At 39.5% G+C, this 72089-nt stretch overlaps 4 protein-coding genes across 6 annotated transcripts; all 4 read left to right on the forward strand.

The window, feature by feature from the left end:
• The first annotated feature begins 22689 nt into the window (after positions 1–22689).
• LOC114289818 (putative oxidoreductase At4g09670) lies at positions 22690–31792 on the forward strand. 3 transcript variants are annotated; one of them, XR_014364789.1, is made up of 4 exons: positions 22690–23252; positions 28659–29267; positions 30260–30675; positions 30946–31792. XR_014364789.1 is itself a non-coding variant. In XM_028233630.2 (4 exons), the coding sequence occupies exons 2-4, from the start codon at positions 29164–29166 to the stop codon at positions 31543–31545; spliced, it is 1191 nt and encodes a 396-aa protein (XP_028089431.2). In that variant the 5' UTR covers positions 22722–23252; positions 28659–29163; the 3' UTR covers positions 31546–31792. The 3 variants fall into 3 exon arrangements, 2 of the variants coding, with proteins under 2 accessions (XP_028089431.2, XP_028089432.2); XM_028233630.2 differs by having other exon boundaries at positions 22722–23252; positions 30189–30675; XM_028233631.2 differs by lacking the exon at positions 22690–23252 and having other exon boundaries at positions 29131–29267.
• A 3226-nt stretch (positions 31793–35018) lies between these two features.
• On the forward strand, positions 35019–36040 carry LOC145822039 (uncharacterized). Its single transcript, XM_082918614.1, has 2 exons — positions 35019–35126; positions 35438–36040. Exons 1-2 carry the CDS (start codon positions 35019–35021, stop codon positions 36038–36040), a joined length of 711 nt encoding a protein of 236 aa, XP_082774740.1.
• Positions 36041–36724: 684 nt separating this feature from the next.
• LOC145822040 (uncharacterized) lies at positions 36725–37393 on the forward strand. The gene is made up of 2 exons (XM_082918615.1): positions 36725–36812; positions 36954–37393. The coding sequence occupies exons 1-2, from the start codon at positions 36725–36727 to the stop codon at positions 37391–37393; spliced, it is 528 nt and encodes a 175-aa protein (XP_082774741.1).
• Positions 37394–48861: 11468 nt separating this feature from the next.
• LOC114289806 (cytochrome P450 78A7) lies at positions 48862–52783 on the forward strand. The gene is made up of 2 exons (XM_028233620.2): positions 48862–49932; positions 51785–52783. The coding sequence occupies exons 1-2, from the start codon at positions 48922–48924 to the stop codon at positions 52430–52432; spliced, it is 1659 nt and encodes a 552-aa protein (XP_028089421.2). The 5' UTR covers positions 48862–48921; the 3' UTR covers positions 52433–52783.
• Positions 52784–72089: the final 19306 nt, after the last annotated feature.

Consider the following 72089-nt stretch of genomic DNA (forward strand, 5'->3'; position numbering starts at 1 on the left):
CATGGGAACACAAACCCCGGTTTTACCGGGGCACCCTTTTTGACCATTCGACCTAGTGCATATTCGGAATCCATAGTGACCATTCCAAGCTAGGACAGGTTGCATACCCGATGCTAAGTTGTTTGAAACCGCTGCGTGCGTAGTGAAACCCTAGCTCCTGACAAAATAGGACAGGGAAACCCTACCCCAACATAGGGGTGATTTGAGCTCTCTTTTACTTGCTATGTGCTTTTTGAGTGTATCTCTACAGGAACGCATATACCAGTTTACGAGTTTGAGTATCGGGCCCGAGGGCACCAGAATCAGTATTGTTGAGAATCAGTTATCAGGAATCAGTTATCCGCGGGTATCAGATTCAGTATTTTGGGAACAGAAATTTGGGAACAGTGATCAGCAGTAGGGTACAATTGTTTGGCTACACCCGTGTTTGATCAGTTTGGGCTGAAATGCTGTCTGTTTTTCTTTCAGTCCAGAGAGTTGTAGAGTTGATACAGAACAGCCAGTGTCTCCCCTTTGCTGAGGCAAGATCTATGGCGACACAAAGTTCAGAAGAAATTTGTGGTTATGACAGCCGCACCGGAGCAGGGGACCGCTCCGCAGAGTGAGGCCAGCATCAGTATGTCACACCCGCCCAGGATGCCCGTTGTGCACCCAGTCTGGGCTCCCCAGTTATACCAGGCTCGTGAGCCCACCACATTTGAATTGATGGGGATGATAGGCGATCTCCAGAGGTCTGTGGCAGACCTCGCCTATGGAATGTCGGCTTCACCGCCAGCGGCGCCGTATGCCGGGAAGTTTGTACCACAGGAGCCCCCGCTACTGGGGCGGATTGCGATAGAGCTCAGCCAGCCAGAGGTGGCTTCCGGCTATAGCCACGACATGCCAGCACCAACCCAGACCCTCGATCAGGCTGAGGCCAAAGGAAAAGACAAGGCAAAGGTAGACGCCGACCTTATTGAACAACTGCTGTGGGCAGTCGAGGCTCTGAAGGCCAGAGGGATGAACAAGCAACAAACATCTGCAATAGTGACCAAAGCTGTGGATGATGCTTTCCCCACTCCGATCAAAGGCAGTTCAAGCCAGGCAGAATACCGGGATGGGCCCCGTCATGCCCAGACAATTCCAGTAGCTCCCACCCCTGCACCGGGAAAGGTTCAAAAAGCCAAGGCAGCGCCAGCTGATCCTTTCGCCAGCGCATCTGGCAAGAACCCTCAAACTGCAAAGTACCTGCCCCGAGGGCGCAGAGCCTTTCACGACCTCCACATGCCTTTGTCTAGGGCATTGTTAATATTGGTAAAGAATGGGCATCTTAAGCCTTTGGAGCCCCGGCCACTCCCGAAGAATCTCCCTCCCACTCATGATGCTACCTTGTACTGCGTGTACCATCAACAGTCCGGTCACAGCACCGATGGATGTTCCCGCCTTCGTCATGAAGTGCAGGATTTGATTGATAACAAGGTTATCCTACCACCTACCTCAGGCAAGCCCGTCACCACTCAGTTGTTGGATTTCGAGGGCTCAGATACTGCGAGTATGTAAAGTGAACCGCCTGCGGGCAACATTTGGTACATTTTTGGGTGAAGCGTCTGGCACGCATTTTTGAGCACCGGCGAAACCAAGTTTTTGTAAATCCTGATTTGGATATCAAGTCAGTCTTTGGTTTTGAGTCTGTCTCTTTGTCTTGAGTCAGTCTTTTGCTTAAGGGTCTGTCTTGTTGTATCGAGTCAGTCCCCGTTGTATATAACACCTGGTGATTCTGGGGTTGTTGCCTCGAACACCATTTTATTTTGTGATTATTATCTGTTTCTGTTTTGAGTCTGTTTCTGCCGAGGGGCCAGTTGCACCAACAAAGCCGATCAAAACAGCTGTTGCTATCTCAACTTCATGCTTGCTTTCAACATAAGTGCCAGAGAATTTGAATGGGCTGACAGTACATCTCGCCTGCTCTCCTGTGTGCCAAACTCATTGCATTAACCTAAGTTTTTCAAAAAAAAACAAACTTTTGAACACCGCGGTGATAAAAACGAAGAGGAAGGAATTCCTCGGGTTTTGCAAATTTTGATCATTTTGAGAGAAAGAGAAGCGTGCTAAGCCTTTTAATGAATGAAATCATGCTTGTCGGCGTGAGTACTGAGAAGGATCCTGGCCTGATCCAGATTGGTTCCACACTATCTTCGGCGTGAGCGATTTGTCGTTTTCTTAAAAACTTTCAAAAACAAATGTTTTACGCGGCCCTGCGAAGACCTGTGTGGAATCGCTCTTGAGATTGCGCAGCCTAGGATCGCTCTCAGCCTCAAGATTCAACCCGTTTGTTTTCCGACTTTGAACCCATTCAGAACGTTCAGAAAGTTCAACGGACAAACGCCATGAAAGGCCCGTGTGGCCAGTTTTGAGGTAGCCTTCGAGCAAGAGGCACCAAAGCCGAATCAGAAGGAGTAGATCTCGTCGGAAGAAGCTCGTAGAGCAACCTTGATGGATTCTTCTGCAAATCAGTGCAATAGCCGTTCTCCTAGACATAGAGAGGCTTCAATTCAGAAAAACCATTTGGCATGGACTCGTTACACTTTTACCCTTTGAGAGGCTCGCTGGGCCGAAAACCCGGAAGGGCGGCCCAGGCAAAAGTTAGAGCAAGAGAAAGATACAAAAAAGAAGAAGCAAAAATACAAAAAAAAGGAAAAAAGAAAAAAGAAAAATGCAAAAAAGAAAAAAGAAATAGAAAATGAAAAGAAGCTCGCAAGGTCGAAAACCCGCATTGGGCGCCTTGGCAAAAGTGAGAGCCAAACAAAGTGAAGGTTAAAATACCCGAGTGGACCTTAACCGGAACTACGTAAGGCTTGATTCCCATGTTTGGGATACGTAGGCAACTTCATCATGAAGTCCAGCCCCCAACGCTTTCATAGCGTCTCAGTCCATGCAATGGTTTAGATTTCATCCCAAAGTCCAGTGGCCAACACCCTTCAAGGTGATTGTGTCCATATATGTGTTGTGACCGTCTTCATCATCGCAGTGTCCAAGAGCTCGACCACCGCCAATGAAGACTGTCTGCGGATTGCTGCGGCACCATCCCAAACAAGGGGCAACTTTCCGTTGCCACAAGCCGTCGTGAGACGCCATTCAAACTAGGGGCAACTTTCCGTTGCCTCCCACCCCCCTTCAAACCAGGGGCAATTTTCCGTTGCCTCCGATCCGAGGTCGCGCATCTCGAAGGGTAAGTTCCATGCTCGTTGAGCGTTGACTGTTTGAAAAATAGTTTTTGAAAATTTTTACTGAGGTTGACTATTTTCTCGAAAACTATTCCATTTTCCAAAACTGGACCATCGTCTTGGACCCAAAAAGGAAAATTTCCAGTGCTTGCAGCCTGACTTGCACGCTTTTCAAATCAAAAATCGAACAAGTACGTTAATCCGACTCTCATTTTGATCAAAACCGTTTTAGTAGAAAGCAAAAACGAAAGAATGGTTAAAATGATGAACTAGGGGCACAGTTGAGCCAGGCGTTCTGTCTTTCCCCCGTCATCGGCGTACTTGCCAGAAGAGCGCTCTACCTGTCAGAAGAAATAGCTGTGAGCTAACGATGTTGAGCATGAACCCACAACTTCCTATTCATCCATCAATCACCCCGGGGAGGGATGAAAAATGAGAGATTGAAGAATAGAGAGGTGTAAGTTTAGAGAAAAGCGAGAAAAAAGGGTTTTGAGAGAAAATCCGAGCTTGAGAGTCGAGTGATGTGAGGATCACAAATCAGAAAGGGTGGGAAACAATGCCTAGAGAAACTGGCTCCTCGTGGTCCGAGGTCTCCCATCTTCGTTTACGCGTCTATATGTCGTGTCTTTGGTTTCGTTTACCTCAACCTTTGTTTTAGGTCTTTTCCGAGCGTGTCTCGTTGTGTTAGGTCGTGTACCTTTATATTTGAGTCCTTTCCGCTGTGCTCAGTTATAGGCTCGATATCCCGGTTTGAAAAACCCTCATTCAATTTCAAAAATCATCTATGCTCAGAATGCTGTGCCATTCTCTACATTTGAATGTGTTTTAACTTCAACCGGTTCCACCTTTGAGGCCGTCTTGTCAGATTGGGATGTTTGTTCAGGAATTGCCGTGTGCAGAATGAATCGAATGTTGTGTTATGGGCTGTATGCAGATTAATCCCCAGTAAAGCAAGGGCTGTGTGTCCAGAATCAGGCAGTGGGTTGCTTGGGTTATTTTGCTGTTGGCTGTTTAGTTATCTGATTATTACAGTGCAAGCGTTTAATTTTCAGACAACCAATCAATTCCATTTACATTGAGGTGTAACATGATGAGATGCGAGGCAATGCATGAGATGTATAAATGTAAACACTTTTTCAGATAAAAAGTCTGTTTCATTTCACTATCTTTTCAAATGTACAAGTTCTGGAAACAAAATCTGCCTGCGGCAGTACAAGGTAATCTATCTACCAACAAAAAGAAAAGTACAAAGAAAAAAGAAGAAGATAGCAAAAATCTGCATCTGTGTCAAGCACTCCGAAGGGCCGTCAGTCTGTCCTGGTCCTCTTCCTGGACGAGGGTCCAGGAGCATCATCAGCGTCGTCGTCAGAGCCCGAGATAGAACCGTCTCCGGTCTCCTCCTCCGATGACCCTGCCTCCGCCTCTGACTCCTCGTCGTCGTCATCGTCCGGGACTGGAGCTCGCGAGCTACTCCCGACGTGAGTACGCCCTCCCCTAGTACGGGGAAATATCCGGCCCTCCTCATCTCTCCCCCGGGCAGAGACAGAAGGTCTAGCTGGAGCACCTCCCGCCATGGGAATCTGAAAAGGAGGCTGAAAAGTTCACAAAAAGGGAAACGCATCAGTATGCCGTGAGCAGTTTATCAGTGCAGAATGCAGTGTGTAAATACAGTGTATGAATGCCGTGAGCAGTTTATCAGTGCAGAATGCAGTGTGTGAGTACAGTGTATGAATGCCGTGAGCAGTTTATCAGTACAGAGTTTGGTGCAGAATGCAGCGTATGCAGTGTTCAGATACTGTGAGATCAGTGGATCGGGTGTTGTGCCGTGCATCAGATTATGCAAAGCAGTGTATGAATGGTTTGAGGCCAGTGTCAGAAGGACATACCGGTATGCTGTAAACGGCTAGGAGGTCAAAATGTCCGCTAGAGCATCCCCATCATCGAGGCATTCATCGCCAACGACTGACGGGTGTACTCAGAAGAAGCCTGCAAAGGTATCAGATGCATTAGTATTCTGTGGAATATCAAGTAAACTGAATTGAATAACTGTGCGAAGTGCAGTGATACATACCGGCGGTAAGTCAGGGATGTCAATGAACTCATGACCAGCCGGTGGAGGGGCGAAGGGGATCTGATAGGTCGACCCACCCTGCCCCTGGAAAGTCAGTACAGCAGGCAGGGCAGGCCAGCCAACTCCTCGTCCTCCCTGCACTCTGCCCCTACCACGGACCCGGGCCCTCCTCGAAGATCCAGCCCCTGCTCCCGCTCCGGCCCCAGCCGCCGATGCTACAGGCCTGGCGCCCTCTGCTCGACGACCGCTCAGGGGACGCATCAGGTACGTCCGCACGTACTCCTGATAGTCGCCGGTGCCTCGGAAGCCGGCCTCCTCCCAGCCGATGGAGTAATCATCCAGCTGCTCAGGGGTCAGCCCCTCGGTCTCCCTCATCTCTGCAGGAGGGTGAGCCGGGACTATCTGCTCAGGTAACCCGTGGGTCTGGCGTAGAAAACGCTCCCCCAGGTACCAAGCCCGACAGACCGGGCCCTCAAGTAAAATCCGGAAACGCGAGGTCTCCTCAGCACCAGGGAACCGACCCCGCATCGCCGACGGCAGCGAAGCCCATGGCCGCCATGTGATCTGAAAGTGACAGACAGTTTGTTATCTACTGTTATTGAAACATGCAGTGGGAAAGCGAAGCTAAACGAACTGAGAGTAAAGCATACCTCTGTGGGGGTGATGGTGTCGAAGTATCGGCGGAAGAAGCCGAACGTCTCCCGTGGTCGCCGGGTGCATCTCCCGTTAAAACGACTCGAGAATGGGACAGCCGGAGGAGGCTCCGCGACTGGCACAGGTGCAAGCCTAGGGAAGTAGGCGTAAACCCACAGCTGCAAAACAGATGTCGGTATGACTATCAGAAAAAGCAGAATATACAGAATAAAGCAGAAATGGCAGAGCCGTGTGTTGTGCAGTGTATTGTGTACAGTGTACAGTGTGAGCAATGTACAGTCAGTGTAAAGCAGAATGTATGTGTGTGCCGTGTGTACAGTATACAGCAAGTGTGAAGCAGACCGCAGTGTGTGCAGTGTACAGAGTACGGAAAGTACGAGGCAGGAATGAAAAAGTGGAGAAGAAATGTACCTCCCAAGCCCGCCAGTAACCTCCAAGCAGCTGGCCGCTGCCGCGAGAAGCCGAGCTCATATATCCGTACAGGGTGGCCAGAGCAGCGCCGCCCCAGTCATAGTGCAGAATATCCCGGACGTCCACCAGTGCGCTGAGAAGGCAAAGAGGCACGGTGTTCGCCCGGTCGGCGAAGATGGTAGTCCCGAACAGGAACATGAGGAAGCCGCGAGCATACCTCTCCTCGTCCTCTGGGGTCATCTGCACCTCCTCCAATGCGGGCTGGACCCGAAACTGTGTCTCGAACCAGGAGTATCGGACGAAGCCTGGACGAGCTAGCGGTGGGGCCTCCCCCAGTAGATGGACCTGAGCGGCGGTCCACTCATCCATGTCTGTGTCGAAAGGGATCGGATCCCCCCCTACCCCGATGCCTGTGAGCATCGAGAAGTCATAAGGGGTCATCGTCATATCCCCCGCAGCAGAAAAGTGGAAAGAATCGGTGGTGTCCCACCACCTCTCCGCCAGAGCGGCGAGAAGAGGTCTGCATGTGGAGAGCCTAGAGAGCCCTCGGCAGAAGGTGCCGAAGCCCGCTCGGTCCACGATGCGCTGGACCGCATCAGGGAGCTCATCATACCACTCCCGCGCACCAGTATTTCCATACCCGCGAATGGTATGGGAACCCTCCTGCAAACAGAAAACAACAATTGCAAGACAACATTCAAAATGCAATTTTGAAGGGACAGATATGGCATGTATGCAAGTTTGTCAGATTCAGGCAAATACCGGGTGCCGGTGTGCTTACAGTGAAGTACGTGTGCTGTGTCAGCGTGTTTGGGTGTTTCAGAACAGATATGGCATGTATGCAAGTTTGACAGATTCAGACAAATACTGGGTACCAGTGTGTATGCAGTGGAATACAGTGTGTGCCGTGTGTTTGGGTGATTCAGGGCTAGTGCAGTGCGTGTGCATGTGTCAGTCTCAAGCAGATATCAGTTGTATGTATGTTTACAGTCAACTACGGTCTACGGCGTATCAGATTTCAGCAATTAAAGAATGCAGCTAACTATGGCAGTTTTGTATCCTACATTGCAGAAAGTAAAGCAGAAAGAAGAAAAATTACCTCGGAAGTGCCGAACAAAAGGTGGGAGGTAGGCTCGCGTAGTAGTAGCTCAGGGGCCGCGTACCTCTCAAAACTCCGGAACTGACGCAGGCCGTCTGGGGGCAAAACGTGGATCGCCGGCCGGTAGGTCGCCGGGTCGAACGGGCGCTCGCTCAGTGGTAAGAGCTCGACCCCGGGATCCATCTCGTGGTCCGGGGGAGTCCCGCCACGTGGAATGTCGTCCGCCATGTAGAGGATGGTGTGGAAAAGGCCGAAAAAGGGAAAACCGAGCTGGAATGCGAAGAGTCAACTGAAAAGTCAACTCCCGAGAGGGTCGGAAATGGCCGGGAAGGCCGGAATGTGAAGAGGCACGGAAATGAAGAGGAAAGTGAGGGGAACAAACCCCGAAAAGGCGAGAACGCCGAACGAGGCACCGAAACGAGAATGTGATCGGTGGAAAATGTCCGAAACGCGAAGAGGATCGCGAATCCGACGATGAAACGAGCGTAGAACGCGAAGAAACGGGCGAAAATGAGAGAGAAGCACTCTAGAGAGAGAGAGCAAGGGTTTTCGGCGTGAGAAGAATGAGAAAATAGGGCATGAGGCCCTATTTTATAACACCCAAGGTGAAAAGTCAAAACTGCCCCGCACCAGCAACTGTTTGCCGGTCGGCAATATTTTGTGCCGGCCGACACTTTTTTGTGCCGATGGAATTGTTTTTGTGCCGATGGCCAACCGGTGGCCTCATCTTTCGGCCGGTGGGGTTCCCACAGCCTTGTTTAGGCCATTTGAGCTGTTTTGGGTCTTCATAGCTCAAGAAAGTGCAAGAAAGTGCATCTCCGACATTCAACCGGCCTCCGTGTTGACCGCGGGCCGTGTCTCCAGTGCGTGGCACTCGAATTCATGCAAGGTGTATCCTTTTTGTATCCTTTTTTAAATTCAAAAGTCACCCCATATGTGTGTTGCACGAGTTCATCACACTACTTCGGTGCATTACATTGCGTTGTCGTGCGCCACACATTTGCATTGTTGTGCACGTGTTACATGCGTTGCAACACGCACCCCTTTTCATTGTCGTGCACATTTCTCATGCATCATCATTGCATTTCCATTCCGTGCATTGTCATGCATTCCGGAATACGTGCGTTGTTGCGCATTCAAGCCCATTTACATTCCGTGTGGCATGCGTGTCACACTTGTCATCGCACTGTTTTGTGCATTTCAAACCTCGCGCTGTTCTGCGCATTGCACTGTTTTGTGCATTTCAAAATTGTTTGCGCTGTTCTGCGCATTGCACTGTTTTGTGCATTTCAAACCTCGCGATGTTCTGCGCATTGCACTGTTTTGTGCATTTCAAACCTCGCGCTGTTCTGCGCATCGCACTGTTTTGTGCATTTCAAACCTCGCGCTGTTCTGCGCATCGCACTGTTTTGTGCATTTCAAACCTCGCGCTGTTCTGCGCATTGCACTGTTTTGTGCATTTCAAACCTCGCGCTGTTCTGCGCATCGCACTGTTTTGTGCATTTCAAACCTCGCGCTGTTCTGCGCATCGCATTGTTTTGTGCATTTCAAATCTCGCGCTGTTCTGCGCATCGCATTGTTTTGTGCATTTCAAATTTCGCGCTATTTTGCGCATCTCATTGCATTTTGCATGCATTCCATCGCACTGTCCTGTGCACTCGCGTTGCCTAACGCATTGCGCTATTTTGCGCATCATACCGTCGTGCAATACCGCCCGGTCTGGCGAGACCTTAAACACGCATGGTCTGGCGAGACCTTAAACACGTACGGTCTAAGAGACCTTAAATCCTTGGAAGGTGTAAGACCTTTAGTGTTCGCATTGCCGTGCACTTCTTGAGCCGCGTGTTGTCACGCATTCCATGCAACATGCATTTCATACATCATGTGCATCTCAAAAAAAACAAACAAAAACATGCATTGTCATGCATACATTTTGCATTCCGGTCCAGGAGACCTTAAATCCTCTGAAGGTGCAATTCCTTTGGTGTTTGTCGTGCCCAAACGACTTTCGGTGGTCTGGTAAAGCCACCTGCCTATGTTTGCGATGAGTTCCTAGAAAACCAACTGGGACGGTGGAAACTAGAGTTCGAACGGCTTATGCCTAGAACGCAAAGGTTCGGGAGTTCCGAGACTAAAGTCTGGTTTAAATACCCAGGGGTTTACCCTCGGCTTGAAATCTGTATGGAAGCCCCATAGGTTGAGACGGCATGTCTACGCCTCAATTCTGGATACTGGACCAACCTAGTATACCGCCCTGTTGGTAAGATAGGGAAAGTTGCAATCATAGTCATTGCATCATAGTGCATTGTCATGCATTTCCATTGTAGCTTGCATCCATTGCATTTTCCCCAGTAGGTCGCATTGCACTGCATTGTCATGCATGTTGTAAATATCCACTCTATTGCATATTTGTAGATATTGCATTGTAGATTGCATGCATTCATTGCATCGCCTTCCATCCATGGCTTGCGCCTTTCCAGGTTGAGCTTGGTCTGGTATGTGCCCTTACTGATCATGTTAAAACACAGTTCTGCATGTGTATCGCGCCGATTCCACGCTGATATGTTGGTTGAGGGTTGCGGCACCTTTTCTGTGTTACACATGGCTCGTACGTGTACATGCCTTTCCTAGGCAAGATTTGGTTTGGCTTGTATGCCATATCCATTGTATCCATTCCATTGCATATTTGTAGATATTGCATTGTAGATTGCATGCATTCATTGCATCACCTTCCGCCTTTGGCTTGCGCCTTTCCAGGTTGAGCTTGGTCTGGTATGTGCCCTTACTTTTCATGTTAAAACACAGTTCTGTATGTGTATCGCGCCGATTCCACGTTGATATGTTGGTTGAGGGTTGCGGCACCTTTTCTGTGTTACACATGGCTCGTATGTATGCATGCCTTTCCTAGGCAAGATTTGGTTTGGCCTGCGTGCCATATCCATCCATTACATTGTAGTGTAATTTTTGCATCCGGCATTAGGATCGTAGTCTTTTCTCCAGCGGGTCGTTTCCCCACTTATGTCAATTCCACCCAATACTTGTTCTTGCGTCTGTCTACAATACTCATAGTTCAGTTGACCGTTCTATGGTAGACAGACTTGTTACCTCCATCAATCTATTTGACATAGGTGTGGTTTCGAACCGTTCGTGATTGGATCACGATCCAAATGCTTTGCATGTAGCTTGCATTGTTTCAATTACATTGCATCTTCATTTGCATTGTTTATACATTGTTTTGTATATATTGCATTTCGTTTTGCATCCACATTTGCATTGTCATGCATGTTGCTAATCATATTGTACCTGTTAAGTTTGTTTTCTTTTCAGGCACGATATTGTATGTACGGTTCATTTGAAGCTGGTGCAACCAGACGAGCCGTACAGGTATTGTATCTCCCGAGTGAGACGTATTGAGAATTCCATAATTCTCTTACATCCTTTCTGCATTGTAGTGTAGTTTGGTATGCTAGCTTAAAATTGTCGCATGTTTGCTTCATTACAGCTTTCTTTGCATGATCATAAGTTATGCTCGGCTTCGTGCATTGTCTTGCATTTCGCCCCTGCCTCCGGGCGCATACCTTATTTGTCTTGCATGTTTGTCTGAGTCTTCGGCCTTGTCAAAAATGGGTCGTCTCTGGGCTTTGACATTCACTCCCGTCATTGTTATGACTTTCGAGTTCTGTCAAAGAGGAGCAACTGTAGACACCCCATTTTTGACCGTCCTCAAGACTTGGACGTCACCGTTTGAACACTCGGTGATTATCCATGTTTGTGTTTGTTTGGAGTTCCCGGAAGCCTCGGCTCGCGTGCCTTGCCTCAGGATCTCCGAACTCGACCGTTTAGTGTCTGGTTTTGCACCAAACACTTGTGTTTTGCCTTGGAAAGGCAGGGTGAGGCTTGTAGACCATCCCCACCCACCACCGGCATTGGCTAGATGCCACCGGCTGGTTTTTGCTGCCACCGGCAATATAGTTTGCCGGCCGGCACTCTTTGTTGCCGGTCAGCACTCTTTTGTGCCGGTCGGCACTCTTTTTGGCCAAGATGGCATTTTTTGCCGGCCGATTGCTGTTCATCTGCTTTTGCAGATATTTTTGGACAGCTGTATTGCTTTTGCTCCCCTCCATACACGTGTATGGAGGGATCTCCCTCTTGCAAAGCTTGTCTTGTAAGCTTTACAAGAGGCATATAGGGAGAAGCTCTCTCTAAGGCAAAGGAGACGCTTTAGACATTTTTGAGAGAGAAAAAATACAGAGGAGAGCTCTGGTTTTCTAGGGTTAGGGTTAGACATACACAACCTATCTCTCTTTCCCTCTCATTTTGCACACTAGGTGTTTTGTGTCTCACTATTGCACACAAACACCTAGTGTTTCACCTTCCTCTTGGAGCTGAGGTTCTAAAGAGTGTGTTTTGAAGTTTTGGTGTTGGATTCAAGCTCAAGGAGGCCATTGGAGCACCATTGTTGAAGAGGACTACAAGGGTGAGAAACTAGTCCCTTTTTCCCCCATTTTTGCATTGATTTTCTACTAGTCTTAGAGCTGTTTTTGTGATTATTGTATAACATAAAAAAGTTCTGTTTTTAAGCCCTCTTTGTTGTTTATTAAGAGTGTTTTGTTGTTTGAGGGTTGTTGACCACCCTTAGGCCTCAAAAGGCCTCATTTTGAGCCATTTTGTGCTAGCTCCGGGATTTTGGTGTTGAGGTCTCTTCACCACTGAAATCTTGAGGGATTTCAGTGGTGAAGATGATGCTTTGAAGTCCCAAGAAGGAGAGGGCCACCCCCTCTCCTTGTTATCCTTGAAAAGGGCATATTTTGGCCTCTTAAAGAAGCCTATGCTTGAGTGTGTGTTGAGCATATTTGGTTTGTTTTTCATGCTTATATATCCATGATATAACATGATTTCAAGTTGGTTTTGGAACTTCATGCATGTTTAGCATAGTTGCCATGTAATGCCTTATTTGTGCCTTAACATGTTCTAGGTTGTTAGCCTTTGTTGGAGCATGTTTTAGGCTTGCATTTGTGAAGTTTATGTGCGTATTTTGCCATGTTTTAGCTCTGTCCATAGTCGTTTGGGTTGATCTTTGCATGCATTATATAGCTCATTTGTATTTCGGCTTGTTGGCCTTGAGTATGTGCATGTGTAGCATGTCATCTTTGCATTGTTTTGGTGATTTGGGATCATTCTACATGTCATTTCAGTCCCATTTCCATGCTTGTTTGATTGCCTTGCATGCCTCTTTAATGCTTTGAAAGCATGTTTTGCAATGTTCCATGTTTTGGTGCCTTTGCATGCCTTTGAATTTGAGCCACTTAGATGCCATCTAGGGAGTCCTTTGGCCTTGTTTTAACATGCTAAAAATCTGTTTTTGGTTGGTTAATGCATGCCATGTTTGGTCTTGTTAAAGTGTAGTTCAATGCCTCATTGATTTGCTTTGAACATTTAGGCCTTTTGGTGCATGCTTGGCTTGATTTGTTGCTTGGTTTGGCACCATGTGTTAGCATGATTTTAGAGCTTATAATGCATGCTAATTTGTCCATGTTTCCTTCTTTCAAGTGTGCTTGAATGTTGTTTGATTTATGCTTAAGTGTTGGTCCTTATGTGCATGTGTGTGTGCATGCCATTTAGCCCTCACCTTTTAGCACATTGGCCACTGTTTTAGGCCTTATTAGAGCCGCCTAATTCATGTATAAGTCCATCTTGCCATCCGTTTGCATTGCCATATGTATGCTTGCATGATTGCATAAGTGCTTTGCCATGCCATGTTGCATCCTTAGCTTTTATGCCTAGGTTGCATTGCATCTTGCATGCATTCCTTGTCCCTTGACTTGGGTGATAGGGATTGGGAGTTTTGTTTGATTGGTTTGCATTGCATTTGAAACCAAAGTTGCATACTTGGTTCTTTGGGCCATCATGCATAGAAATGCGTGATTGGTGGTCCGAGAGCCGAGGCACATGTCCCTTTGAGTTATCACAATGATAAGAGACATGTTTGGTGCATACATGCCTTGAATTGTGCTGCCATGCCTTGTTTTGCCCTCTGTTGCTGTGAGTTGCAGGTTCTGCAGGAATACTCTGCCGACCGGCAGTGTAATGTGCCGACCGGCACCATTTTCTCTACCGACAGCTTCAACTTTGTGCCGATGGCCATGCCACACTGCCGGTGGAAATTTCATCTAGCCGGTGATGATCCCCTCTGTCCAAGGATGTAGTCCTGAGGTTTTGACAATCTCCAGAGGAGGAAAGGGAGGAAAACAGAGGCAGCTTGCGCATGGCGGCGCGCTTCTCGAGACGTTTTACTGTTTTCCTAAATTAGTTAATTTGTTAATTAGTTAATTTGTAATATTAATTAGCTTGCGTAGTTAATTAATTTGTAATATTTATTCGGCCCCTCCGAGCGAGGGCAAGTCTGTAATAAGTGTGTGTGGGTGGTGTGTATGTCTTCCAACCTCACTTCTTTCTTCCCTTTTACTTATCCGCTTTAATGGTTAGTATTAGGGCACGTTTAATTTAGCATACCTTATGCTATGCATGTGTGCATCCATGCATTTGTATTGCATGCATTAGGCTCGGTACATCATGCTAATTGCATCAATGCTTCAATTCCAAACTGAATATGTGATAATTGTGCATTTTCACATGACATGTCTAGGATAGCCGAGCCTATTCTAGTAACACTCTGTATGCGATGCATTAGGCACTTAACATGGACTTGGATCATGCATGTTTGCTAACAAGTTCTTTGTTTTGGCACGGAGTACTATGTAAGTATTTCCGCTTTAGCATATCACATGAGTGTGAATGTTACCATGACAGCATGCTTAACATGTGGCTAGATGCTTATGTGCTATAATTGCTTGAATGCCTGTGAGTGAAGGTTGGGTTGTTTGAGTTGGAAAAACTCGTTGAAATCCGTATTTTAGCCTACTTGCGAGTAGCAAATTCTAAAGCATTTTCAAACCAAACGGATATGCAATGTTTATTTCCAAATTAGGCAATCTAGTCTATACTTGTTTGCTGTGCGCATAACATAGTAATTCTAGGCTGATAATCGGAATAAGAACACGTAAAGTTTTCAAAAACGGATATCACGGTTAGTAGAGGCCGGTCTTCGGACCGGGCGAAAGGGGGTGCTCATAGCTGACCTTCCCCGATCGTACCCAAGCTCCCGAGCCGAGACAACTCCGGTGATGACGGACACGTGGCCTTCGGCACCGAGTCAGGGTTTCCTAAATTCCCCCATTTTTAAATATTTAGGTGGCGACTCTGTATCTGGCAAAGCAGTCCATGTTTGGCACTACTTTTTCAAAAATCTGTTTCTCAAAACGATTTGCCAGATTTGGACTCTTTGGTTCAGATTAAGAACCGTGACACAAATCGAGTCCGAACTGTAGCACGAGGTCCCCCGCGGGCGCTTGTTACACTTTGTTCCAAATTAGACGATTTAGTCTATACTTTTGTGTTGTGCGCATCACATAGTAAGATTAGCTAATTAATCGGAATAAGAATACGTAACGTTTTCAAAACAAGATATCATGGTTAGTAGAGGCCGATCTTCGGATCGGGTGAGAGGGGGTGCTCATAGCTGACCTTCCCCAATCGTACCCAAGTTCTAGAGCCGAGGCAACTTTGGTGATGACGGACACATGGCCTTAGGCAAACGAGTCAGGATTTCCTAAATTTCCCAAAAATAAAATATTTAAGTGGCGACTCTGTATCTGGCAAAGCAGTCCATGTTTGGCACTTCTTTTCTAAAAATCTGTTTTCTAAAATGATTTGCCAGATTTGGACTCTTTGGTGATTTATCAATCTCACATTGCACATTGTGAGATCAGATTAAGAACCGTGACAATTTGAGAATCCTGAACTGTAGTGAGCCCAATTGAACAGAACGGGGGTTCTCCCTCCCGGGACGTTCGGGGACGTCTACACCTTGGTCATAGCCTCAAGACCACTCCGACCTTACTTCCAGGCCCACTCCATTATCATCCTCACCGACCAACCGTTGAAGAAAATCATGCAACAACCAGAGTTGTTCGGCCGACTTATGCAATGGTCAGTTGAGCTCAGCCAGTTTGACATCTTCTACAGACCTCGAACGGCGATCAAAGGGCAGGCTATTGCTGATTTTATCCTGGAATTCACTAATCCTATTCCGACCACGGCCCCACCACCTCCTCAACCCCAGACTGAGGCAGAAGACCCCCATTCTTGGACCCTCAACATCAACGGATCATCCCGCAAAGAAGGCAGTGGGGCTGGTCTCATCCTCACCGCCCCAAGGGCGGTTATTTCAAATGCGCTCTCCGGTTCTTGTTCGATGCAAGCAATAATGAGGCCGAATATGAGGCATTGATAGTAGGTCTCCGCCAAGCCAGAGACATTGGTGTCAGCCATATCTGGGTGTTCAGCGATTCCTAGCTTATTGTCGGACAGATCACAGGGGAATTCGATGCCAAAGAAGACACAATGCGGGCTTATAGGGATATTGCACTCCCCCTTGCTCACCTCTTCAATACTTTCCATATCAAGCACATTCCCCGGGCAAAAAACTCCAAGGCATATGAGATAGCTTAATTAGCTGTTGTAAACCAGTCAGACCTCAGCCACAGTGTCCGCCTCGAGTACCTGACCCACCCTGCCATTTCCCCCAACCAACAGGAAGTCCACTTCCTCCAAAATGAAGCTATCCCATGGGCGTCCGACATCTCTCTATTTTTGACAACAGGGGAACTGCCATATGACAAACAGCAGGCCGCCAAAGTCAGGGCTCGGTTGTCCAATTACATTCTTGTTAGCGGTCTCTTGTACAAACGTGGCTTTTCACGCCCATACCTGAGATGCCTCAACCCTGCTCAAGCGACCTATATGATGAGAGAAGTCCATGAGGGTGTATGTGGCAATCATTCGGGTGGCAGGTCCCTAGCCCACAAAATACTTCGCACTGGTTACTTCTGGCCTATTCTCAATCAAGATGCGATAGACTTCGTGCTCAAATGTGATAAGTGCCAGCATTTTGCCAACATCCCCCATGCTCCACCTACAGAATTGATCACATTTTGCAATCCCTACCCATTCGCCAAATGGGGGATCGACCTAGTTGGCCCATTGCCCACTGGCCGAGGCCAAACCAAATTCGCCATTGTCGCCATTGATTACTTCACTAAATGGGTGGAGGTAGAGCCCCTTGCCACAATTACCGAGCGGAACACAACCAGATTCATCTGGCAGTCGATCGTATGCAGATTTGGCATCCCTCAAGCCATTGTCTCCGACAACGGAAAACAATTTGACAATGCCAAGCTCAGGAAATTCTGTGCAGAGCTTCAAATCCAGCCATGTTTCTCTTCTCCAGGTCATCCCCAAGCCAATGGCTAAGTTGAGGTCACCAACCGTTCTCTTCTGAAGATCATCAAAACCAAGTTGGAAGTTGCTAAGGGATTCTGGGCTGAGGAATTACCGAATGTACTCTGGGCCTACCGCACTATCGCTCGAACTCCCACTGGGGAGACCCCCTTTCGCTTAACATACAGCGCTGAGGCGGTCATCCCAGTGGAAATCGTTCTTCCTACCCTAAGGGTTCTACATCCGAATCCAGAACTAATTGAAGAGCTACGTCGAGCAGACCTAGACCTAATCGAAGAGCTCTGAGAAACCACTGCAGTTAGACGAGCCTTATACCAACAGAAAATGAGAACACACTACAACCGCAAAGTCCGACTGAGGGAATTCGCAGTGAGGGACCTTGTTTTACGAGAAGCAACTCTTGCCACCAAAAATCCGACTGAGGGTAAACTAGCAGCCAAGTAGGAAGGACCTTACGTTGTGAAAGCCAGACCTCGTCTGGGTACTTACCGACTTCAGGATATGGAAGGTCGAGACCTCCCTCATCCGTGGAACGCTGAACGCTTGAAGAGTTATTTTTAATAAATTCATATGTCTGTTATTGATCAGTTCTTGTATTTTCTTTTGGCAATCTACACACTTGAATGTTTTTCTTCTTCTCTCACATGATGTAAATTTCTGATCCAATGGGTTACACTTTACATGACAACAATCTTACATCTCAATTATCTGTGTGGTACCTCAATAACGTCCTGATTGTAGCACTCATTTACAAGCCTCAGCCAAACTGAGCATGACAAGCCTCAGCCAGACTGAGCATGAAAAGCCTTAGCTAGACTGAGCATGACAAGCCTTAGCCAGATTGAGCGTGAAGAGCTCAATCAGACTAAGTTACTTGAAAAGGCAGCCCGACCGATTTCATCATGGCTCAACCCGAACTAAGCACGAATGAAGAGATCGACCAAGGCCACTATTGCAACTTTATGATCGCGGCATAGTTGCCATACTTAGTCAAATTCCGGTCCAACGTTTTCCAAGTCAGACTGTCTCCTTGCTGGGTCATGATTCACAACTTCACTCTGCATTGAGGTTTTCTTATACTTTAAACTTCACTCTGCATTGAGGTTTTCTTACATTTTAAACTTCACTCTGCATTGAGGTTTTCTTACATTTTAAACTTCATTCTACATTAAGGTTTTCTTACATTTTAAACTTCGTAGTGACTTATACACAAGCCCTATGTAGACCACCACTTTCATTCTTTGCAGATCCTCAAATAATAAAGACAATGGCATAAAAACACACACACAGCTCATAATTTTATTCATTCACAACTTATACATGAGTTTATTACAGCAACTCTAAAAAAAAAAAAAACACACACACAACACAACACAACACAAAAAAAAAAAAAAAAACAACAACAACAACAACCAACACTCTAAGTACAAATTTTGTTCACACCAACTATTCCTTTTCACTCGAGGCGAGGTCTTCTTCTTCAACACCCTCGCCTAAGGGGGTCGGGGCCACGTTGTCTTCATCAATCTTCACACTGCTGAAGTCCAAGCCTGGGAACAGCTATTCTGCTTTACGCTTAAACATCTTCCAGCCGCTGTCCCAGAACTCAGCCATCTCGTGTTTGTAGAAGCCCGACCGCTGGAAACTCTGGATTACTTCTTCTTCACTCCCGCTCCCAGCGGTCACTCCCGACGGGCCAGCCCCCCTAGGCGCCTCCCTTGTCAAGTTACTGGAGATCGCAGCATCGATCGCCATCTGGAAGTCAGCAGACCCCTTGAACTGCTCTACTGCTGCGATGCACAAGTCGGGGTATGCTACCCTCTCATAGGCTGACTTGGTCTTCTCTTCCTCCAACTCCTTCTCTAACCCCACCTTCTCCTCCATCGACTTGGCCCGCTCGTCTGCCAACGTCCTCTCCAACCTAGCAATCTCCAGATCCAACTATTCTTTCTCTTTGATTGACTGAGCGCGAAGATCTTCATTGCTGGACATGGCCTCCTCCCACTGTTCGTTGGTGACTGTGCAGGCTGCCAGGGCCTCTTCTAGCTTCTTCTGCTCGTTCCCCAATTGGAGCTCAAGCAACACCACCTTGCGGCATTCCGCATCCAGCTCCAACTTTGTCGCGAGCAGTTTAGCATTAGTTCAATCGGCTGACTACCCCTGCACCATCGCCAACACTTGCATCTTCTTGGCCTTCTGGGTCTCTTCCAACCCCCTAGCGCACACACTTCGCGCGGTCTTCCTCCATCCAGCAGTTTCTCTTCTCAAACTTTCAAGTTGGGCCTTCGCCTCCTCCAACTTTACTTTCAGTGCCCCCACTTCGCCTTTGGCAACCGCCGCCTTTCTCAATAGGGCTCCTGCTAAGGCAGTGGCCTCCATTTGGGCAAAACACAAACCCCTTAGCAGCTCAGCCTCAGTAAAACAGGCCACCGAGCTTACAGCCACTTCTTCCACTACCCCCAAAAGGCGATCTACAGCTCTCCTAGCTGGGCCTCCTTCTCCCTCCAATCGCCTAGACGCTGCTGGCGCATGGTAGATGGCAGTCTTCAGCCTAACCCCCTTTCCTTGGGGCGCAGGAAGCCCCTTGGGCTGCTGCTCCACTCCCTCCTCAAGGCCAGCTGACCCACTCTCTACTTGCATCTTAGGGCCCATGGCACTCATGGGCTCTTCTCCTCCTTGGCCCCCTTGGCCAGTCACCCCACTCGCCATCCCCCTTGTTTACCCCAACCCCACTTCGGGGGTCTCCTTCGCCGTCACCTCCTTCCTCCTCTTCAGGGCTGGCCCCTCCTCTCTCTCCCTTACCCTCCTCTTCTTCTTCGCCACAGCCTCCACCTCCTTGTTGGCCCTTTCCTTCAAAGGATCAATTGGGAGCGATTGTGGCTCAAATTCACCCAAGTCCTTTTTCTCTAGCGGTTTGGGGCGTGGTCGGATCCTCTCCCTCGCGATCGGCTTCGGCGGCCGGTCTACCTGTGACTCTTTGAATTTACTGGCCTTGGTGAGAATGGTCCTATCCTCCGCCTCTTGCGCCTTCCTTCTCGCCTCTAATGTCACCGGTTCCAAGTCTCCACCGGTCGGCTAAGGGCCCAACCTTGCGGCAAACAAGGCTGACGGCTGAATGAGCTTGTCCCATTTGGCGCCCTCTTTCTCCCTCCATGTCTTCACCTTCTTCACCCTTTCCTCAGCTGTTGCCCCCAACTTTGGCTTAACAGACTTGGTGGGCACTCTCCACACCGTGCACACTCCAACTCCTCCGTTTGCGAACATGTAGAACCACCGCGGCCTCCACCCCTTTATTGATGACGGCAATCCTGCCACCAGGCCCCTCCATGCCGCCGCTTGTAAAGTGACCTAAGTTTCTTGCTGCCCCGAGGCCTTGTAGCATGCAAAAAACTCGTCCACTGTCATAGCCGCCCCCTCGTTCGCCCTTGGCCACGCGCTTGCACAGGCCAGTACAATCTTTCACGCGTTAGGCATTAGTTGACCCAGCGCCACTTCTAACCGATTTAGGACATCCACTACCACCTACGGAAGCGGCAACCTCAACCCTCCCTTCAACGCCTCCTCGTAGAGGGCAAACTTCCCCGGTCGGGCGTCGGATGGCCTCTCCTTCGCTGTCGGCAGCTTTAACTCTATTTCTGCGAGAATCTGGTATTTCTCGCGTATACCCACCAACTCCTCCACGGTAATGGTCGACTTATCGGCCTTCGTATGCTAGTGATCTGGCTCAACCTGGCTGATTGGCTACGCAGCCGCTATCATTGTGGACGAACGAGGTCGCCCCACTGGCTCCTCCTCGCTTCCCACTCGCCTCTCCGTCCGGTATTGTTCTGCCAAATCCACCGCATCGTCATCGCCCAATGGATCGACCCTTGCGTTTGTTGCTTCCTCTTGGGCCATCTCTCTCGTATGTCTGCGAATAGCTTCAGATGCTGGTGCGAGATAGTTCACGAAGTGTTGCAGGGGTGTATCACTAGCGACGAAGGTGTTTACACTTGGAATATTTTGGTTCTTTGAAAAAAGATACATGAAATGGATAATACCAAAAGCCCAAGGTTTGCCTATATTCCAAGGGTCACAATTAAATTTCGCCATTTGAAATTTTTCAAAAAATCCGCCAAAACTATCTTTTCGACACCCTATAATGACCTATCGTTTCACTTCTTACCCAATGCCTAACCTTCCCCACTACAGGATCCTGCCACATGTACGACCACGATTCACTGCCCCCCACCTACCCTGTCTTTTCCACTTCAAATCACCACGTGCCCCGCCGTTCCTCGATCCCCGCACACCACCACCCTCCTTTCGCGGTCGGCCTTCCTCATGGCCGGTCCCTCCGCTCGGTCACCCTTTGCGGTCGGTCACTCCTCTCGGTCGGCCTTCACCCTGCCGGTCTCTCACAACCCTCGTTTTCTTCATTATTCCCTTCGTTGGGCTAAAACTGCATTTGGGAATAGGGGACTACTGACATGGGTAAGCCCATAAAGATTATAGCCCACCAATTAGGGCCCAATACATAACTCAAATACTAAAACCCAACATTGCTGAAGCCCCACGTAGCAATAAGAACCAATGACAGCAAGAGAATGGCAAGCCACATCAGCAGACAAAGATCTGCAAGGTTATTGCCACGCACATCGCCATTAATGAAGCCCCTTACAACATTTATTGCGATAACCCCTCTCCGTCGAGACAGAACGCCTTCACCATGAACAAGGTAAGCTAGAGCATAGACTTTCGGCCAAGGTGACAGGTCAAAAGGGACAACGAAATGATTACCGGAGGATATAAGCAGACGTCGAAGATAAGAAAAAGGTTAAGCTTTTCTATCTCTAATTCATCTCTACATTGCGCTTCTCTCTCTAACTTGCTCGTCGGAGGGTTTGCTGGGGAACTCCCCGTTTCCCGTTGAACTCGTATGTAGGTCTTCTAGTGAGCTTGATCACTTGGACACTAGTTTGGGAAGCGTGGATTAGCCCAACCCGTTCCATCTAGGACCCGCTGTATCATCAATATCAAATACATTATCAAATATATATTTTAAACATATAATATTTTGTGTCAAAGAATGAAAAATATGTATATTAAGAAATCACAATTTATCTAATAATATTTTAGACATCACATAATTAACAATAATTTTTTTCTATTAAATATTTTAATGATATCTTAACAATTTAGAGATAAATAAGTTTTTTACATATGAATAAATAAGTCAGACAAATTGCTGGAAAAAAAATTAATCCATTTGTTTTAATTTTAAAAAAAGAAAAGAAAAAGAAATTTAAATAATAAATATATTAATTCAAATTGATAATTTTTTTATTGTTTATATAATGTGAAATATGTTTTATAAGTATTATATTAATTCTTTTCTTAGGGTGTTATACTAAAATATGAATAAGTTTTTAATAATATATATGTAAAATCTTAATGAATGTAAGTGAAAATTTTTATTTAAATAATTTATTGATTGATTTGATAGTTTTATATTGTCGTTTTGAATAATCAAATAATATTGTTTGTACTAAATTAATGGATTTGTAAAATTTTTATATTATCTTTTTAAGAAAATTTTTTATAATTATTGAAATGACAAGTAAGATTTTTATATTTATTAAAAAAAAACTTAATTCACCTTTAAGAAATTATTAAATATTAATAATTTTTTAATGGATGTGTACTTATGTTTTTAGAAGGTTTTTACTCAACTGTAATTTCTCCTTACAACAATGATTTAGACCACTAAAAAATACATCATTACTAGTACTAATATATTGAGAATGACAAAAAAAATAATAAAAATATAAAAACAAGGCACAGAAAGTAAGCGGGACCCACTACCACATCATTATTGCTCCCTCTAGTGATTCCCTTTTAGTGCTCCCAAGCATTTTTCTTTCTCCATATTTATTCGCTAGGAGCTATTGACATATCCAATCCAATCCACTCATTTTTCACTCTGCTTTGGGACTCTGTGCAAAAGCAAGTAGCCTGAAGCGATGTTGGAAACAAACCAGTCAGGTTCGGAATACTGGGCTGCGCTAACATAGCTCGCAAGGTATCAAAGGGCCATAAGGCTCTCACCAAACGCCACCCTCCAGGCCATCGGCAGCCGTTCGATCGACAAGGCCTCGAAGTTCGTGTCCGAGAATGGCTTCCCTGACTCGGCTAACATCTACGGCTCCTACGAAGCCGTGCTTGACGCGCCATCTACGTGCCTCTCCCCACTAGCCTCCACTTGAAGTGGGCCGTGTTAGCCGCCGAGAAGAAGAAGCATCTTCTGCTGGAGAAGCCGGTGGCTCTCAACGTGTCCCAGCTCGATAAGATTCTGGAGGCGTGCGAATCGAATGGGGTGCAGTACATGGATGCTACCATGTGGATGCACCATCCGAGGACTGCTAAGATGAAGGAATTCCTCGCGGAGCCGGAGCGTTTTGGCAAACTCAAATCGGTATTTCTCAAATTTTTCACTTCCTCACACTCACATATGTTTATGCCAGGGACAAATTGTCAATATACGAAGATTAGGATGAGAGAGATAGTGAAGTAGGGAATAGTTCTTTATTTGTTAGATTTAATTTTTTTTTTTTTTTTGGTTCTTAGAGGATCCTACCAGTTTACCTAAATTTTATTTTAAAATATTATTAAAAAATTCATTTTATATTTTAAAAATTACTTTTTTATTTACTTTCTCCCGACAGATTTTCTATTCTTTTTCTATTCTATTAATAAACTCATTATTTTTTCTTTATTTTATTAAAATATAATTTTTAATTATAAATTTTAAAAAAAATAAAAATTATAAATGTGTACGACAGTCTCTAAACAAAGAAAAAAAAAAAAAAACACTAATTTAGGAGATCATTTAGAGAGCCGATGCAGGTGTGTAAGAAGCCACTTATCCCTTAAAATATGTAAGGAGGAGCTTTACGGGAATGCTCTTCCAACAATAAAATGTTAGGTAAAGTTGAATATTTAAAAAGAAAAAAAAATATATGAGGTTTGATATTTTTGGTAATTAAAATTATTTGACAAAATTTTAAAATTGTTCATAGTAGTTTATGATTTGTTGAGGAGGTAGGGAGTGTTGGGATGGGAAGGGTTGGAGAGCTGTAAGCGGTGGCGGCTAAAGATGGTGGTCGGTGATGGTGTTGACTTAGGGTTAAGGGTTTTGGAAGATTAGGAATAAGGGTAAAATTGAAATTTATGATATGATAAAAGTAGTATTAAAAAAATATGGCAGGATGCAAAAATGAATGAGGGTGCAATTAGCAACACTCGCCTTTTATTAATTTTCGAAGCTATTTTTATGACAATAATTAAGAATTGAAGAAAATGAAAATCAATGATTGAAAGATTTTTTTGCCCAGCACAATACTATACAAAAAGAGACTCATATATGATTGGGACCTAGAACTGACAGTATTGGTGGCCATCAATTTGCAGAACACTAGGTCACGTTGAAGTAATTTGATTGCTTTTTGTTGTTCCATTTGTCATATTCTCTTTCTATGTGGTCTTATAGTTGATAAATGTTCTGTTTGGCCTCAAAATAGCAAATTTGAAACAAGGAAATTTCACGGTTAGAGGAATTTCACAAATTGAATGGTTGTTGTCCCTAATTATACGACTTTTAGTCCTCAATATGTTTTTTTCTAGGTTTCAATTAGAAATTATGTCCTCAATTATTGCAACTGGCCCTCAATTTATTATTATTATTATTATTATTATTATTATTATTTGGTCTTAAATAGAGAAATTCATTGTTAGTGAAATTTCATTGTCAATAATGAAATTTCAAACCGGTAGTGAACATATTAAAATTTGGGCAGTTTTTCATCAAAATTTTGTCCTGAATCTTGTTTGATGGTTCTCGATAAAAGGATTCCAACAATACAAATTAAAAATAAAAAAAGAAATCAAAGATATAGATCAAACGTTAACTTATTATTGATTTTTTAAGTTTTGAAATGATTCATGATATGCTTGCCAAAGTTATACTATCAAGGGAAGCTTCATTGTCGGGGAAGGGTATAATTTGATAGGAATTTGGTCTCCAAAATATTAAATAAATCAGTCAAAAAACGTGTTAGTATATTATTGTATATTAGTGATGTTAGTATATTAGTGTTAGTATCTTTAGTATATTATGTACATCTAGTAGTGTTAGTCATAATTGTTAGTATATCATTATGTCTGGCTTTCATAATGAGTGTTCCCCCTTTGCTTTATGCTTTCGGTGCTAATTGGCACCCTATGTATCTTTTCCTCTCTATAAAAGAGAGTGCACATCTCCTTGTAACATGTATAATAACATACAAAAATCAATAATACAATTCTCTATTTTTCTTTATACATTAAATTTCTACATGGTATCAGAGCAGGTTTAGAACTTACTATTTTTTCGCTTCACCGGCGGGCGGCAACCTCACCTTAGCCGTCCGCCGGACCTCAACCTAATCCGCTAGAATTTTCTTCACATACCTTGAAATTTATTCGAGTCCACCAACACCACTGCACAATCCTCTGCTCGTCAAGCTTTTGTTTCCAACTTTTTATCAGCCATGGACTCATTGACCCCTCTCATCACATCCCAAAGCTACGGAGCTGTAATCAAAGGCACAACCAATACAACAGTCATCACATCCCAAAGCTACGGAGCTGTAATCAAAGGCACAGCCAATACAACAGTGTATGCATTTGGTGAGTGCTTGAAAGACTTGTCTCAAACAGATTGCAATCTCTGTTTTGCACAAATCAAAACCCAAATCCTCAAATGCCTCCCTTTTCAACGATTGATTCGCGGTGGCAGACTTTTCTTTCTGGGGCGTCAATGTCCAGCCTTACTCCGGCCGCCCCGCCAACTTCGCCGCCAACTTCCCCGCCAACTTCGCCGCCGGAAAACAACTACGATTCGCCGCCGACGAACCCAGAACGAGCTCCGCAACGTCCTCCCCCGCCACGAGCAAGGCGGCATCTTCACCGCCGGGGGCTACGCACGCGCCTCCGGCCTCCCCAGCGTCTGCATCGCCACCTCCGGCCCTGGCACCACCCACCTAGTCCGCGGCCTCGCCGACGCCATGCTCGACCGCGTCCATGTCGTGGCCATTATTGGTCCAGTACTCTGATGCTTCCCTTACCTTTCTTTTATTTTACTATCTCTCTCTGTATATGTTTATTATATTCTACCCCATACCTCTTTTTTTTTCTTTTTTTTTCTGAAGCCACTTCCCCTTTTGCACCCCACCCACGATTCCCCTTACTTTAACATCAAACCTCTCTCTACACCGCCGACAGTGGCACCCATCTCATGATTCCCCTCTTTATTTTGTCAGACTCCACATCCCCCACAATGTGCTGTTGCCACAACCCATCATTCCTCCCACTCCAGTATATAGAATATATATATATATATATATATATTTTTATCACCCCACCAAAATCCCATGATACCCATTTTATTCTTATTCTTCTTATTATTACTCCGGGTTCCATCCCTCTCATCACCTCTCTTTTATTTTCTATATATATTCTTTTCTTTTCATTCCACAAAAAAAAAAAAAAAAAAAAAAGAAGACAAACAAACGCAGACAACCGAAAAAGAAGAAGAACTGCACACCAAACTTATTTTATTCATGTCGGGGCTCACCCCGATCACCATTTTACACCACACACAAAAAAAAAAAAAAAAAAAAACACAACAGCGGCTTTGTTTTCTGTTCTGCAGACGGCCACACACCGACATCCCTTCTCTACTCTGCCGCCGGTCTCTTCTTCTTGCCTCCGTCCTGAGCGGCCCTTGACGGTGCTGCCTCCGTGTTTTCCACGCCGCCGAGCACGTTCACTCCCCCATACTCCTCCACTACAGCATATGGCGGACCTCCAAATCGGAACATCACGGTGGCCTTCCGCTTCAGCTCCTTATTTTCCGCCTTTAGCACACTTATCTCTGCTCGCGCATCCTTATACATGCGCTGGAGCAGAGCCAGTTGGGCGTTTAACTGCTGCACCTCATTTGTTCTACTCTGCAGCTGGTGCGACAAGTTTGTGACCGCGGTCATGGTCTCCACACATGAATTCAATGTATACTGATTGGCCTCAATATCCGTTTGCACCGCCATTTTTTGCTCCACCGACCGCATCGGAAAGTTCAACGGAGCAAAACCAGAGGTGTTTGGTTGAGGTTCACTGGCCACCGCACCAGTTATTTCTCTTGTGGACTCGTTCAGTTCTGGAAAGAGCGTGAGCAGACCCCGGGAAGAGGAGGCCATGTTCTGGGTAGCTGGACGGGAAGAAGAGGAGGCCATGTTATGGGTTGCTGAGTGTTTCAGAGAAGGGTTGGTTACAGAATGTGTTACAGAGTGTTACAGAGTTTCTTTCTCCGCAAACGCAGACTTTTTTTTTCAGAAGTTTTTCTTCGCAAGTTGTTTGTCTTCGCCTCAGCCTCAGCCTCCGTCTTATAACCAAGGCAGACACGCGCATCGCGCGCCACTTGACGCCAGACGACAAAACGGGCGCGCAAGCCAAAGCGCTCACGTGCCTCGCCATCATGTCCGGCACACCTTTTTATGGATTGGGCACGCCTTTTGATGGCACGCCTTTTGATAGATTGGGCACGACTTTTGAGGGTGCGACTTTTTACAACGGTCCGCCATGACCCCAAAACTGTCTTCTACAACGGTCTGACACGACCACACAGTGTCTGCTACATCGGTCCGACATGACCCCGTAAACTGTCTTGATCCCCTTTATCACTCACTTTATTTCAACCTCAAATAGGTTTCTATCTTCACACCTATTTGAGTTTGAGGGGGGGTTATACATATATCATGGTGAACATGGTTACACACCATGGGAACCACTCAAGCCACCACATGGCGCACTCCCTAAGTCGCCTCCTTGGTGCACCACCACAAGCATTTACACCGGTCCAGCATGACTCGGCATGACCCCATAAACTGTCCCGACATTGATTCCAGTCAGCTTCTACAACTACAACGGTCCGGCATGACCCCGTAAACTGTCCCGACATTGATTCCAGTCAGCTTCTAAAACGGTCGACATTGATTCCGGTTAGCTCCTACAACGGTCTGACACAACCATATAGTGTCTTCACCAACGGTTCGACACGACCATACAGTGTCTCCTATCCTATTTTATTTTTTATCAGTTTACTTTCCTGTTTTGTTACTCTCTCCAAACTCAAGTTGGTTAGTACCTATCCTCCTTGAGTTTGAGGGGGGCTGTTAGTATATTATTGTATATTAGTGATGTTAGTATATTAGTGTTAGTATCTTTAGTATATTATGTACATCTAGTAGTGTTAGTCATAATTGTTAGTATATCATTATGTCTAGCTTTCATAATGAGTGTTCCCCCTTTGCTTTATGCTTTCGGTGCTAATTGGCACCCTATGTATCTTTTCCTCTCTATAAAAGAGAGTGCACATCTCCTTGTAACATATATAATAACATACAAAAATCAATAATGCAATTCTCTATTTTTCTTTATACATTAAATTTCTACAAAACGAAATGAAAATCACACTGAAATATAAGCACATCTAACAGAATTTAAAATATTTTGGAACTGCTCTTCATAGCATATTTCTAATGGATAAGAGCTACTAGGGACTTGTAATGAAGAATTTATCGCTAATTTTTGCTTTCATTAGAGGGCTGCTTATTTTTTTAAATATGATATATTCTAATCATATTTTATAAAGTCGGGCTGTTTCGTGCAGAGTGTTTAGCTTGAGATTGAAATCACAGCTCTCTTGTTGGAGCTTTTTTCGCCTTTAGTTGTACCAACACAATCAAATACTCTTATCTAATTCTGCTTGTGATGATCCTCACAGGTTCACAGCATCTTCTCCTACGATGGTGGCCCGGATTTTCTCAAGACCGACATTCGTGTGAAGCCGGATCTTCATGCTCTTGGCTGTCTAGGTGATACTGGATGGTGCTGCACCCGAGCAATCCTTTGGGCAGCCGACTATGAACTCCCTAAAACCGTCACAGCTTTACACAAGCCTGAATTCAATGAAGCAGGGGTCATCATGACCTGTGGTGCTTCCCTAAGTTGGGGTGATGGGAAAATAGCAACTTTCTCCTGCTCTTTCCTCACCAATCTGACCATGGACATAACTTGTGGCGGAACAAAGGGAAATCTGCGAATTCACGACTTTGTCATACCGTTTCAAGAGAATGTTGGGCAATTTTATGCAGCTTCCAAGTCCAAATTCGCAGATCTTGCATTGGGGTGTGAACCAATACCAAGCGAGCACGCTGTCATGACTGATCTTCCTCAGGAAGCTCTCATGGTGAGTGAATTTGCTCGGTTGGCTGCGAACATTGAGAGGAATGGTTCGAAACCAGAGAAGAAGTGGCCAACAATTAGTAGGAAGACACAGCTTGTTCTGGATGCTGTCAAGGCGTCGATTGAGAAGGGTTTCGAGCCCGTTGAGGTTGGGAATTAATTTTAAGAGGTTTCATTTCTGTCCCATGTTTGGTATCTCTGTGCTGTTAGATTTCTATGAATGTGTTGTGTGTATGTTTGGATGAACATGAATTGGGACCTTATGTTATGTCTGTTTTAATAAATAATCAGCCTGGTTTAAGGTATGATAATTTGATCTGTTGTGATTTTTGAATGATTTGCCTAGAAGAAAAAAACTATGAAAATAGTTTAAAATAAAGGGATAAAAGTAAGTTGTGCGTCATTATGTTAAAAATAGTAAACTAGTTGATTAATTAACCAAGAATTCAATGACTGACTAAACAAATAAATGGTATCATATGTAACTGATACAGAATTAGAACAGAGTGTGAAGAGAAATTAATTGGGTCCAGCTTGTCTCCAATTGGAGATCAGGACTGGACCTCCAGTCCGGCCTGTGGGCCCATTTTGGATCTCTTTTCGATAATTCGAATCGTGCAATATGTAGAACTTGTCGAGTGCTATATTCTTGTAAAATATCATGTTGATCGAATATCGATAGCTATTTGATCGGATTAGATATCTGTTAATCATTTATTTTTATACCGTTAATTTTTTGTTGCACAAAATGGATCTGATCAAATAGCTATTAATATCCGATCAACATGATTTTTTACAAGATATAGTGCTTGACGAATTCTATATATTGATGGTTCAGATTATCGAAACGGGATCCAAAAATGAGTCCACGGGCCGGACAGGACGGTCCAGTCATGATATCCAACTGGAGACAAGCTGGACCGAAATTAATTTTCCTTCACCTGACATTTTAATGCTATTAAGTAGAATAGAAACGCCAATGCACAACCACAACAAATATAGAAACTACAATGTCCAATCAAATTTTATACTTCCACTATTTATATAGATTACATTACACATTTGACAGTGTCACTAACATTTGCCCAAAAATGGCTGATACACCTGTGCGTTTTGGAATCTTGGGCTGCGCCAATATAGCGCGTAAGATGTGCCGAGCCATCACTCTGTCACCAAACTCCGTCCTTTATGCCATAGCTAGTCGTTCACTTGAAAAGGCATCAAGTTTTGTACTAGAAAATGGCTTCTCTCCAGTTGAGGTAAAAGTCTATGATAGCTATGAGGGTGTTCTTGAGGACCCCGATGTTGATGCTGTGTATGTGCCACTCCCCACGAGCCTGCACGTGCGGTGGGCTGTTTTGGCTGCAGAGAAGGGGAAACACGTGCTGTTGGAGAAGCCGGCAGCACCAAACTTGGTGGAGCTGGACAGGATTCTGGAGGCGTGTGAATGCAGTGGCGTCCAGTTCATGGATGCCACCATGTGGATGCATCACCCTCGCACGTCTGAGATGAGAGCACTCCTATCCGATGCCCAGCGTTTTGGCCAACTCAAATCGGTATGTACACTTTGGCTTTGCTAGATTAATCAGTGCTTTGATGTAGTAATAACTTGTGTCTAGAAATCATGTCTATAAATTTTTGTTTCCAATGCATTTTCAACTGCACGATGAGATTTTTGAAATATAAGAATTTTGAAACATAAGCGTACAATTAGAAGTGTAATAAGGACATGGGATGGGACATGAGTTTTGTGACTGTATGTAGCTTCTCTAGGCTACAAATGTTTTAGCCTACTGATCATTGAATTTATGCTTGTGATTTCCTAGATTCACAGCTGCTTCACATACGAAGCCGACCACAATTTTCTTCAAAACAACATTCGAGTGAAGCCAGACTTGGACTCTCTTGGTGCTCTAGGCGACATCGGATGGTACTGCATCCAGGCAATCCTCTGGGCAGCCAACTATGAACTGCCTGAAACAGTGACGGCGTGGCGCGATCCCGAGTTCAACGAAGCTGGAGTAATCCTATCCTGTGGCGCCTGTTTACACTGGAAGGATGGGAAAGTAGCAACCTTCTATTGCTCTTTTCTAACCAATTTGACAATGGACCTATCTGCTCTTGGAACTAAGGGAAATTTACACATTCATGACTTTGCCATTCCTTTCCAAGAGAATGTTGCATCGTACCATGCTGGTTCACAGTTTAGGATACCGATGATGAGCGAGCATGCTGTGGCGAATGATCTGCCTCAGGAGGCTTTGATGGTGTCGGAATTTGCTGGTTTGGTTAAGAGAAGGAACGGTGATGGGTTGGAGCCACCGGGGATGTGGTGGCCGGGGATTAGTAGGAAGACGCAGCAGGTGTTGGACACGGTGAAGGCATCGATTGAGAGAGGTTTTCAGCCTGTTGAGATTTTGAGTTGAGTTTAGATTTTCGAAATTGGGAGGGCATAATGCAGTTGGAATTTGAAAAACAAAAATGTTTGATCCATCAAATTTACCTCCGCCCAAATTGCTGATTGGATAAAAATCGAACAATTTGAACGGAGCAAAATTTGGTGGATATTTTAAAAGTTTTGTCAAGAATATTTTTTTGGATATTGGTAAAATGAAGAATGATTGAGAAATAAAAATTAAGTGTCACTATGAAACTACTATGATTTTGACACTATTACACCTTGGTCTAATTTGATTCCAAAATTATTTAATCATATTAAAGTATATAATTCTGATGAAGTAGAAAAAGACTAAAATTGTCATATATACATATTCAGAATTTCATATGTAATGTTGAATTGAGTAATACTATATACACAAGTCAACCAATTTTATAATTATTTATTTATTAATGTGACACCTAATATAAAATTAACTTTTATAAAAAAAAATTATTTATATATTTTAATGTAAAATTAAATTTTCTCTTCTATTCATGAAATTAAAATTTAAAATTATTCACAACTTTATTATTAGGACTATTGGACAAAGAGAGTTTTATTTTTTATTTTAACCGTAGCGGTGTGTTTGTATGTTAAATTTGTGGAGGAGGGAACCAAAAAATAGAAAAAGAAATGTGACAAAAAAATAAGAAAAAATATCCAAAAAAATAAAATAAAATTGAGGAGTGGAAAAAAATAATTTAAAATTTATGAAAGTACCACATACATTAGATATGTACAACCTCGAATTTGAATTTTTCTCCCCACTTCCCCTTTTTTTTTTTTTTTTTGATATTCCCACCAAAATAAAAATCTACTTCATTTATGTATTATTTGATTTTCTTTTTTATTAAAACATATCTTCATACGTTGGGTAAATTACACTTAGTTTCTCTGAGATTTTTGACAATTATAGAGAGCTCTTCTATAATTTTCAAAACTACACGAACCTCCCTTACTTTTGTTAACAATATCAAGATTACCCCAATTTGTTAACTTCGTACAAAAGGCATGACTTAGGCGTGAAAATGACCATATTACCCTGTAATATGCACGTGAAAAGATGAAAGTACCCGTAAACCAAGAATCATTATCAACATGAGTAAATTATACTTACCTCCCCTAAGATTTTGCATATATATTATTAAAGACATATACATATTTTAGTATTATTTAATAAAATTATTAAATTTCATGCAATATTAAAAAAGACTCTTAAATTGTTAAGACATTATTAAAACATTTAATGAAAAAAAAAACTTAATTTTATTGATAAATTACTTTAAAATAATGTTAGATAATGCATTTATTATTTGAATTTTTTTTAAAGTTAAAATAATTGAATTTATTTTTTCTCAGCAATTTGTATTACTTATTTATTCACATATAAAAAAATATTATTTTATATTTTATCCATCATATATTATTCTCAAATTTTAATTTTTATCATTAAGTCATTAAACTACTAATTGATGCATATTTAAAAAAAAAGAGTAAGTTAATGTTTCTTACATAATCAAAAAAAATTTAAAAATAAATATAAAAGTAAAAATTTTTTTACCTCCCTCTGACAATTAAATCAAACTCTATCAACATTAATCTTAATCTTAAATGCACTAAATTTAATTTAGCCTATTAAATATATACGAAACTATTATTTATTTTTCATAATTTTTTCAAAATATAAATGTAATTTCTTGACTCTTGTTTTTCACAAGAAGTTTTTGAACTTTTATAAATAACAAATAAAATAAAATTTCAAAATTAATAAAGATGATAAATTAATTTAATAAAAATAGTTTAAGTGAGATAAATAAAGATGAAGAAATAGATTTTTAAGTATCATATATAACAAATTAATTGAGTATTTTATTATTTTCAAATAATTTCTCCATTCAAGTAAAGATTAATTTTAATTTTAGGTGTAAGAAATGACAAATTATTTGAATTGTTTATCATTCTCAAATGATTTTCTTGATCTTTCATTCCCTATTAACTAATTTTAATTTATTGTGAGGCGATTAGATTTTTTTATTTCTATATTTGTTTTTTAATTTCATTTAATCATCTAAGAAATATTAACATGCGTTTTTTTAAATATACATCGATTAAAAGTTTAAAGACTCAAAAATAAAAATAAAAATTTGAGAATAATATATGATTGAGAAAAGATAAAATAATAATTTTTTTACATATGAATAAATAAGTAATGCAATTTGTTTGAAAAAAATACATTTATTTTAATTTAAAAAAAATTCAAATAATAAATGAATTACTTAAAATAATAAATTTTACGTTGTTTATGTAGTGTGAAATAAGTCGTATATTAAATTATTAGGATGTTATCTAACATTAATTTTAGAGAGAATATTTACTTTTAAGTATTTTATCGATGAAATAAATTTTTTTTTTCATTAAATGATTTAATGTCTTAACAATTTAAAGATTTTATTTAATATTACATGAAATTTAAAAATTGTATTAAATAATAATAAAATATGTATGATCAGTCTTTGATAATATGTATGCAAAGATGTGAGTGAAATTTCTCTCTCCTACGCCACGTGGTCTGACTGTTACTGATTCGCCTCCAAATTTGGATAGTGTTGAAGGATATAGAGCTTCCTTGCCCTCAAATCCTCCCTCTTACAATACTGGCTCCTTCTCTTTGGACCGATCAAGCACAGGTGGGCCTGCCAAGGAGAGACCCGCTCCTATTTTGGGGCCCACCAATATTTCTACTAGGCCAGCTTATTATGTGACGAAACCACCAAACAGCCCACGTACCTCGACCCATTTTAACATTTCTAACGATTTGGGCCTCCCAGCTTCCCACTCCACCCTCCAAACCCAGGCCCCTCTCTCACAATCCCTGCCCCCTTCTTATGTTCTAGACTTATGCTTATCAAAAACAATTAAGACCCTCTCCCTCAAGAGGAAAGACTCTGAAGACCTCCAACCCCCATCTCGACCTTCTAAGTTGTTACGCTATGATGCACCCTCTCTCTTGGCCCCTCACATTTCTGATCACCCCTTACCTTTCCTGGTGGATGAAAAATGCCAATACTCTCAAGGACTGCTGGCTACCAGTAAACAAACTAAAGCCCCATTGAGGCGTCGAGGCACCCGTAATTATAGGCGGAACACTCTGGTTGAAGTGGAGATTCAAGAAGATGGAAATGCCAAAGATAGTGCAGCTCTCATTACAGTGCCAGTAAGTCAGTGTGCTTCAGGAACTAGCCTCTCTGATTCTTCCCCTTGTTGTCCTGCTCTGATTGTGCTCCCGTGTGTTGAGGCGGTGGTGGCTGGCCCAAAACAGCCACAAGGTCCATGTTAATCCTGAGCTGGAATTGTCAGGGAATGGAGTGACCTCTGACATTCCGGATCCTCCAAGGGTTGTGCCAAACCCATCGCCCTCAAATAATTTTCCTCATGGAGACGAAAAATAATCAATCAAAGATGGAAATTCTCAAACGCCGTCTTCGATATCCAAATAAAAGTTATGTTGATCTAGTGCGTCTTTTAGGCGGATTACCTCTTTGGTGGCTGGATGAGGTCCACCTTCAGGTTAGTTTTAAATCTGCAAATTTATTCAGATGTCATATTTCTGATGCTCAAGTTAATTCTTCTTGGTTAGCCACATTTGTTTATGCGCCCCCCAGATGGACGGAAAGGAAAATGTTTTGGCAGGTTTTACAGTCCATTGCTCAAGCCAACTAGGATCCTTGGCTTTGTATCGGCGCTTTAATGAAGTGGGGATGTCTTGGGAGAAACAAGGTAGAAAAGCTTGCAACAACGTGAGGATGGAACAATATCATCGACTCTTGTCGGATTGTCAACTTATGGATCTTGAATACAAATGCACTCCTTATACCTAGACTAACAACCAAAGAGGCATCTGTAATGTGAGGGAACGTTTAGACAAGGCTTTGGCAACTGTTAATTGGAGACTTCTATTTCCCTTTGCTCAAGTTCACCATGAGGTATTTCTGGGTTCAGACCACTGTCCCCTTCTTCTTTACTGCAAAATCCCTCCAAAGAGAGTGCCTCACCAATTCAAGTTCGAATCTATGTGGACCACACACCCTGAATGTGAAGAACTTATTAAGGAAATGTGGGCCCAATTCCAACCGGGTCCTCCAATCTCTAAAGGCTGTCTTGGGTTCCAGAACTATAAAAGAGGCCTTACCACCTGGAGTAAACAAACCTTTGGCAACAATAGAGTTCGTTTGGCTGCGATGAAAATTAAACTTCATCAGCTTCAGTCCCTTGCCTACTCAGATTATAATGGCACTCAAATTCGACATGTCCAAGATGAAATTGAGATGGTTTTACTGAGGGAAGAAATATTCCAACACCAGAGATCTCGTATCAACTGGCTCAGTTATGGGGATCGTAACTTTGCTTTCTTTTATGCCTCGGTTGTTCAGCTTAGGCAGCAAAACCAGTTGATCAAGATAAAAATGGATAATGGGGCCTAGCTAGAGACTGACACCGCTATCAACGATCATCTTTCTTCCTATTTCACTCAGCTTTTTCAGGCAAAAGGCCCTAGAAATTTTGAGGATGCTCTGGCCGTGGTGAAACTGTTGGCCACTCAACCGATGAATGAGGCTCTGCTTAGACCAGTGGTTGATGATAAAGTCAAGATTGCTTCCTTTCAATTAGGTCCTTTGAAAGCCCCGAGGCCTGATGGCTTTCCGGGCTTATTTTATCAAAAGCAATGGCATGTGGTCAAGCCTACAGTTTGCAAGGCGGTTCGTAGTTTTTTTCATACTGGTCATCTGCAGGAATGTGTAAACCACACTAATCTCATTCTAATCCCTAAAGTGTAGGCCCCGAAAAAATTGAGTCAATTTCAACCTATCAGCTTATGTAATTTTTTTATGAAAATTATAACAAAGGTGCTAGCTAACAGATTGAAACATTGTCTCAAGAACCTTATCTCTCCGCAGCAAATGGCCTTTGTACCTGGCCGTCTCATCCAAGATAGTATTCTAATTGCGCATGAGGCCTTTCACTTTCTAAAGCATAAGAATCAGGGGCGTGTAGGTTATATGGCTCTGAAATTAGACTTCAATAAAGCATATGATCGAATTCAATGGGATTTCTTACAAGCTACTCTTCTTCGTCTAGGCTTTCATCCAAAATGAGTGAGATTGGTAATGGAATGTGTGACTACTGTGAAGTTTTCAGTTTTTGCTAACGGTGAACGGCGTACCACATTTACTCCTTCGTGTGGGCTTCATCAAGGTGACCCATTTTAACCATATTTGTTCCTCTTGGTTGTCGAGGTGCTCTCTAATTTAATCCATCCAAGCCTTCTTTCCAATGCGATTTCTGGACTTCGGATGCGCAGGACTTTCCCCAAGCTTTCACACCTTCTTTTCGCAGATGATGCCATTCTTTTTTTCAAGGCTGAGCATTCTGAGGGTTTGCAAATTTTGAACATGCTACGGGTCTACAGTGAAGCGTCTGACCAAATTCTCAATTTTGATCAATCAGGAGCTCTTTTCTCTGCCAACACCTCTGTTAGTGACCACCATGCTATGTGCCTTTCATTGGGTGTTTCTCAAGCCAATCCTCGGGCCAAATACCTAGGCCTCCTAGCCTCCTGGGTCAAATCTAAGACTAAAGCATATAGTTTTCTTCTTGAAAAAGCTTTGCTGAAGTTACAAGGATGGAAATCCAATTTATTATCTCCAGCGGGTAAGGAGATTCTCATCAAGGCAGTTGTTCAAGCTATCCCATCTTACGCAATGACATGTTTCGAGCTTCCTCAAGCTTTTTGTTCCAAACTCAACAATCTTATCCGTAATTTTTGGTGGAAATGAGACCCAGAAAGTAGGGACATTTGTTGGGCCAAATGGACGCACGTAACTAATCCTAAATCCGAGGGGGGTATGGTGCTGCGAGACTTCAAGGATTTTAATCTAGCCCTCCTAGCCAAACAGGACTGGCGCTTATTGTCCAATCTGGATTCCTATTGGGCTCGAATTTACAAGGGCCTTTATTTCTCTCATTCTACTTTCTTACAAGCTACTAAGGGCTCTTGTGCGTCATGGGCATGGACTAGCCTTTTAAAGGGTCAAGAGTTGATTCAAGCTGGTATTCAGTGGCAAGTTCAATCTGGACATCAGATTCATATTTTGGAGGACCCTTGGATTCCTTCAATTGCGGGTTTCAAAATTCTTTTATTAAAACCTCCCCATTGCGAAGTTTCAATGGTGATAGATTTAATAGATCCGGCTCACAAGTCTTGGAATTTGGCCCCACTGTTGCACTGTCTAACCACTGAGGAAATTGAGGCCATCTCAATCATACCCATTGCGGTAGAAGGGCGGACTGATTCTGTCATATGACACCCCAACAAGTCAGGCCTCTATTTAGTTAAATCGGGTTATGCTCTGGCTAGATCTCTTCGGGAACGATCTTTGGACAGCCCTCCTTCATCCTCTCTATCCCTTGTTGAAAATATGTGGAAGGTTATTTGGGGCTTAGAAACACCGTCCAAAATTCAGCACTTTTGATGGTAGGTCTGCCATAACCTTTTGGCAACCAAAGCTGATCTATTCAGGCGCAGATGTGGAACTTTTGCGGTTTACTCAATCAGTCTTTCTGCTCCTGAAACTGTGGAGCACCTGTTATTTGATTGCTCTTGGTCTAAAGCAGTGTGGTTTGGAAGCTCACTCAACCTTGGAATTGATCTTGGCTCGATTCCCAATGTGGCCCAGTGAACAAGTGATATCATTAGCCAAGTCCTCTCTACCTCTATTGCACAGAAATCTCTCAGCAAAATTGCAACTGTTGGTTGGTTTATTTGGAAAACTAGGAACGACTTTGTTTTCAACAATTTTCCAGTGGATCATTTGGCTACAATCCATCAAATTGCTCACTTCTGGGCTGAACGAGAAAACCTCATTAGAGCTACATCCAATCAGGACCACAGGCAGACTTCTCTGCCCTCTACTATTGTTTCAGGCTGGCTTCCAGCTCGCTATGGGCATTTCAAGATAAACTGTGACGCCTCATTCTGCCAGCGGAACTCCAAGGCTGCCATTGCAGCAGTTTTTCGAGATTCTAATGGACATCTAATTGACGGTAACGCCAGGACTGTTATGGCCTCTTCAGCCTCCCAAGCTGAGGCTTTCACTGTCCGCATGGCCTACCTAATGGTTCGGACCCATAACCTATCGTCGGTAGAGATTGAAAGTGACAACCAATCGGTCATCAAACTCTGTGTTTCAAAGCAGGTCCCTCCATGGGAGTTGAGTGCTATCATTCTGGATATCCGCTTCTTCGCCTCTGCCCATCAAATTTCCTTTTCATGGACTAATAGGTCCAATAATCAAGTGGCAAATTGGGTGGCCAAAACCCAAGCTTCTCAGAGTCTTCCTTTAACATGGGCTGTGCTCCCACCAATTTGTCTTTTATCTCTATTATATGCTGATCTATCCTCTTTTGTTGGTTAATCAATTTGTTTTTCAGTTCAAAAAAAAAAAAAAGAATAGATAAAGCAATTAATGGGCAATTTCGTTATTTTTGATATTATAACCTATGACATCAGCATGACATTAATATGATATCAACAAATTATGCTAAATAGTTTAACAGAGGATAACAACAAAGGAATCTTGGTAATAGTTTTAAAAGTAAAGAAGGTTAGTATAATTATTGAAATCACAAGAGAAATCCTTATAATTGTCAAAAGCCTCACAAGAGATAAGTATAATTTACCCCCATAAATTTAAAATACAACTTAAATTTATATTTTGTTGTAACATCTATGACATAATCCTAGAAGATTTTAGGGTGGTAGTCGTTTTCATACAAAAGAGCTTAATTAAGGTGAAAGAGTCTTTCTAACAAGTTTCCTCGAGAGACAATTAAAAAATAAAAAAATAAATTAAAAAATTAAAAATATTGAAGAACACACAACACTTTTCATTAATTTATTTACTATTTTCAAATTATTTTTGACATAAATTTAAATATTAAAAAAATAACTCCCATAACACTGGTTAGTCTTTCCCTTTATTCTTAAGTTTCTAACACATCCAACTGCAAATTTAGAAGGATCTACATAGCACATGTTTTTCTTTCAAAATGTAAATATTATGCTATGTTTGAATTATAAATTTAGATATAAAAATAAAAAAAATCACTCATATTTCATTCATATTTTTGCTTTTTCTTTCCCAATCCTTACCTAAATTTATACTAATACAAATACAACCTTACTAAATCAATATTCATTCATCAAATTGGGATTGTGGGTGATATAGGGAGGAGAGCTTTAGGTGTGTGAGCTTGCATATGAAACACTTCTCCCTGAAGGAAGCCCGTTAAAAGTTTAGAGCTTTAAAATGCACTTCAATCAAGGTTACACATGATTGACTCAATGACAAGAAAAGTTGGGCACAAAGATTTGAATTGTAAGTTGACCTAGGATGTACCAATCATACGTTAAATGTGCAACTTTTTGCTGGATTAACATGGCGGAGATCAAACACAATTTCCATTTTTTTTTTTTTTGAAAATCATATGTACAAAATAATCAATTTAGACCATAAATTTCAAATTTTAAACACCTTTTAAGTATAGTATTGCTATTTTTTTTAGTTCATTGATTTTGTTGAGAGAAACTAAACTTGGCAAAAACTTGAGCAAAGTTTATTATACTTGTAAGTTTTCAAGTTGGGGGTTTGAGGTTTGAGCTTATAGAGAAATTTTGAATACTTGATTGTACTAACTTAATTTAGTAACTCGCTAGCTAGCATCGTATTGTGTGTAGAAAAAAAATGTCTATTTGAATTGCATGTAGGGGTGTGGGACTACCTTGAGAAATATGAACTTAGTTTAATTTTAGGGCTTAGAGCAATATATTTTTAAACTTGGAAACTCAGATCATGCTTAATTAGAGACATTGCAAACAATGCGCATAAGATATATAAAAATATTAAACAATACATGTAAAGCATTTGTCATTTTTATTAAGGTAAAGTTATTTAGACAATTAGATTGATTTAATCCAACCTAGTAGTAAAAAACAAATAAATGAAACAACTTGGCTCAAATTTGTAAGTAATTCAAGCCTAAATTAAGTTTAATTTATTGAGCACTAGCTAGGATTGAGTAAATAAATTCGAGTTGGGAGTCATACTTAAACAGATTTATGTAAATCTCAATATAATTCAAGTTAAGTTTGGACAATATCTCAACTCGATTAAAATCTACCAAAGTTAGAACCCTAATTACGTGTCAATAATATCACAGTTATTTCCTAATTATCCACAAACTCAAATTACAATGCTACAAGTGGGTGGAAGAGTGGTTGTTGTGCATATGGAAGTGCTCTCAACGTGTTTGAAAGGAAGAATTTCGAGGCTCTTCCATCTTACAACAAGGCGACATGGTAGGATGTGTACTTATGTTTTTAAAAAAATCCAACCAAGAAAAACAAACATTCATCAATTTTTATTTTGTTTAAACTCCAAATATACAAAAACAAACTTATGTTCGTGTTGACACATAATTGGTCCTAGGCTAGCTAGTTGGCCGGCTTATAATATAGGTTTGCCGAAATAAGATCAATTAATGTTGATGAAATCTTTTGAAACTAATTAATTTATTAATGGGTCTTAATTAACTTAAACTTGTTGATTAAGAAATAAATACGTGGATACTAGGCGAACACCGTGTAAGTGAGTTTATCCAAGCTTGTTATTGATTAAAGTTGGAGATTAGTGGTGGGACTAGATTAGATTAGAGAGGTTAGGCTATGAGGCTATGGGGATTATTATTATGAAAAAGTTTGAAATCCATTTAGAATTTTCTGAATGGGTAGTTGTATGATGGAGATTAAACTTGTATAGTGTAGGGTTTATATGTTGAATAAATCTGAATTATAAGATGATAATTTTGAGTAATTTTTAAATAATTAAGTCTGAATTTATAATATTACCGTATTATTATTCATAAACCAAGACACTTCTTCCTGGCTTCCCGCCAAAACACACGCACACACGCATGCATGTATGCATGGATCTTGACAGAAACCTTAATTTTTTTAGCATTTAAAGAGAATTGTTTTATAGTTGGGGATCGGACAGTGGGATTCGAAAATCTGCGCTTGCAAAAATATCAAATAAACCTTAATTTTTTAACTATTTGTTGTTGAATTTTATTAATACTACATTGAGAGAGTCGACTAATACAGCTCATCAAAAAATTTATTTAAAAAGTAGAATTTATTTGAAAATTTTCCTATAAGCTAGTTTTCGATTAAAACAAAAAAAAATTGAAGAAAACCAACGGTGCCAAGATTATTATAGATAGTAAAATTTTAAACTTGAACTTCTCTCTAATTGTATAAAATGTGTAATTTAACGGTAGTTCTACATGCACCAATTAGTGCACTAACTAATGTATTAATACTAATTATGATATTATTATTGACTTCACTTATTATATAAATTACAAATATTAAAAATATTTTAAATTATATCACATCATTAATTGATACACTAATTAATATACTAATTTATAAATACAGCATTATTCTTAATTTAAAAATTCTGAAATGAATTGTGGGACTCACAATGGAGCCTAGGCCCACAATCCCTTTCACGTTTTTTGGAATTTAACCGTCAAGTCAAAATTTTAGCTTGTCCATCAATTATTTACAGAATTTTTTTTTTTAAATCTTATAAAAAAAAATCAGAATGATATGATAGTAATAATTGTGAAATTATAAATAATAATGAAAGTGTTATAATTATAAATTTTAAAAAAAGGGAAAAAGAGTCATATATTTTTCTGTATGACATACCAATTATTTAAACTACTCTGAAGGTTTATTTGAATATGAAGCAACCTACAAAAAGGGTGAGCTAGGTTGGGGATACAAATTATTTTACCAAAATTTTAACACAACACTTATATGGATATGGGACCCACACTTATGTATGACCAACATTCATATAAGTAGTTGATAGAATTTTTGGTAAAATATTTGAGATGTGTGGCACTTTTAAAGTTTGATAATTATAACTCCAAAAATAATAATAATAATGAAATAGAAGTTTGATAACTAAAACATAAAAACTAACAGTGTGTTTGGTTTGAATTTTTTGGATTAAGCTTTTTGAAAATTGAGTTTTTTTGTTTTCGTATTCTTTTGTTTTTAGTAAATATTTTTAAAATTTTAAACATTTTTTTTACTTTTTTATATGCACCTTAGTTAGATGTATCTAAAAAGTAAAAAAATTATGAAAAAATATTTTAAAAAATTAATAAATACATAAAAATATAAAAAATGTACTGAATTCTTGTATTTTTTTTTTGTATTTTTTGTATTTTTGGTATTTAGTGAATTTTTAAATTTTTTTTTTTACTTTTTAGGTGTATTTATGTTAGGTTTGTCTAAAAAGTAAAAAAATTGCTTAAAATATTAAAAAAATTCAATAAAAACAAAAAAAATACGGAAAATAAGAATGTAGAATTTTTTGAAAAGTGTTTTCTGAAAAATGAAAACAAGCAAGCTAATAGTGTTATTCTTTCAATTTTTCGATAATCAATTTTTTTTTTTATAAATTGTATTTAAGTTATTTTATCTTATAAACTTAGTTGCACTAAGAATTATAATACATATATATTCTTAGACTAAAAAAAAAGAGTAAATTATACTAACCTCTCTTAATATTTAAAGAAAAATATTGAGCCCTACAAGTTTGATGTAATTACACTGTACTAACCCACGGGTGGGTGACATTGTGGTTAAGGCTTGGGGTTTAAGCCCCAAGGTCACAAGTTCAATTCCCCTCTCTTCTGGGCCAATCTCCTGGGCGAAACACAGTTGGTTAGGAGGCTGGACCTCAAGTTGTCTAATCAGCACTTGGTGTGGATTCAAGGCTCCCCGCTGTGCGAGTCCTGACTTAAGCGGAGCTTGTCTTAGGAGGTCGGGACAAGTTCCCAGGTTATAATCTCCTCGCTCGGAATGGCTAACAGGATACCCTGATGATCTCTGCAAGGGGCGGCCTTGGACCTGCGAGAGAGTAGGGAGAATTTTCCTGTAACAAAAAAATAAATAAATAAATTACACTGTACTCTTTTAAAATTTTAATTCACATAATACTTATTTTCATCCGTATTTCGATAACTGTATACAAAAATATATATATATATATATATATATATATCATTTTTTTTAATTACTTTAATCTTATAAAAGGAAAGTCAAGATAATTATATTAAACTTATAAAATTTCTTATATATATATATATATTTTAATCTCATAGATAGTCAATAAATTCACCGAAAGCCAAGTCATAACGACCTTAATAAACTGCACGAAAAAGGCCAAACATATTTGTAGGAGCTAACGGTGCCTACTTGATTGTATCAATCAACAGCCCTGTTTGGGAAGTTGGCTATTTTTTAAATTATTTTAATAGGTTAAAATTTTTATGTTTGAAAAGATGGTGAGATTTTTTTATGGTTAAATGTGATATTTGTGAGAAAAAATGTGAAATGATTATGAGTTTGATATGACATTTTGTCTTATTGACTACTTTAACCTATTTATTTTTTTTGAATTTTAGCCTAAAAAATCAATTTTTAACATTTTCCAACTCGTTTGGTAGAGCTGTGGAAAAGTAATTATAGATTATACCTTAACAGATTATGACTTATAATTGTGAGTATAAGCTGTTAACCTGTTTAGTGCAGCTGTGAGATTATGGATTTAAGCAGCAGAGTAGTGTTTAGTTAATAAGTTGTAAAATAACTTTTTACTGTATAATTGTCCTTTCTGCCCTTATATGATATAAAAATGATTATTTTTGTATTTTTTTTAGTTTTAATTTTTTAAAAAAAATTCATTAGTAAAAGTTAATATAATTAGTATCAATTAATATAAAAATTGATACATTTGCTAAAAATATAATGGAGGTATTATTGTCAAAATTATTTTCCATTATAAATTAATTAGTATCAATTAATTGCTTAATTAGTATCAATTAATACTAAAATTATTAATTAGTATCAATTAATGGCTTAATTAGTCTCAATTAATATTAAAATTATTAATTAGTATAAATTAATATTAATAATCAATAATTGTTATTAATTAGTATCAATTAATAATTAATTCATTATAAAAGTATACAATATTAATTTATTAATAATTAATACCAATTAATATTGATTCTTTTCTTTTTCTTCAAAAATATACAATTTTTTATCTTTTAATTAATATAAAAATATACAATATGAATTTATTAATAATTAATACCAATTAATATTTATTTTTCAATTAATATTGATATTTTTTCTTTTTCTTCAAAAATATACAATTTTTTATTTTTTAATTAATATTAATATTTGGGTATTGACGAGGGCATTTAAGTAATTTTAGACCCCCACACAAGTTGCGCGCTTAAGTCAAAAATTTAAGCACCCCCTGACCAGCTTTTGAGATAAGCTGAGAAATAGCTTGATTTAATCTATAAGTTTGTTAACTTAAGTTACACCAAACACAATATTTTAACTTAAATTAAGCTAAAAATTAAAATAAACAGCTTATAAGCTCTGCCAAACAAGCCCAAGGCCAATGAAGAAAAATAGCAAGTATTTGGACAAGACATATCTGAACTAAAGTAAATTCAAATCTTGCTACTCTCTCATTTCACCAAAATGACAGTGACAATAATTTTAAACTTTTTACTTTTTATTTTATTTTATTATATATATTTTTTAAATTTTATTTTATTAATGTATCAGTCAACAGCGTGCTTCTGACTCGAGAAACTTGTTCAAATGACCAATGGTAGAATCGAACAAATGAGAGGAATCATGGTCCATAATGGATAGCTTAAATAAATCAAAATAAAACCAACTATTGAGGGGAAAAAATACTATGGTAAATGATGTAATCAAGGTTAGAAAGTGATTTAATAATAAGATTCTGATGCAGATTTTGTTCATTTCGTATAACACTTTGGTACAAGGATTCATACAGATACTGCAAATCTTTTTTTTTTTTTTTTCTTCGTGTTTTTTTTTTTTTTTTGGGTCCTTGAGGACACGGGGGACTTTGTCCCGGCTAATTCCAATCTCTATTATAGCAAGCCTAAATCTTGAGAATATATCAAGACTGTATTTGGGTTATAAATTTAAGTATAAATTTAAAAACAAAAAGAAAAACGTGAGTGAAAAACAAATTTATAATTCAAATATCTATTTAAGTTAATGATCCAAACACAAGCTAAAGGAGAGTGGATAATAGAAATTTTAACCATTAATTTAATCTTGGCTTATAAAATAGGCTTACCATCATTCAAACAATCGGAAACTAACTAAAAAGTTTTTAAGTTCGATGATATACTTGTTAGAAGAAAAAAAAATAGCTTTATAAAGTTTAAGAAGTTCCAGACGATAATTAGAAGAAAATAGTTTGAGAGAGATTGCTGCAAACATTACCTTTTTGAAATTTAAACAAAATGTATAGTTGAAGATAAAAATAATCTTTGGAAAATTTTCTGCTGATAAATATTTTTGATTATCTATTTATGTTCCAATAAACACATGTTGCCCTAGTAATTTTTTTTTTTAAAATTTTTTATAACTGAGTGTTCAGATTAACTTCCGTATAATTTTGATTTAGAAATAATGATTAATGAAATAATAAATAATATGTTATCATCAGAAATACTGTATCAATGTCAAGTGGGTCCCATGTTCCACATGTATATTTTGTATCCATTGAGAAAATGATTTATGAAAAAAAAAATTAAATCAATATTAATAGTTACGTGACTGAATCAAACTTATCTTTAAAAATGTATGTTATTATTGTTTTTTTAAATGTGTTTATTATTATTTATTTGATAAAATAAAACAATGTGAAAAAGATTAACGGATTGGATGGTCGAGCTGAGAGGGTTGTACCTCACCTCAGACCCAATTCTATAATCTAAACCGTTTATTTTTTAAAATCCTTCAAGAAAATCATCTATAAAAAAATAACTAAATCGATATTATTAGTTGTTGAATCATATTTCTCTAAAAAGATATTTATTATTATTTTAAAACAAATAAAATATAATTGTAGGACTACCAATGCTTAATTAATTAATTTGCTGTATTATTTTTTATGTAAATGATCTATCAAACAAGCCTTAAGATATGAATAATACCAAATTTGAGGTAGATACTGATAAACCTAGTTGGACTGGAGACTGGAGACTGGAGCTGGTCCAAAACAATAAAATAAAAAAGGCCATGGCTTCTGTCCAGTCCGGAATCTCGGATTAGACCGTACTGTTGGATTTGTGAGGGCTCACCACGGGTCCCGTTTTGATAATCTGAACCGTTCAATGTGTAGAACTCGTCGAGTACTATATGCCTGTAAAAATTCAAGTTGATCGGATATCGATAGCTATGTGAACAAAACATTTTTTATCAACCGTTAATTTTTTCACCGTCCATTTTTTTTATACAAAACTGATTTGATCACATAGCTATCAATATCCAATCAACATAATTTTTTATAAACATATAGTACTCGACGAGTTCTACACATTAAACGATTCAGATTTTCAAAACGGGACCCATGGTGGGCCTCCATGGGTCTAATAGCACGGTCCAGTCCGATCCTGGACTGAACAAAAGCCGGACCAATAAAAAAAATGGATGGGATTCCTCTGGTCCAAAATCTGGACTGAGGGTTATTTGGATACGTGGAGTTCATTATGAATCATATTTTAATGATTTAAATTGTTTATTTTATTAGATATTTTATATATTTCATTCATATAAAAATTTCGATTGATTCTATAATGGTAATTTATTTAATTTATTATTTTTGTCATGAAAAAATATATAATTTATTTTTTAAAAACACAATTATAATCTATATTTTTAAATAAAAACATAATAAATTGAATAAATTATAATTATCGAATCGATTTAATTTTTTTTTATAAATGATATACATTGTATTTAACAAAATAAACGATTACATTATTAAAACAAAATCCGTAATAAACACATATCCAAATAACCCCCTCCCACTCAAATTTTAGACAGGAGGCCTTCCTTTTTAAACACATCCACACGCAAATCTTCACTTTGTCCAATCAAATTCCTTCTTCCTTACAAATGAATTGAAAGATTCGAACAAAATTATAAAATCATAGAAAAGTTTATCACTTTAATTATTAAAGTTAATAAATTTGATCATTAATTTGTAATTTTTTTTTTAATCTTTCAACTGAATTGCAATTTCCTCTCCGTATGATACAAACTGAAAATATATATATATATATATATATATATATATATAAAGACCAGTATAAATTTGGTCATGTTAGGCTTTTTATGATTTTCTAATTATTGTGGACTAGTACTCTATTATGATAATATAAATATTTTTTATACTTATAATTACTCACTTGATTGACCAAAAAAAAAAAAAAATTTACATAATTTTTATCATCATTTTATATCATTAAATACATGGCAAAATATTATTTATTTTTAAAGATTTTTTAATAATTATTTCTAAATAAGGGAGTCAATCTATATGTGAGCGATGGAGTGATTATTCAGTATTTTCGAAATATAGACACATGGTGTCCCATAAGGTTTTGATTGGTAGAGAGAAGTAAGAACCCACAATTTATGTTGGGAATAGGTGAACAACATGGGGCTAAGTAATTGGTGATTGGCTTGGAGTATGATCACGTGATATTCTGGAATTATTGAATGATTTCCTGTAAGGGATGATACAAAATGAAGATGAAAAATCTGTGATATATAACATTTTTCATCCAAAAATTATGTATAAAATAACGCAGTAGCTTTATGAGCCTATTACTTTAAAACAAAGAATTCACCAAGTTAATTTTTAATTACATAACTGCAACTGCTACATTATTTTGATAATAGATTTGTATGGGTATGTTTGATTATTAAGATTATAATATAAGATTAGGATTGTTAGTCCACAAACTCACAATCCTATATTTGATTGTAAATTTTATTAACTGGATTATATGTACGATAGACATTTAATTTGACGAAATTGATTAATTTTTAATATTAAGAGGGATTGAAAATCATAATTTCAAGTATGAAACAAAAAAATAAAGTTAATACATAATAAATTATTATCTCACTAATTAATTCGATCATACACCAATTCATGAGATTATTAATGTTTTCACTGTGTATTCCATTAATCAAACAATACTTTTCTCTCTATTTAAACAACCCCTATCTCCCCCTTCCTTCACCATTCACCACCCTCCAAACCTCTCTATCTCTCTCTCTCTCTCTCTCTCTCGAAACCAAGCGTTCATGGAGCTTACCTTGATTTCTGAGGACGCCACTTGGTGGTTATTCACTCTCCCTGCTATTCTTAAACTCCAAGCCTTTTTCAACACTCCTCTTGTACTCTCTATCTTTACAATCATTGCCATTTTGGGTACTCTCGGGCTTCTCACTTGGGCTTTCTCCACTTCTGGCCCAGCCTGGAAATATGGCAGGAACCAAATGGGCCGAGTCCCAATCCCTGGATTCCGAGGCCTTCCCATCTTTGGCAGCTTATTCAGCTTGAGCCATGGCTTGGCTCATCGCACTCTCGCATCCATGGCTTCAAGCCAAGCTGCCACCCAGCTCATGGCTTTCAGCTTGGGCTCAACCCCAGCTGTCATAGCCTCGGACCCAGTCACGGCTCGTGAAATCCTGACCTCTCCCCACTTCGCCAACCGTCCGATCAAACACTCGGCTAAGCAGCTCATGTTCAGCCGAGCCATAGGGTTTGCCCCTAATGGAACATACTGGCGGCTCCTCAGAAGAATAGCCTCTTCTCACCTCTTTGCGCCCAAGCGCATATTAGCCCATGAAGCGGGACGTAGGCTAGACTGCGCCGCCATGTTGAGTTCCATATCCAAAGAACAAACTCTTCATGGGTTTGTAGTTCTAAGAAAGCACTTACAAGCTGCTTCTCTGAACAATATAATGGAGATTGTGTTCGGAAAAAGGTACGACACGGTGCACGATAGCGAGGAGGAGGCTCGAGAGGTTCAAGAGATTGTGAGAGAAGGGTTTGAGCTCTTGGGAGCTTTTAACTGGTGTGACCATTTGCCATGGTTGAAGTATTTTTACGATCCATTTTGCATCGATGAACGTTGCGTAGCTCTTGCTCCTCGGGTGAAAAGGCTCGTGAATCGAATCATCGATGAGCACCGACGAGGAAGAGTTAGTGGGTCTGTGAAACTCTCCGACGATTCTGATTTTGTCGACGTTTTGCTGTCTTTGGAGGGTGAAGAGAAGCTCGAGGAAGACGATATGGTGGCAGTTTTATGGGTTTGTTTTCAACTTTCTCGTCAACATTGCCTTCTGTGCATTTTTTACATGAGATTAGTCTTTGGGTCTCTTCATTTTTTCAAAACACCAATCATTATTTTTTAAAGCAAATGACATTGCTACGGTGCCGTTTGGTAACACTTACGTTTTTAATTTTCTATTTATATTTATAAAAATTTTAAAAACTCAAATAAAAACTTGTTTGGTAAAATTTTTGATTTATAAATCAGTGGTCTCAGTTTATAAATTTGACCAAAAAATGAAAACACAAAAAATGTGTTTCCATTTTGAGTTTTCAATTTTTTTTTTTTTACCATCCAACACCCGCCACCATTTTCCACCACCATCTTCCGCCACCACCACCCACCACCCATCCCCACCACCACCTGCCACCACCACTCACCACCCACCTGCCACCTACCTACCACCCACTCACCACCATCACCCACTTGCCATCCACCCGCCACTACCATCCACCGCCCGTCACCACCATCCACCGCCCACCACCACCACCACCACCTGCCACCTAGTTGCCACCATCACTCACCACCTATCTGTCACCACCATCCACCACCTGCTTCCACCAGCCACCCATCACCACCAGTCACCTGCCACTCACCCGCCACCCACCACCCACCACCACCACCACCACCATCACCATCACCCGCCACCCACCTGTCACCACCACCCACCACCCACTGCCACTACCATTACTACCCACTCGTTACCACCTACCACCCGCCACCGTCACCCACATACGCACCACCACCCGCCACCTATTCGCCACCACCACCCGCCATCTACCACCCACCACCACCACCACTCACTCGCTACCAACCACCACCCGCCACCGTCACCCATCCACCCACCATCACCACCCACCCGCCACCACCCGCCATTTGCCACCCACCTGCCACCACCACCCACCACCTGCCACCACCACCCACTCGTTACCACTCACTACCCGTCACTGTCACCCACCCACCCACCACCACCACCACCACCCACCACTTACCTGCCACCACCACCCACCATCCGCCACCCACTTGCCACCACCACCACTACCCGCCACCACCACCACCACCACCACCACCACCACCCACTCGCTACCACCCACCATCCGCCACCGTCACCCACCCACCCACCACCACCACCAGTTACCCACCGTCACCACTTTCCACCACCGTCTTTCGCTGCCACTTGTCATTTCTTACTCTTTTTTATATTTTTAAACATTTTGTCAATTACCAAACGCGTTTGTAGTTTATGTTTTTCTAAAAATAAACAAAAACCAGTTTATAAAATTTTTGTAAATATAAACTGAAAACGTAAACGTTACCAAACACACCCTACATGTTTTTAAAATTATTTATTTATTTATTTTGTTTTGTTTGCAAATCAGTTTTCAAAATTAATTTTGACAAGTGGACAGCACAAAGCCAATCGGTAACAAAATGCAACTTTTAAGAAGAAACACTTATTACATGATCAAAAAGGATGGTAATATAATAACAAGAGCATGTTTTGCTTAATTTTACTTTTTTAAACATTAGGACAGTACACGGTCCTAACGTTTCTTTAAAAAGTTTTTTTTTTTTTTTTTTGTAGCATAGAAAATGTTATGACATTAAAAATTCATTTCAAGGGAGTTTTGTTTAGGGTTTTCCCACTATATGAATAATAATAAGATAATGCTATATAAAAAATTCATACAAAATTATAAATTGCAGTCAAATCATTCTTTATAAATTTTATGTGTACAGAATAATAATTTTTTTCTTCTCTTTTATTTAAGATTTCATTTTGTCCTCTAAATGAGTTGTTAACAAGTTTCCTAAACAATATTTCCTAGGAAATGATCTTTCGCGGTACCGACACAACTGCTCTTCTAACCGAATGGGTCATGGCCCAGCTAGTTCTGAATCCAGTAATCCAAGCCAAGCTTCAACACGAGCTCGAAACCCTCATAGGAACCAAAACTGTGACAGACAATGACATCTCCAAACTACCCTATCTTCAGGCAGTGGTAAAAGAGACCCTACGTGTCCATCCACCTGGACCCCTCCTCTCATGGGCCCGCCTGTCCACATCAGATGTCCACCTCAGCAACGGCATGGTCATACCTGCCGACACAACAGCCATGGTCAACATGTGGGCCATCACACATGACCCCAATGTGTGGGACGACCCTACGGTGTTCAAGCCTGAGAGGTTCTTACCCTCTGAAGTCGGCGGTGTTGATGTGACCTCCGGCTTTGACGTGAGGGGCAATGACCTTAGGCTTGCACCGTTTGGAGCCGGGCGTAGGGTTTGTCCGGGGAAGAACCTAGGGTTAGTCACTGTGAGCCTTTGGGTGGCTAAGTTGGTGCACCATTTCAAGTGGGTTGAGGACATATCAGCTCACCCTATTGACCTAAGTGAAGTGTTGAAGCTGTCTTGTGAGATGAAGAACCCTCTCTCAGTTGTGGCTGTTCCAAGGACTAGTGTTTCTACATTTTAGGGTTTTAAGTATCATAATTGTAATGCTATTATGCTATACATAATAGATTTCTCATCAAATTTTTTTACTATTAAACACAAAATTAGTGAATTCCACGTTAATAACTATATGTGGGATTCATAATTTTGTTTTGTTTAATAGTAAGAAAATAAGATAAGAAATTATGTATGGCATTTTTAATTTTAAAATGTTATGAAAATAATAAGTTTATGTGTTTTTATTAATGCAAGTCCTATGTCTAGCAATAAGAATAAATAAAATTTTAAGTTTTGTTATAGGATTTTCTGTAATAAAATATTGTCTCTCTCCACGTCTGGGTGAAGAATAAGAATAAGCCTGCATGTTCGTGAATTGATGAATCTTGTATTGGGATCATTATTATTTTTAGTTATGCCAGTCTTAATCCAAGTGATTTAGTGTTCCAAGGTTCTTGATTAACAAAATTAATAGATTCTGTTTTATTAATAAAATTAATAGTGAAAGGATTAATAATTCATGGAATTAGTGTATGATTAGTGGTTCACCTAGATTAGTGGAATAAATAAACCATGTTTTACACATTTGTTTTGTAATGGATATCAAAATATATAATTCAAATTATATTTTTGTTTTACATTATTAATTGTAGGATTAAAAATTTTGCTAATTTTGTTAGATCAAATGTCCATCTAAATATGACCCTCATAACAAAAATTATAACTAAGACCTTGTTTGTCATCTCTCTACCACATTACTTCAAACCCAACTCATATTTCATAAAAAGTCAAAAAGTACACTTATTTAAATCATCCCAAACCACCCCTTAATACTAGGATGTGAGTTTCATTAATTACAATCTTAATTCTATGCTATAACATATTCAATCAAACAAGCCCTTGATGTATTAATTCCAAAGTTGTAGGATTCCAATTGAAACCCATACCCAAGCAAGGTCACATGTTAATTAAAAAAAAAATTAAAAAAACAAAAAATAAACTAATCAATAGATACATACCCGCATACCTAACGTGATTGAACGCAAATGTGATTAATGTAATTTAATTAATTTAATTTAATTTTTTTGTATGAATATTTTGCTCAGAGAGTCTTACTAAATAAAAATAACATAAAAAACTTAAGGCTTTGTTTGGTTTAAGTTTTAAATCATAATTTTCACCCTTGAATGTTAAGTTTGATTTAAGTTTTCAAAAATTGATTCCAATGCCACATTTGAATACACATTCCAATATATATTTGACAAAGTAGAGTTTTTGAATCTCATATTTGAATACACATTCCAAGGCCACTTACTTTCTACAGTGCTTTTTTTTTTTTTTTTTTTTTTTTTTTTTTTTGTGTGTAATTGTAACTTGTTATTTGAAGACAAAAAAATATACAATCAAATTTTAAAACACTAACTGAATATTTTTTTTAACAAAAAATAATACATATTTTTATTTAAATAAAAAATATTTTCGAAATTTTTTTAATTTATTAAATAAAAAAATTATTTTTTTCAATAATTATTCTTTTGAATTAAATTTTAAAAAGAGTTTAGTTTTGAGTTTTGAATAGAATTTCAATAGAGTTTTGACTTGTGTGTTTGGTTATGAGTAATAGGTTTTTGAATTAAGTTTTGAAAGTTTTTTAATTAAGTTTTGAAAATTCTTTTCAAAACTCTTTTCAAAAATTAAAACTCAATTCAAAACTCTTTTCAAAATTCATAATTAAATAATTTTTTTCTTTTTAAATCATGATTCAACAACTCACAAATTTAAAATACAATTCTATTCTCAAATCATGATTTTAAAATTAAATCAAACGCTGCCTAAATTATTAAGGTGGATTCCGTGGGTGGCCCATTGAACCCCAACAACACAGTCTAATTTATCTTCAATAAATACAATTATAAATGGAGTTTTGAATTAGGAACGTTGAGAATTAATTTTTTTAATATTTTTTTTTTTATAAAAAGACATGAAAAAAAAAATTGAAATTATATAATGACTTCTAAATTTTTTTTTTTTTTTTTTTATTAGTTTCCAAACAACACCCTAAGCTGCACCCACTTTAGTGCACGTAATCAAAACACTTGCTCTTTGAGATGTGTTGTATTGATATGTTATGATGTTATGAGCAAGTTGATATGGAATACTTCTTCAATTTAAATAAGTTTTTGCAAGATTTTCTCAGTTGTTGCTTGAAATAAAAATAAAATTTTGGATGGGAATGTCGGAATTAGCACTCTGACGGACAAATTAATCTTTGTAGAAAAGGTTGGTGTTTTATGATTTCTTGAGATTTAAGGTTCTTAGCATATACCTCTTTCTGCAACCTTTCTTCTCCTTTTATAAGGTCCCTCTCCTCGATCTTTACTCTGTGCAGTCTAGCTTCATCATCATCTTGTCAGGGTCCATTCCCCTACTATATTTCCTTGAAAGGGGTAGTCTGGTCCCACCTAACGGGCTCATGCCAAATCGCCCGACACATTCAACTTTGCTATTCGGCACAAGTACTCGTAAATTTGGCGCTCCCTGATATTTTCATGCTTATTTAGATATCTATTCGGCAACGATGTAGTTGAGTGGGCTTTGGCCTTATTTGGCCCATTTTAAATGGGTTTGGCCGCTTTGTTGACCGTTTTCAAGTATATCCTCTTTTTAGCTCCCACAATAGCTATGGACATCACTTGCACCTTATTCGATAGTATTCATCTCATTATAACATATTAGGATTTTAAAAATAAAATTATTTTTTACATATAAAAAATCTCAATTGTTAAATGTATTATTATAATATTATATTTTTAGTTATAAAAATAGATGGCCCTGTTTGGTACAGCTTAATTTCAGCTTATTTCAGCTTTCAGCTTAATTTAAGCTATTTTGATGTGTTTGGTTTAGCTTATAGCTTATAGCTTATAGCTTTGTGGAAGTCAGAAAACAGCTTATTCTTTGAGTGGGGCAGGATATGCTTTAAGAATAAGTTGGAAATCAGCTTAAGCTGAAAGTTATAAGCTATAAGCTGTTTAGGCATAAGCTATAAGCACTTTCCCACAGCTCTACCAAACGGGGCTGATATATAATACTGAATTATTCTCTTTTTGGAATCAAATTTTGTTTGTTTCAAAAGTAAATCTTTTGGCATGAAATTATTGTCTCTAACAATGTATTTTCAAAATGACTTTTTCATGATAACTCACATGACGACTGAAATTGATTTCTTAATATTTTTCTTCAACAAAATTTTCACTTTTAAAAATAAAAATTTAATTCCTAAAATTTTTAGATATTGTAGTGCCATATAATTATTTAACAAGAAGTTGTTACCTTGGTTTTGCTCGCTATCCCTCATTTGAGGTCATTGAAGACTCTTATGATTTGTGGAACTCTTTTTTTTTTCTTCTTTTAACAATTTTAGTTAATGTGGCGAATTTTGAAGAGAGAGGAGTCATTGGTAGTTTTTTAAAGGGAAAAATGTGTGAAATGTAGTCATATTTTATACAAATTTTACTTATTTTTTTTCTTTTTCGTTCCAAATTCATGAACCAAATACAGCATAAGAAAAAATTAGTTATTGGAAAGATGTTACTTCCAAAGACTATTAAAAAAGAGAAAGAAGTAGATAAAATTATATACAAATATACGAGTTTTCTTTTCTTTCACTTTTCATTTAATTTTATTTCACTGTTTGATTTGAACTACTTGTAAATTCTTCACTAACAATCTCTATTTTTATTTTATTTTATTTATAAAATAAACATATATAAAGAGGTTATAAATACATGGGTTAGTCCTATTCTCGTTTTAGTAATGTACGCTTGACAATTCTGTTTTTTTTTTTTATTTATTTATTTATTTATTTATTTGTTTTTTTTGTGTGTACAAATATGGACCCAACTACAATTTATATTATTGTTATGAATTGTTATGTTGATTAAATTTTTTATTTAACAAAAAAAAATATTTATTTATTTATTTACTTTTTATTAACAATAAAACATTACCAAAGGAGAAAATGGAAAAAAGATCAAAATAAATTATTTTAAGGATTCAAACTCAAAAATAAATTGGCCAAAGAATTCTATTTCGTATTCCAAGGATGTTCTAGACAATGAATTATTGCCGATGTTACCTAAGTTGATGAAGGTTAATTTAATTAGTCTCTCTTGATCATGGATGGATCTAGGGGACTGGTGGTCGCAGCTCACAAAATTTATAAAAATTATATATATTATATTTGTAATTGTAAGATAATTTTTAAAAAATGAGAAGTGACGTGTGTATTTGCCTCCACAATTCAAATTCTAAATCCGTCATTGCTCTTGACCCACATCAAAATCTAAATATTTTTTCCTAAATTCATGTTATGCACAAACCCGTATTATCTACTAATCGAGACAATGTCATATAACTCTTTTATATTTCCAACATCCTCTCAACTTTCCCAATTATATATTGTTTTTATTTAGATTAAATTACACTCTTTTCTCTTGGAATTAAGAAAAAAAAAAATCAAATTTACCATTTTATATGTACATATGCATATAAAAAAGTAGACATATAACAGTTGCAAGATAAAATTAATATATAAATTAAAAAAACAATTTGAATATAAAAATAATTTTGGCCAAATTCAATATTCTTAACTGAATACAAATTTTTTTTTTAAAAAAATTGAATATAAAAATAATTAAATACAAATTCAAAGACTAAAACATTTTGCAATCAAAGATTTGAAAAACATGAAAAAAATAAATAAAATTTAAAAACTCAAAAACTCAAAAATAATGTAAAAGTATATGAGAGTATGTGTATATATATATATATATATATATATATATATATCAATTGCATTTTTTTTTCTTGTAAATATCTATTTCTTCTTCTTCTTCTTTTGTTGTTGTTGTTATTTCTAAAATAAGTAACTTTCAAAATATATATGAGTGTGTATATATATCTTATCAAACATTGAAATTCAAAAAAAATTCCGAATATCTATTTCTTTCTCATTCTTTTTTCTAAAATAAGCAAACTTGCATAATATATTTTGAACTTACTATTCTCAGCCATCTAAGAATTAAGGAATTTTTTTAGTTTTTTAATATTATTATAACTATTATTTTATTTTTTGTGTTTCAAAATGTTTAAGAACATCCTCATTTATTTTTTGAGTATGCAAAATTTCTTTGAAAAGTTTGGAATACTATTTTTTTGGAAACAATTTGGAAATTGAAAAACAGTTTGCCTACGTTTTAAAGAAGAATAATGTTGCATGTACTAATTGATATACTAGTTAATGTACTAACGGATGATGTGACATAATTTTAGGGGTTTTAGATCTTTATAATTTGTATAATAGGTGGGGTCATAGTTTTGAAATAGTAATACCATAGCATATAGTGATATATTAATTAGTATATCAATTGGTGCATGTAGCACCGCCGTTCATTATTATCTAAATGTCAAATAGCAAATGTTTCAAGAAATCAAAAAAGGCCTCACTTAATATAATATTATAAATTACAAAGCTCAACACCCTTAACAAAAGTAACTATAAACAATAAACTCTAATGTCAAGCAATTGAAGTTGAAATTGAGTTGAGTTAAGTTGAGTAATAACTTGTTCAAGTTTAACTTATTTACATAACAAGTGGAATTCAAATATTTTAGTTTTCTAATAATGCTTATGTGCTTGTTCAAGTTTGACTTGAAAATTTAAAAAGTTTTGAAATATGTTGAAGTTTGATTTGCTTAGAGCATTTCCAATGGCTTGCCATTGGAGCTGCTATTGTGTGACAACCCTCACTACTGTTTACTGATAACACCACTGATTACTGCTAAATTGAGACTGATCATGATAAGTAATTGAATTGATTGAAATTCTGAGTTAATTGATTGAGTGTGTTAGTTTAAATGCATTTCTATCTGTCTGTCATTGAATTATCTGTTCGTGTTTTAAGTTTCGAACTGTAAATTGAAGGCCTTATCGGCGGCTGAATCCGAAATTGATTAATGTTTTATGCTAATTGGAATTTTTGTGATTTTATAGTATTTTTAATTGAAATGTGATTTAGTATGATTAAATTGGATTAAATAGTGTTAAATCACATTAGTTAGACTTATTTACCTTAGTGCCATTAAGTGGATTTTGCTAGACAATGTTTAGTCTTGCTTTACATGTGTTGGCCTCGCTTGTTATCATCCTTCTTGAGAGACCAAACGTGAGAGAGAGCTAGAGAGTTGGAGAAGAGCTTGAGCTCTTCATTTTTGCTTGGAGACTTGGAGATTTTGAAGTGGGATTGCATATTTGAGCTTCCATTCTTGTAACTAAGGAACCTAGGTAAGGATTTCATCATTTTAATTGTGAAACCAAGTTGGTTCTTGCATGATTCATGGTAGATAGGAGCCTAAGGTCATAAATTGGTTTAAGATTGTTGAATTGAAGCTTATTTCATACATGCATGTTTATCACTTGAAGTTTAGAGTTGTTTTCATGGGAATTATTGTATGCATGTCCATATTTGGGTTATAATCCATGAATTCATCATGTTTGGGAGTGAATTAACTCATTTGATCGTGCTTTGGAAGTTTTGAAGTAGATTAAATTCATGCATGTTGCATGTTCATCATGTTCTTGATGTTTTATTTGAAATGGTGTTTAATTGACTCACTCTTAGGATTTGATTTCTCAAATTGATCTTTGAAACATATTATATTATGGGTTTAAAGTGTTTTTCCAGAAAATGGACCCAAGAGGTTGAGTTTTGATGCATTAAAGTTGAGTTTTGAGCTTGAGGTTCAAATCTGGAAATTCCAGATTTTGGACCCACGTTCGAGCGAAGAACTCCACGCTCGAGCGTACACTCTGACTACATGAAGTCCGCTCGAGCGTAGAAAGTGACGCTCGAGCGTGAAATTCGTGTATCTAGTACTTTGCATGTGTGTACAATCCGCTCGAGCAAGGACTTGTGTCTCACGCTCGACCGTGGATCGAGCGCCCATCGAGCGTGATTTTTGTGCATCCAGTACTTTTACTGTAGCTTACAGTCCGCTCGAGCGACGGAAGTCACGCTCAAGCGGAGCTCCTTTGTCTGCATGTTCGCTCGAGCGTAGAAAGCCACGCTCAAGCGAGACCCTTGTTTTCTGAAAAATTCTGAAAAGTGTTTTAAAGTGCATCTTTGCATCCTCATTCCATCCTAGGCATTCTTAGGCCTAGTTTAAGACATCTTAATGAGGATATTGATGTAAAACCGCACCAAGGCAAATTAGAGATTAAGTTATTACTTTCCAACTGTGTAGCTTAGTGTGTGTTCGTTTTGTAACTGTGTAGGGTTGGCATCCGAGGACGCTCTAGCTGCTTATAGCCCAGTGCTCTGTGATAACAATGTTGTAAAGATATGTTCAATTGAGATTTTTTTCTGAACAAATGACTGTACTGCTTTATGAAATGACACTGTTTACTGAATGAATGTTTGTCCTATTTGTGAACTGTATTCGTGGCATCCATAGCAATTTACTGTTACTAAACTATTACTGCTACTGTTACAGAGATCTCTGTCGATTCCCATGTTTGAAACCACCACTGTTTACTGATATGATGGCCATCATTGACTTCTCGGTCTGTTAAGACTTACTGTACTGTTTTGCTATTGGATGTACCACATATGACTATTATAGTTTCTGAATTACTGTTATAGCATGAATTATGAGCCACAAACTGAATGATTGATATACTGATAAATGACTGTTTTCAATACTGTAAGGACATTTATTCTTAATCTCTTTACGCATATGTTATTCACTGGGTTTTAGCTTACTGTTTGTATATATATATATAGGTGTTCAGGCACCGGACCGGAGTTAGTGTCACGACCCAAACCCGGCCCTATGGGTTTAGCACCGTAACCGGCCAGTAATCCGAGATTACCGAAGGCCTGCTTAACAGTAATACAGTAAAACAGAGTACAGGGCCTGGCGGAAGCCAATACAGTAATTAAACAATATCCAATGAGCTGTGATAGTCTGTATGCCAAAAAGATTTTTCATGCAATCATACATAAACAGTACAGAACAGTATGTACAATATTGACATCCATTCAAACTAGGGACTCAACCCTAGTTAACAGTACAGAAAACATTCTGTCTGTACAAAACAGTACGGTCTATACAAAATTTACAGTCACACAGTACAGGGACCTAATCCCTTGATAACAGTACGGTAAACAGTCAGTCTATACAGTACAGTTAGACAGTATGAAGACAGGCGGGGGAAAACCAACAAAACACCCCCAAGCCAAAGCATGGCAACTCGGAACCTCGCAGTGAGGCACAAAGGCTGGCTTGACAAAACTGGAGTTACCCTGACGCTCCTAGCTCCGATCTGGTGCCTGTACACCTACATATATATATGAGCAGTGAGCTAAAGCCCAGTGAATAACATAAAGCGTAAAGGGGTTTAGAATGAATGTCCTTACAGTAATGAAAACAGTTCAATTCAATCAGTATTTCAGTTGTTCAGTACAGTAAACAGTCATATGTGGTACATCCATTAGCATAACAGTGACAGTAGGTCTTAAAAGACCGAACAGTAATGATGGCCATCAGTCAGTAAACAGTAGTGGCTCCACGAGGGAACCGACAGAGATCTCTGTAACAGTAACAGTGACAGTAAACAGTAGTGCTAAGGATGCCACAGTACAGTTTAGAATATAGGACATACATTCATTCAGTAAACAATATCAGTTCAGTAAACAGTTCAGTTCAGTATTCAGAAGATAATCATTTGAACATATCTTTACACAATTGTTACTCACAGAGTTCGGCCTACAGTATGCTAGAGCGTGCCTCCCCAGTCGCCAACCCTACACAGTTAACAGATTGAACACACTAAGCTACACAGTTGGGAAAGATAACAACTTAATCCCTAATGCCTCGGTGTGTTCTACATCTATATCCTCAACAAGATGCCTTAAACTAGGCCTAAAAATGCCTAGAATGGGATGAGGATGCAAAGATGCACATTTAAAAGCATTTTTAGGATTTTCAGAAAAACAGAGTCCCGCGCGAGCGCAGGTTTCCCCGCTCGAGCGTACAGGCAAACAAAGGTACACGCTCGAGCGTAAACTTTCCCGCTCGAGCGTACTGTAAAAGTACTGGATGAGTGAAATCCCCGTTCGACGCCCGCTCGAGCTTGAGACATGACTCCGCTCGAGCGCCCAATCCTCCGCTCAAGCAGACTGTAAAACAGTGCAAGATGCTGGAAGCTCGATTTTCCCGCTCGAGCGGCACTTCCCCCGCTCGAGCGGACGACTGAAATCTGGAAATCCCAGATTCGAGCTCCAGGTTCAAAACCAAGCTCAAAAGCATCAAAACCAATCCTCTTGGGCCCATTTTCTGGAAAACATTTATAAACACATAGAATATCATGTTTCAAAGCTCAATTTTAAGAAATCAAAGCCCAAGGGTGTTTAATTCAAACCCAATTTCAAACCATTTTCCAAGAACAAACCTCAAACATGACATGCATGATCTTAAATCATTTTCAAAGCTTTAATGCTGTTTCAAAAGAGCTCAAACCTTCAAAAACAAGATGAACTCATGGAGTATAACCAAAGGATGGACATGCATGTGAGGAAACATGGACTACAACCTCAAAACTTCAATATATGTACATGCATGCAACAATTAAGCTTCAATTCAACATCTAAACCATGTTTTGGCTCTACACTCCATCAATATGACATGAACCATGCAAGAGTCAACTTAACACATGAACAAGAAGGCCATGGAGCTACCTTTAGTCTTGTATTTCAAGAAGGGAGCTCAAATTAACAATCAACCTCAACAATTTCTTCAATTTCCAAGCAATTCCTCAAGATGAAAACCAATTCTCTCCCTCTCTCTCTCTCTAGGTCGGCTAAGCACAATGAGAAATGGCTGATGAAATGTTCTTCAAGTGTGTACATAAGGCTCAAGTGTGTGTATTGAGTGGGCCACTAAGGGTGGCAATAAGGTAATTAAGTCCAACTCTTTAATTAGCTTATTTAATCTAATTTAATCATACCTAATCAATTTTCAGATAATTGTACTATAAAATCACATAAATTACGAGGGTCACAGAACACTAATCGGTTTCAGATTCGGCCGCCGATAAGGCCTTCAATTAGCAGTTTAAACATATGAACATGAACAGATAATCATACTGTCAACAGATAAAATGCAATTTAACTAACATATACTCAATCAATTCGGTTTCCAATTTCAGTCAGTCAGTTCAGTACTTTTAATCAGTTCAATTATCAGTCAGTTATCAGTCATTATCCGTTTCGTTTAACAGTAATCGGTGATTATCGGTAATCAAGCAGTCATTAATCAGTAAACAGTATGGGGGTTGTTACAGTCTCCCCTCCTTATAAAGAGTTTAGTCCTCTATACTCGAGTTACCTTCATTCTGGAAGAAAACAGGATTCAGTGGAAACAGTTCAGGATATCTTTTGGCCATGTCATCTTCCCTTTCCCAAGTGGCATACACGCCACCGTGGTTCTGCCAGTCAACTTTTACTAACGGGATCTCTTTGTTCCTCAGTTTCTTGATCCGTCGGTTTACAATCTGTATAGGCCATTCCTCGTAAGTGTAGTCATCACTCAACACTACGTGGGTAGGCTCTATTACATGGAACGGATCCCGGAGATAATCTCTTAACATAGAAATGTGGAAAACATTATGCATGTGTTCCATTTCAGGAGGGAGCGCAACTTGATACGCCACCGGATTGATTTTCTCAATAATCTCATATGGTCCGACGTATCTTGGCGCTAACTTGCCTTTGACTCCAAAACGAGTCTGGCCCTTCATCGGTGTCACTTTCACAAAAATGTGATCACCCACTTCATATTCTCTGTCCCGTCTTCTGACATCTGCGTAACTTTTCTGTCTACTCTGTGCAGTTTTCAGTCTTTGCTGTATCAGTTTCACTTTCTCAGTTGTTTCATACACAATCTCGGGCCCAAGCAAAGGCCCATCTCCAACTTCTGCCCAGCAAATCGGAGATCTACATTTTCTGCCATACAATGCCTCGAAGGGCGCCATACCAATACTCGAATGGTAGCTGTTATTGTAGGCGAATTCAACTAATGGCAGATGACTTTCCCAGTCTCCCTGAAAATCAAGGACACACATTCTCAATAAATCCTCCAGAGTTTGGATGGTCCTTTCTGATTGGCCATCTGTCTGAGGATGATAGGCGCTACTCAGTCTCAGTTCAGTACCCAATGCAGTCTGTAGGCTTTGCCAAAACCTCGATGTAAACTTCGAATCCCTGTCAGAAACAATAGACACAAGCACTCCATGTAGTCTAACAATTTCATCAATATAGATGACAGCCAATTTGTCCGCATTATAAATCGTCTTGACAGGTAAGAAGTGAGCAGATTTGGTTAGTCTATCAACAATAACCCAAATTGAATCCATACCTTTTCTGGAGCGAGGTAATCCAACGATAAAATCCATCGTGATATGCTCCCATTTCCATTCTGGTATGGGTAGGGGTTGCAATAGCCCGACAGGTCGTTGATGTTCAGCTTTGACCTGTTGGCAATGAAGACATTTGGATACAAAATCAGCAATTTCTTTCTTCATTCCCGGCAACCAGAAATTCTGTTTCAGATCTTGGTACATTTTTGTATTCCCCGGATGGATAGACAATTTCGAATTGTGGCCTTCTTGCAGAACTCTTCTTTTCAGTTCAATGTCATTTGGTACACACAGTCTTTCTTGAAATTTCAGTACATTATTCTCAAATTTGAATCCCGGTCTCTGTTTGGATTCTCTTTCCTCGATGATCTTTTTCAAGAAATCATCCAGTTGCTGTTTTTTTTTAACCTCTTCAATCAGTGCCGGTTGAGCAGAAATAGCAGTTAAGATTCCACCTTGTTCTCTCAAAACAATTTCAATTTCAGATTTTTCAAGGTCACAAAGCAACTCTTTCTGTCCTGTAAGCAAACATGCTAAGTTTCCAATCGATTTCCGGCTCAATGCATCGGCAACGGTATTGGCTTTTCCCGGATGGTACAATATCTGTAGGTCATAGTCTTTAATCAGTTCCAGCCATCTCCGCTGTCTCATGTTCAGTTCTTTCTGTGTGAAGAAATACTTTAAACTCTTGTGGTCGGTGTATACTTCACATGTCACCCCGTACAGATAGTGACGCCAGATTTTCAGTGCAAATACTACTGCAGCAAGTTCCAGATCATGGGTCGGGTAGTTCTTTTCATGTGGTCTCAACTGTCGGGAAGCATAAGCAATAACTCTCCCATTCTGCATTAAAACACACCCCAAACCCTTATGAGAAGCATCACTAAATACAGTATAACCATCCGTACCTGTAGGTAAGGTCAAAACTGGTGCAGTCACAAGTCGAGTTTTTAACTCCTGGAACGCAGATTCTCTTTGGTCAGTCCAGTCAAATGATGTCCCCTTCTGAGTTAACTGAGTCAATGGTAGAGCAATTTTGGAGAAATCTTTGACAAATCTTCTGTAATATCCAGCCAATCCCAAAAAGTTTCGGACTTCAGTCACATTTGTTGGTCTAGGCCAGTTCACTACAGCTTCAATTTTCTGCGGATCAACAGAAATTCCATTTTTGCTAACAACATGCCCCAGAAACATAACATGGTCAAGCCAGAATTCACATTTAGACAGTTTAGCATACAGTTTCTGTTCTCTTAAGGTTTGTAGGGCAAGTCTCAGATGATGTTCATGCTCTTCTATACTCTTGGAGTAAATCAATATGTCATCAATAAATACAACAATAAAGTCATCAAGGTATGGTTTAAAAATTCTGTTCATAAGGTCCATAAAGGCAGCTGGGGCATTCGTGACTCCAAAAGGCATAACCAAAAATTCATAATGTCCATACCTCGTTCTAAAAGCAGTTTTATCAATGTCATCTGATTTAACTTTCAGCTGATGATATCCCGATCTAAGATCAATCTTGGAAAATACTTGTGCACCCTGTAACTGATCAAATAAATCATCAATGCGCGGTAATGGGTATTTATTCTTTACAGTTACCTTATTCAGTTCACGGTAGTCTATACACAATCTCAACGAGCCATCTTTCTTCTTGACAAACAAAACAGGCGCACCCCATGGTGAGGTACTGGGTCTGATGAACTTTTTGTCTAACAGCTCTTGCAGTTGCACTTTCAGTTCTTTCAATTCAGTTGGAGCCATTCGGTACGGAGCTTTAGAAACTGGTTGTGTTCCGGGAATCACATCAACGGTAAATTCAATCTCCCTGTCAGTCAAATCTCCTGGCAGATCATCTGGAAAAACATCTGGGAACTCTCTGACTATAGGAATACAGTTCACATTAACATTATCATCAGTAGCTACAGTCAGTACAGAACACAAATATCCCTTACAGCCCTTTCTAATCAGTTTAACAGCCTTCACAGATGAAATCAGATACGGGGGAGGTACTACTCCAACCCCATTAAACACAAATTCAGGCAGACCAGGTGGACGGAAAACAACTTGCTTGGTCACACAGTCAATAGTAGCATGATATTTTGTTAACCAGTCCATTCCCAATATGACATCAAAATGATCAATGTTCAATGGTAGTAAATCAATAAACAGATGCATATCCCCAACAATGATTTCACATGCGGGGTACATATAAGCACACGTCATGGATCCCCCTACGGCTGATGATACGGCTAGCAGATGGTTCATAGGTTCTAAGGGTCTATTCAATTTCCGTGAAAAAGCATGCGACACATAAGAATGCGTAGACCCCGAATCAATCAATACATATGCATTTTGTGTACAAATAGAGAGAATACCTGACACAACGGTCTCGGTATTCTGCACATCTCCCGGTACTAGTGCGAACACTCGGCCTTGCCTCATAGGCTCTTTTCCGGTAGCTTTAGGGTTAGGCTTTGATGCTACAGTTGATGCTGCTGCGTTTGGTACAGCTTTACTACTGGCTTGTGGAGCAGAGGGGCAGTCTTTAACCATGTGGCCCACCTTGCCACACCTGTAACAGGCTCCAGATAATTTGTGACAAACCCCTTTGTGCCTGTTGCCACATACAGAGCAGGGTGGAGTGAACCCACTCCCTTGGCTGGGGCTAGTTGTCGACCCCGTATTCTGTTTCTTGTTGGCTGGGTTGTGCTTGCCTTTCTTGAATTTGAAACCCTGCCTTTTTCCATGCCATTCAGTTGTTGGTGTTTCAGATTGTTTCACTGCTGCAATGTTCGACTCGGCCATCAATGCCCGGTCGAGAACACCCACAAAAGTCGGTAGTTTCAAAACATTTATTCGGTCAAGAATTGCAACATTAAGGCCACCTTCAAATTTTCTGGCCTTCTTATATTCAGTATCCACCATATGCAGTGCATAACGGGCCAGTTCAGTAAATTTCGTTTCATATTCGGCAACCGACGTGGTGCCCTGCTTCAGTTGCTCAAATTCAGTCACTTTCCTATCCCTGACACACTGAGGGAAGTACTTTTCAAAGAAGGACTCCTTGAACTGAGCCCAAGTCATAACAGTGCTTGTATCGCGGATCAACATCCACCACCTTCTAGCTTCTTCTTGTAGGGTGAAGGTAGCTAGCAATACTTTGTTCGCTTCTGAGCACGGAAACACTTCAAATAATTTTTCTGTTTCCAGAACCCAAGCTTCAGCTTTTAACGGTTCAAGGCCTCCCTGAAAGGATGGTGGTTTCATTTTACTGAACTTCTGGGTAAGAGCAATAATATCCCCATCATTCACATTCACATTAGGTTCCGGCTGAACCGGAGGAGGAGGAGGTGGGGGCTGTTGGTTCTGTTGCTCAAGTCTAGCAGTTATCAGTTCCATCATTCTTTCCATTCTTTCCATTCTTGCCTCAGTAGATGAGGACTCAGGTTCATTTGCATTGTCCATTTCACTATAAGCAGTTATAACAGTTTTAAACATAAGCAGTCATTTGTTTAACAGTTTACACATTAGCAGATATTCAGTCATAACGTAACCACACACTTTTCAAGTTCATGAAATGCCCTAATCACTTCTCTAGGACACCCTATAGCTCGTTTGGACACGTGTGTGCGGTATAACTCGTGGTAAGTATCGCTCTGATACCACTCTGTCACGACCCAAACCCGGCTCTATGGGTTTAGCACCGTAACCGGCCAGTAATCCGAGATTACCGAAGGCCTGCTTAACAGTAATACAGTAAAACAGAGTACAGGGCCTGGCGGAAGCCAATACAGTAATTAAACAATGTCCAATGAGCTGTGACAGTCTGTATGCCAAAAAGATTTTTCATGCAATCATACATAAACAGTACAGAACAGTATGTACAATATTGACATCCATTCAAACTAGGGACTCAACCCTAGTTAACAGTACAGAAAACATTCCGTCTGTACAAAACAGTACGGTCTATACAAAATTTACAGTCACACAGTACAGGGACCTAATCCCTTGATAACAGTACGGTAAACAGTCAGTCTATACAGTACAGTTAGACAGTATGAAGACAGGCGGGGGAAAACCAACAAAACACCCCCAAGCCAAAGCATGGCAACTCGGAACCTCGCAGTGAGGCACAAAGGCTGGCTTGACAAAACTGGAGTTACCCTGACGCTCCTAGCTCCGATCTGGTGCCTGTACACCTACATATATATATGAGCAGTGAGCTAAAGCCCAGTGAATAACATAAAGCGTAAAGGGGTTTAGAATGAATGTCCTTACAGTAATGAAAACAGTTCAATTCAATCAGTATTTCAGTTGTTCAGTACAGTAAACAGTCATATGTGGTACATCCATTAGCATAACAGTGACAGTAGGTCTTAAAAGACCGAACAGTAATGATGGCCATCAGTCAGTAAACAGTAGTGGCTCCACGAGGGAACCGACAGAGATCTCTGTAACAGTAACAGTGACAGTAAACAGTAGTGCTAAGGATGCCACAGTACAGTTTAGAATATAGGACATACATTCATTCAGTAAACAATATCAGTTCAGTAAACAGTTCAGTTCAGTATTCAGAAGATAATCATTTGAACATATCTTTACACAATTGTTACTCACAGAGTTCGGCCTACAGTATGCTAGAGCGTGCCTCCCCAGTCGCCAACCCTACACAGTTAACAGATTGAACACACTAAGCTACACAGTTGGGAAAGATAACAACTTAATCCCTAATGCCTCGGTGTGTTCTACATCTATATCCTCAACAAGATGCCTTAAACTAGGCCTAAAAATGCCTAGAATGGGATGAGGATGCAAAGATGCACATTTAAAAGCATTTTTAGGATTTTCAGAAAAACAGAGTCCCGCGCGAGCGCAGGTTTCCCCGCTCGAGCGTACAGGCAAACAAAGGTACACGCTCGAGCGTAAACTTTCCCGCTCGAGCGTACTGTAAAAGTACTGGATGAGTGAAATCCCCGTTCGACGCCCGCTCGAGCTTGAGACATGACTCCGCTCGAGCGCCCAATCCTCCGCTCAAGCAGACTGTAAAACAGTGCAAGATGCTGGAAGCTCGATTTTCCCGCTCGAGCGGCACTTCCCCCGCTCGAGCGGACGACTGAAATCTGGAAATCCCAGATTCGAGCTCCAGGTTCAAAACCAAGCTCAAAAGCATCAAAACCAATCCTCTTGGGCCCATTTTCTGGAAAACATTTATAAACACATAGAATATCATGTTTCAAAGCTCAATTTTAAGAAATCAAAGCCCAAGGGTGTTTAATTCAAACCCAATTTCAAACCATTTTCCAAGAACAAACCTCAAACATGACATGCATGATCTTAAATCATTTTCAAAGCTTTAATGCTGTTTCAAAAGAGCTCAAACCTTCAAAAACAAGATGAACTCATGGAGTATAACCAAAGGATGGACATGCATGTGAGGAAACATGGACTACAACCTCAAAACTTCAATATATGTACATGCATGCAACAATTAAGCTTCAATTCAACATCTAAACCATGTTTTGGCTCTACACTCCATCAATATGACATGAACCATGCAAGAGTCAACTTAACACATGAACAAGAAGGCCATGGAGCTACCTTTAGTCTTGTATTTCAAGAAGGGAGCTCAAATTAACAATCAACCTCAACAATTTCTTCAATTTCCAAGCAATTCCTCAAGATGAAAACCAATTCTCTCCCTCTCTCTCTCTCTAGGTCGGCTAAGCACAATGAGAAATGGCTGATGAAATGTTCTTCAAGTGTGTACATAAGGCTCAAGTGTGTGTATTGAGTGGGCCACTAAGGGTGGCAATAAGGTAATTAAGTCCAACTCTTTAATTAGCTTATTTAATCTAATTTAATCATACCTAATCAATTTTCAGATAATTGTACTATAAAATCACATAAATTACGAGGGTCACAGAACACTAATCGGTTTCAGATTCGGCCGCCGATAAGGCCTTCAATTAGCAGTTTAAACATATGAACATGAACAGATAATCATACTGTCAACAGATAAAATGCAATTTAACTAACATATACTCAATCAATTCGGTTTCCAATTTCAGTCAGTCAGTTCAGTACTTTTAATCAGTTCAATTATCAGTCAGTTATCAGTCATTATCCGTTTCGTTTAACAGTAATCGGTGATTATCGGTAATCAAGCAGTCATTAATCAGTAAACAGTATGGGGGTTGTTACAGTTAGGAGCATCGGTTTAACTTTCTTTTTGTCAAGCCAACCAACGTGCCTCACTGCAAGGTTCCAAGTGCTGCCAAGCTAAGGCTACTTCGGGGTGTTTTAGATTCTCCCTTTCTGTATCTGTTTGTATCGACTGTATAGACTGTTACTGTACTGTTATGGTAGGGACTTGGTCCCTAACCTGTATGATTGTATATAAATGTATATGTACTGTTTATGTGAATATGTATGAAAAATCTTTTTGCATACAGATTGTCACAGCTCATTGGACATCTTTTAATTACTGTTTTAGCTTCCGCCAGCCCCTGTACTCTGTATTACTGTTTTACTGTTAAGCAGGCCTTTGGTAATCTCGGATTACTGGCCGGTTACGGTACTAAACCCATAGAGGCGGGTTTGGGTCATGACAGAGTGGTATCAGAGCGATATTAAACCACGAGTTATACCGCACACACGTGTCCAAATGAGCTATAGGATGTCCTAGAAAAGTAAATAGGGCATTGTATGAGCATGAAAAGTGTGTGTGGCCATGACATGAATATCTGTGCTAATGTGCTTAAGTATGCAACTGCCTATATTTATTATTGCTATAATTGCCTATAGTGAAATGAATAATGCAAGAACTACTGATGAAACTGAATCATCTGAGGCCAAAATGGCAACGCTAGAGAGAACAGTTGAAATGTTGACTGAGGCCTTAAGGCTAGAACAATAGAACCAACAGCCCCCACCTCCTCCAGTACAGTTAGAGCCACCTGTTAATGATGATATAATAGCTCTGATACAGAAGTTTAGCAAGATGAAACCGCCATCCTTTCAGGGAGGCCTAGAACCCTTAAAGGTCGAAGTGTGGGTGCTTGAAACGGAAAAATTATTTGAAGTATTTCCGTGTTCTGAAGCACACAAAGTCCTATTGGCTACCTTTACTTTGCAAGAGGAAGCTAGACGGTGGTGGATGCTGGTCCACGACACAAATACTGCTATGGATTGGGCTTAGTTTAAGGGAGCCTTCTTTGAGAAATACTTCCCACAGTGTGTCAGGGACCACAAGGTAACCGAATTTGAGCAATTGAAGCAAGGTACCAAGTCCGTGGCTGAGTATGAGTCAAAGTTTACTGAACTTGCCCGATATGCACCACACATGGTGGACAATGACTACAAGAAGGCCAGGAAGTTTAAAGGCGGCCTTAATGTGGAAATTCTTGACAGAATTAATGTTTTGAAACTGCTGAAGTATGTGGATGTTCTTGACCGAGTAATCATGGCTGAGTCGAACATCGAGGCACTGAAACAGAATGAAACACCAGGAACTGAATAGCATGGTAAGAGACGAGATTTTAAGTTTAAGAAAGACATAAATAATTCATCGAACAAAAAGCAGAATACAGGATTAACAGCCAGTTCTAGCCAGGGAAATGGTTCCATACCGCCTTGTTCTGAATGTGGTAAGAAGCATAAAGGGGTTTGTTATAAAATATCTGGTGCTTGTTACAAGTGTGGCAAAGTGGGCCACATGGTTAAAGATTGCCCTTCTACTCCCCAAGGCAATAATAAAGCTGCACCAAGCACAGCAGCATCAACTGCTCCACCGAAACCCAACCCCAAAGCTACTGAAAAAGAGCCTATGAGGCAAGGCCGAGTGTTCGCACTCGTACCGGGAGACATATAGAATACCGAGACTGTTGTGTCAGGTATACTCTCAATTTGTGCTCAAAATGCATATGTTTTGATTGATTCGAGGTCTACACATTCATATGTATCGCATGCTTTTTCATGAAAATTGAATAGACCATTGGAACCAATGAACTATTTGTTAGCTGTATCTTCACCTGTTGGGAGATCCATGACTTGTGCTTATATGTACCCTGCATGTGAAATTATTGTTAGGAATGTTCATCTGTATATTGATTTATTGCCTCTGAATATTGATCACTTTGATATGATATTGGGAATTGATTGGTTAACAAAATATCATGTTACCATAGACTGTGTAACAAAACAA

Source organism: Camellia sinensis, chromosome 3 (genome assembly GCF_055761805.1).
Source record: "Camellia sinensis isolate YWXY chromosome 3, ASM5576180v1, whole genome shotgun sequence".
NCBI lineage: Eukaryota > Viridiplantae > Streptophyta > Magnoliopsida > Ericales > Theaceae > Camellia > Camellia sinensis.

What these genes read in the sequence shown, in the direction of transcription:
- LOC145822039 (XM_082918614.1), top strand. Translation starts at nt 35,019, where the DNA reads ATGGAAATTCTCAAACGCCGTCTTCGATATCCAAATAAAAGTTATGTT. An exon ending in TGGATGAGGTCCACCTTCAG is followed by an intron (nt 35,127 to 35,437) that starts GTTAGTTTTAAA and finishes CCTTATACCTAG; the next exon opens with ACTAACAACCAAAGAGGCAT.
- LOC114289806 (XM_028233620.2), top strand. Translation starts at nt 48,922, where the DNA reads ATGGAGCTTACCTTGATTTCTGAGGACGCCACTTGGTGGTTATTCACT. An exon ending in ATATGGTGGCAGTTTTATGG is followed by an intron (nt 49,933 to 51,784) that starts GTTTGTTTTCAA and finishes AATATTTCCTAG; the next exon opens with GAAATGATCTTTCGCGGTAC.
- LOC145822040 (XM_082918615.1), top strand. Translation starts at nt 36,725, where the DNA reads ATGGAATGTGTGACTACTGTGAAGTTTTCAGTTTTTGCTAACGGTGAA. An exon ending in TTCGTGTGGGCTTCATCAAG is followed by an intron (nt 36,813 to 36,953) that starts GTGACCCATTTT and finishes TTCTTTTCGCAG; the next exon opens with ATGATGCCATTCTTTTTTTC.
- LOC114289818 (XM_028233630.2), top strand. Translation starts at nt 29,164, where the DNA reads ATGGTTCGAAACCAGAGAAGAAGTGGCCAACAATTAGTAGGAAGACAC. An exon ending in AGGGTTTCGAGCCCGTTGAG is followed by an intron (nt 29,268 to 30,188) that starts GTTGGGAATTAA and finishes CACATTTGACAG; the next exon opens with TGTCACTAACATTTGCCCAA. An exon ending in GTTTTGGCCAACTCAAATCG is followed by an intron (nt 30,676 to 30,945) that starts GTATGTACACTT and finishes GTGATTTCCTAG; the next exon opens with ATTCACAGCTGCTTCACATA.